The 62,246-nt window shown below is 43.5% G+C and overlaps 2 protein-coding genes and 1 long non-coding RNA gene across 3 annotated transcripts; 2 read left to right on the forward strand and 1 right to left on the reverse strand.

The window, feature by feature from the left end:
- The first annotated feature begins 10,003 nt into the window (after positions 1-10,003).
- TAGAP (T cell activation RhoGTPase activating protein) lies at positions 10,004-21,085 on the forward strand. The gene is made up of 10 exons (XM_082217055.1): positions 10,004-10,572; positions 11,250-11,334; positions 11,445-11,498; positions 13,433-13,499; positions 14,247-14,416; positions 14,544-14,705; positions 14,839-14,948; positions 17,114-17,309; positions 17,801-17,906; positions 19,342-21,085. The coding sequence occupies exons 1-10, from the start codon at positions 10,553-10,555 to the stop codon at positions 20,625-20,627; spliced, it is 2,256 nt and encodes a 751-aa protein (XP_082073181.1). The 5' UTR covers positions 10,004-10,552; the 3' UTR covers positions 20,628-21,085.
- Positions 21,086-29,461: 8,376 nt separating this feature from the next.
- Positions 29,462-45,888, forward strand: RSPH3 (radial spoke head 3). Its single transcript, XM_082218492.1, has 9 exons — positions 29,462-29,651; positions 32,533-32,620; positions 33,644-33,788; positions 34,577-34,722; positions 36,438-36,641; positions 38,050-38,212; positions 39,063-39,149; positions 41,298-41,443; positions 45,704-45,888. The coding sequence occupies exons 1-8, from the start codon at positions 29,527-29,529 to the stop codon at positions 41,417-41,419; spliced, it is 1,080 nt and encodes a 359-aa protein (XP_082074618.1). The 5' UTR covers positions 29,462-29,526; the 3' UTR covers positions 41,420-41,443; positions 45,704-45,888.
- Positions 45,889-51,876: 5,988 nt separating this feature from the next.
- LOC309528905 lies at positions 51,877-53,842 on the reverse strand. The gene is made up of 3 exons (XR_014217976.1): positions 53,733-53,842; positions 52,129-52,178; positions 51,877-52,044 (listed from the first exon to the last, which is right to left on the reverse strand). It is a non-coding gene; the product is annotated as an uncharacterized lncRNA (long non-coding RNA).
- Between the last annotated feature and the right edge of the window lie 8,404 nt (positions 53,843-62,246).

Genomic DNA, 62,246 nt, shown 5'->3' on the forward strand with positions numbered 1-62,246 from the left:
ATCCTAGCTTCACCCATGCACACAAAACCTAGCTGAAGTGCAGTCAGCATCAGTCTAAAGGGAGCCCCTTGCAGGTAAAGCTATAGGCTTTCTTCAGACTGATACCAAGTGATCATTGCCCAGCAGTATGGCCGATGCACATATAGGCTCCTACTAATGGTATGTGTGTTTTGTGTGCTTGGCTTATAGATTGCTTCAGGAAGTGTGAACAATCCCCCCACCCATCCCTAAAAGCTATCTATAGATGCATAACTTCTGCCCACAATGCTTGATGACTTGCAGCTCTTGATTATGTGAACTCTTCCAGCTGACAAACTACAATCATCGTGATAAGCACGCATGCATGTGAACCACAGGTTCCTCCATCACCTGCATACCTGCTTTAGCCTGTTTTAAGTTTCTTCTGTATTCCAGCTCATCCTAATATTTTTCAAGGATTATATTGGTTAAACAACAGTATGAACTGGATTCTCAATCTACATGTACCCTTCTCAGGTGTTTTGCATCTTGAACAATATATTTGTTGTTGTTTAGTTGTTTAGTCATATCTGACTCTTCGTGACCCCATGGACCAGAGCACGCCAGGCACTCCTGTCTTCCACTGCCTCCCGCAGTTTGGTCAGACTCATGTTAGGAGCTTCGAGAACACTGTCCAACCATCTCGTCCTCTGTCGTCCCCTTCTCCTTGTGCCCTCCATCTTTCCCAACATCAGGGTCTTTTCCAGGGAGTCTTCTCTTCTCATGAGGTGGCCAAAGTATATTTTGCCTAATTCTGTCTATTAGAAGATTGGTTATTACTAACCTGCTGCCCTCTAGATGTTTTGGATTACAATTCCCATCAGCACCAGCCAGCTGGCTAGGATTGATGGGAGTTGTATTTCAAAACATATGGAAGTCACTGGATTTGCAAAGGCTGTTCTAGATTGTAGGTATGTGAATAGAAGGACTTTGATAAACTAGCATGGGGAAGCATTATTGACTTTAACAATTATTAGAGAGTGAAGGAAATCTGGAACAATGAAAGGCAATTAAGAGGTATAAACATTTTATTGTGGAATATTCCATATCCCCAAACTGCGGATTCTCACTTGCCGCATAGTATGATATATATCATGGGAAGAAAACTAAACTTTCAAGTTAATACAAAAGTCATTCAATTTTAAAATACTGGTAGCAGTACAAACTAGCCTGTTTAAAACAGTAAAAGAGCAGTAGCAGGTTGCTAATGGCAACAACACAATACAAAGATCACAATCTACTTGGAAGATTAGTTTTCTCATTTGAAAGCATGATTTTGATGAATGGTTATCACGTTGTACTTTAGAACATTTTGTTCTACATTTTCTCTGTTAAAAATATGCATGACTTATACAGGGAGGAGCATGGGATATAAACTGCTAACACAACACATCGCTATCCAATATTGATTCGGATACTTAGCTCTGTGTTGAAATGTCGCCACCCTACCATCTTAAGTAGATGAGAGAAATGTCTTGGCCACAGTTTTTGTATGTGGCCCATACAAAGATTCCTTCAGCCAAAATTCTCAGTTTGTGTATTTAAAAATGATTTCAAAACCGAGGCTGGCTCCACATAGTTTTCTACAAGGTGAAGTCCTATAGACCATTTCTACTAAAGGCTTGGCAACCAGAATAGTTGAAAAAACCAGAGGAGAAGATGATGCCCCTCAAAATCCCTATACAGATATTGCCTGGAGTGGCATTTGAATCTAATTTCAGCATTGGTGATGATGCAGTGATCCTCATCATACATACAGATAGGTAGCCGTGTTGGTCTGCCATAGTCAAAATAAAAAAATTCCTTCCAGTAGCACCTTAAAGACCAACAAAGTTAGTTCTTGGTATGAGCTTTCGTGTGCATGCACACTTCTTCAGATACCATACATCATACATGAAGACTGCAGACTAGCTTAGGACAGCTCTGTCCTCCTTCCGAGGGGACTGGCTGACTGGACTTAGAAGGAATGACTGGTGTGGCTACTGTCCACGCCTCACTCCACTCCACCCCACCCCCGCAATATTATCGGTTGTTTGAAGTAACTACCACATTCTGCCCAATAGCAGAACCAGCCCTTCATGAAACACTGTTTCTGCAAGTTGAATGCATTCGGCAAATTTTATCAATTTACTGTCATTTGTACAGACTGGGTATAATTTCACAATTGGCAGTATGTTTTCCAAAGCAGTTTTCTTTTGGTAATAAATTGCAGAGGACTCCTGTAACTCATAGAATACTGAGAACAAGGAATAGAAGGTGAGAAGGGGCTCAATGAAGTGAATACGCCCCACTTTCTCACTGCTCTGGGGATTCTAAAGTGTCCCTTTGAAACTGCTTTGGTTGCAAAGCCTTTAGGAGAAGCTGTCTACATTGCTTCAGTGTCTTCTCACCATTAATACAGCCCTGAGAGCTAGAACGTTCATTAAAATTGATTGGAGTTCTAAGAAAAGTTGTAAGAAAAAGTGTCAGGTACTCCAGCTGATTTTAAAAATAATCATAATAACATGAAGAAGTTTCTAGCCCTTCTAAAACCCAAGAGAACCTAGTGTTGCTATACCCATTTTGCAGGTGGGTGGGCAGTGGAGGGACATTGTTAAATAGTGTAAGCATGTTGGCTGACTTAAGGTAAATGCAGTGTGAAGTTAATTGTAGCAGCAAACCCTGCTGGAACTCGTTTCACTCAGAAGCTCCCATTCAGAGCTCCCAACTGGAGCCAATCCTTGCCAAAAGCAGCAGGACTTGCCTTTGGTGCTGAAGTTGAACAGCACCAAATGCTAAGCCCCACTGCCTAGGAACAATTGCAAATGCACAGCTCAGATTCACGTTCCCAGTTGTTCCTTTGCAATGGGGCTTGCACCAGACACTGTTTAAATTCAGCACCAAAGGCAAGCTCAGCTGCTGTCTAGCCACCTTAGATCCAACTCACATTGTAGGATGCCAGGTGATGGATAGATGGGGAGACCCCTCCACCTGCCAAAAGTAGCCTGCAGAGGAATGGCCACTGTTCGATCCAGTCCACCAGACAAAAATGGTTCCCCACCCCTGCCATAGATGGGCCGCAATTCTTTTTTTTGTTAAAGGTTTTATTGTTTTTCCATTTTCAAAACAAATATCCAATATCAATACTAAACATTAGTTTTTCACGCACGCACCCTTTGACTTCCCTCAGCTTCCATTTCTCGTTTATTACATCAAATGATATGTTCTGCTGTTTATATATAATGCTATGTTATCACAATGTTATATTCCTTGTTTTATGTAAATAAAATTGTAAATGTTTATTTAAATCCTGCCAACGAGTCCTTTTGTGTGTGTGTGTGTTTCTGCAAATATATTGTAAAAGGTTCCCATTCTTTTTCAAAGTCCCTTTTGTGCTTTTCTCTCAGTTTGTCCGTTAACTTTGCTAACTCTGCATAGTTCATCCATTTTTCTTGCCATTGTTCTTTAGATGGTACTTCTCCAGTCTTCCAATTTTGTGCTATTAGAATTCTTGCTGCTGTTGTAGCATACATAAATAATGTCCGTTTTTCTTTCGGCAGCTCTTGTCCTAAAATACCTAACAAAAAAGTTTCTGTTTTTTCAACAAATGTTATTTTAAACATTCTTTTCAGTTCATTGTATATCATTTCCCATTTTTTTTAATAATCTTGCAATCCCACCATGTATGATAAAATGTACCTTCCCCTTCTTTACACCTTCAACAGTTCTTTTGTTCCGTTTTATACATTTTTGCCAATTTTACTAGCGTGATATACCATCTGTACATCATTTTCATGCAATTCTCTTTCAGATGGGCAGCAGTTCTAACCAATGAGAAACTATGGAGTGGTAGGCCTGGTTTATCAGAAGCCAGGTCTGTCTAGGCTTCACCACCACTCAGTCACCAGATGTACGTGACATGTTAGACTCACTCTAGTTTTGTTTGTTTGTTTGGTGTATTTATTGTATGGAGAAAGCCTGACACATGTGTATTATGTAGTTTTGCTGCTGAAAACATTGTATACAATCATCCTACACCATGTGAGTTAGTCCATGTATACTATTCATTTCAGAGTAGGTTGTGGAGGAGAAATTCACCTCTTATATAAAGGCGAACCTACCAAATTAACATTTTTTCAAAACAATACATCAGCCAGCACAAGGCCATCCTTCAAAACTGCTCTGAATCATGCAATGCAGGTCTCCAACCAAGTAATGTGTACTAAAATGCATAAGTAGTGTAAAGTGAAGCACATCTATTAGTGAAAAGAACATACAAAATGCATTAGACTACAGGAAATTGTTTTGCAAAGATGTCTATATTAGACAAAACTGCATACAAAAAAATGTATTTATTAGGAGAAATCGGATTTTCATGAGGACTTTTGGGGGGGAAATGATTCGCAAAGTGGTGTGGAAATGTGGAGAACTGAAGACAGGAAAAATGAAAAAACACAGAGAAACTGAAATTGACAGATTTATCCATCCCTATTTCAGATTTTGCAAAAATGTGCATGTGAGAGTGAGTGAGAGAGAGAGAGAACAAGCTATGCATAATGAAAGCAATAGAGATGGTCCTATAAATCTGCTCTTTGCAATCCAAAATATTACAGGAGGGAGAAGTGGAGAAAGACAAATAGGACAACCAGCCTGTCCATGGGCTTACATAACTGCTCCCTTTTTATTTGGTCAATGTTGCTATTGTTTCCCAGGAGACGGTTATGCTGCCAGCTCTGGCAAAGCTGGAATACATTCTATATATGAACATTCAGAGGCACCAGCGCAGAACCTGGGTTGTTTTACTAGATTATAGGGCGGGGGGGGAGGTTAAAGTGTCAATCGCTGAGTAGCATCCTTTTGTCCGCTCAGCTCTGTGGTAAGCTCTGCTGTTTTCTCATTAGCATGACACTGAAACAAGCACAGATTTGTCAGCCATTTGCTGCCATGCAACTCCCATTTGCAACGGTCATCAGGGGTGCCTCACGTCAGCTGAAAGCTCTATTGAAACAGACAAATGTTTACCATGGTTGGGATTTTCCCATTTGGGGTTTCACAAAAGAAGGAAAACAGATGCTGCTCCTTGAGGGGAGGAAGAAGGGGGGGACGTAGCAATTTGGTTCCTTATTTTCTGATTCCCATGAACCTCTTAGCTGCCCTGGTTTCAAAATAAACTTTCTTTGTTGAGTGTAACCATTTATGTTTGCAAGTTTTCCTTATTCGTAACATTGACAAACAGTGCAAGCCTAGCCACATCTGTGCAGAAGATGTGTTGAATTCAATGGGGCTCACTCTCAGGGTAAGTGGGGTTAGGATTGCAGTTTAAAAGTGTGTCTGGAGTTGCAGATTGCAAGCACACTAAACTGATAGCATTGCTCAGGAAACTGTGGGACAACCAACCTCATATAACCAACATGTTTAAGTCTAATTAAGACATGAAGGGGTTAATACAATAGAGTAACCTGTCCTGCCAGGCTTAGCTTACCTTGGGATGAAAGGAGTAATCAAGCCTATTGTTCCCCTTCAGTCTACCTGAGAAGCTGAGTGTGTGAAGAGGTTTTGAGCTAGCTGCCCCAGCTATAACAGCATGTCTCTCACAAGTCACTTTTGAGTTCCTCTACCAATAATTTAGCAACTTTCACCACTTGGTAACTAAACCAAGTTTTACTGTGCAACATTTGGAGAGTTTGTAAGTAAACCACTTTTTAATTTACCAAGTGTATGGTCTTTTTCTTATGCTGGGGGGAGAGGGAAACATTTGGAACTTCACTGTGTTTGGTGCCTGCTAAAAACTTTTTTGTGTAGGCAAGCTTACCCAGACATGAAATTCAGCAGGTATTTTAAAATGCCATTTTAATTTATTTATTTAGTTTTTAATTGCTGGTTTTTTATTATTCTTTTGCTAAGTTTTCATTAAAATTTGTAAATTTTGTAAATTGTAACAGCTCAGTTCCGGGATTCAAAATGTATTCCTGCGCTCAGAACTGATTAATTCTCAATTAATTCTGAAAGTATATTTTTGACACCTGACTCCAGTGGGCAGACTGTGAAGTTCTAGTAACAAAGAAAGTAAACCTTGCAAGCCCAAAGTCTGCTTTAAAGTATGGTTTAACATTGTGTGTGAACCTGCCCACAGTAACAGGAATAGACTATTTGTTATTGCAGAATATGTTTATGCATAAATAATTCAGCACAATATATGGGGTGGCCATATGTACTGCTTTACAGGGAAAGTTCTCAGTGAAAAGGGCTCCCTAGACCAGATCCAGTTATTAGAGTTATAAAAGTCTAAGAATGGGAAGCAGTAGGCTTGAAGGTGTCCGATCAACAATTATCAGCTGTACATCAGACTTGACCAGTAAGACAGGTCTGCTATTATGGGACTCAGCTATACAGCTCCAATTACAGTGGTGCCCCGCAAGACGAATGCCTCGCAAGACGAAATACTCGCTAGACAAAATAGTTTTTCGGTTTTGCGTTGCTTTGCTAGACGAATTTCCCTATGGGCTTGCTTCGCAAGACGAAAACGTCTTGCGCTTTTTTCTTAAAGCCGCTTGAAGAGGCGCAGTTGCGACGGACCGTGCTTCACAAGACGAAAAACATCACAAGACGAAAAGACTCGCGGAACGAATTATTTTCGTCTTGCGAGGCACCACTGTAAAACGTTTTAAGTGTGTTTTAAATGTAATATACAATGTGACACTAGATGGCGATGGTGAGCCTTATGGAAAATTCAATGTATTTTTTTAAATGCCTCAGCTTTGCTGAAAGCCCAACTCCACCAGGCATCTCCTACCCCTCTCAACTGTGCCAGATGGTGCCTGAGTTTAATTCCCCCCCCTCCCTCCATTTCTGTTCTTGTGTGCATGGGAACTTTTTAGATGGTAAGCCACTCTGGGAGCCTTTTGAGGCTGAAGAGTATGGTACAAATGCTCTCAATAAATAAATATTATTGCTAAATTTGCATCTAGACATAGAAATTATCATACAAAGGTTCTATGCACATCTTTGTCCTCAGTTGGTCCTCTTTAGGGGGGGGGTAATTAAATTTCCACTTTTTCAGTAAGGCATCAGTAACGGCTTTAATAAGATGTCCCTGAATTAAAGACCTGTCAATGTATTTTATGCATTCAAGACTTCTGGAAACCAGTTTGCAAGGAGTTTGTGAACATTCTACAGTACTAAGCAATTTCATGCTTTCTAAGCAGATTTGATAGCTTTTGGAGGGGCATAATTTTCTGGTATTTTTGTTTGTGGAAACCTTGAAGGCAGTGGAAAAATAAGATTAGTGGTATGCCTTCAGTTCACTCTGTTTCATTCTTTATATTTTTGAGCTCCCACCCCAACCTCATAATTCAGCAGTGTGGATTCTCTGGCCCACATGCCAAATTGGGCTAGGACAGGAGTCCTAATTTAGACCACCACGAGACAGTTTTCCCCAAGCCATTTCCATTTTATATCCCACCAGGTAATGTAGGTAAAGACACAGTTGCCAAGGAAGAACTGGTCACCTTAAAATGCACTCTCATTTGTTCCTCGGCAAGCTGGGCTCATATTCAGTACCTATTAAAGTTGGCACCCAATATAAGACCTGCTGGGCTTGATCCCAAGTAGAGCCAATCCCTGCTGAAAGCAGGGCTTATCAGCAGTCGATTGGTGGCGACTTCAAGGCCTGCTGGGATTTGATTGGCCTGGAGATTCTGGATGGGACTTGAGGTCATCCGTGACCGGCTGATCAGTCGTGATACCAAGCACTGCTTGGATCAGCTTGGATCTTCCTTTGCAATGAGCTTGAAGTCAAGCTACACTGCAGAGATAAAACAGGTCACCTGATGCATGTTTTAACTGGTCAAGTTTATTTTTCCCCGTGTTCGAAGCTATAGATTCTAAATCGCTAATAATGTCACAAACTAGCAGCAATGTGTGACTTAGCTGTGAGTTGAGAAGAAACGGCTTCAGTGCTGGCAACTAAGCCTGTCGATTGGCTGCCAACTCCCTCCTAACTCCTTCGGTTGTGAGCTGCCCTGTCAGATGGGGAGAGAAAGGTGCTAAAATGTGTGACTAAGAACTGCTCGTCCCACCTCACCTCAAGCTTCCTGTTCCATTTTCCCTTGTTGTATGCCACATCTAGAGCTGTCACTGTAGAGCTGGGTGAGGAACCTTTTCCCGCCAGAGGGCCGCATTCCATCCCAGGTGAACTCGCAAGGGCCACATGCCAGGGGTAGGCAGGGCCAGAGGCGAAAGTCTGCAGAGCAACAAGCGTAAATTTTACCTTTGTATAGTAGGCTAGTTCCTACACAGACACTCCTCTCTACAGTTCACCCAGACAAGCCAAAGGCATTATCAGAGTTCAAGGAGACATGCCAGCCCAGCAGAAGCACACGCAAAAGTTGTGAAGCGGAGCCAAGGAGAGACCTGGCCTGTGGTGAGTTCCAAGGGCCTGATGGAGAGCACAAAAGGGCTCCATTTGACCCTTGGCCTGAGATTTCCCACCCCTGCTGTAGACACTAGTGACTAGAGCCTTCTTTAAGTTTTATCATGATTGTCAATCATGATAAAACTTAAAGAAGTGAACAGGGAACAGGGAAGGTGGAATAATTTAGAGTGGTTTCCACTGCAGTGAAAACAGTCTGAAAATGAGTCTGAAACAGTCTGAAAATGAGAGACTGTAAACTGTTTCAATATGCAGTGACTGCCGCAAGGATACTTCTGGCCCAAAGATGGAAACAGGAAGAAATTCCAACTGTGGAAGAATGTAGAAGGAAATTGACCGAATATGCAGAATTGGACAAATTGACTGGGAAGATTCGATACCAGAAGGACCAAAAGTGTATCGAGGACTGGGGAAAATTTACAGAATATCTGAAAAATATATGTGATGCACAGACAACGCTTGTTGGTTTTGAAGAGACTCTGTGAAATAGTAAGAAATACTGCAAAAAAGAGAATAAGAGGAAAAGGAGTGAGGAAAGGCAATATCATGTTCAGAAATGCGTCAATAAATAGAAATTTTTCGAAAGATTGACAGAGAAACTGAGGGAAGTCAAAAATTGAAGCATGAGTGTAAAATAATTTGTTGACTGTATAAAACTTGTTTGGAAAATGAATAAAACTTTTTTTTTAAAAAAAAAAGGAAATGAGTTACGCCAGGCGCTCCATTTATAATGTGATCCTGAGGGGGGTTTGTTTGGCAACCCCACAAAATGCAGTGTCAATCCCTCCTTAGTAAATGTGCTTAAGGACTGCAGCCTTGGTTCCTCTTGGCCTGCCAGAATCTGCTCCCATGAGGCATGAAACCCGTTTTGGCAGCACCTGCTGTTTCACAGAGAGCGTGAGCTCACTCCGCCAGCTGTAATAAACCCCATTGTTCCTTCCAAAGGCAGCTTCCCTACTAGTGACTATTTTTCCGCCTCCACCTGGCGCTGCCTGCCTGCCACCATTTCTTGTTGAGGGGGTATCGCAGCTGGTCTCCTGGCTTTGTGGAGTTGTGTGGCGTTTTGTGAGGCTGCGTAAGGGCCAAGGCTTAATTTAACTCTCCCTTTTTAATCTGCAAAGTCACCTGGGATGTTGGCTGCTCCAGAGAAGGGTTAGTCATATACATCCATAGGTATCCAAATCTGTAATGCTTCCCTCCGAAGACGGTGCTGGCCTTGTGGAGGGAAAGCAGCATTCTGGGAAATGCATGTACTTAACCATTTCGTCCATTGCTTTTTTAATGGATATTTCATTTGATTTTTTTCGTCAAGTACAATACGTATGGGAGTGTCAGCAAACTTAATAGAAGTATCTGAGGCACAAATGTGTATAACTAATAGATAACTTTATGCTTTTTGACCCTCCTCCCTCAATTTTTCTCCCCACATGCTCTATCCAACTCCATTGTAAAGGCTCAGACCCTGACCTACTTGCCTCGATTTGGAACTTTTTAAAAAGACGTGGTTTATTAATTTGAGGTTAGATTTGACGTCTTAGGAGTCAGGCGCGCAGTGAAAGAAAGGTCTCTGAGAAGGATTCTCGTGCCTAAAACTGCAGAATGCCCTTTAAAGGGCCTCGAACCAGCCTACACAACACCACTTCTTTTTCTTCACACATCCCACCTGATTCCTGTCGTAAGGTGGAACATTCACCTGTGAGGCACTTCATCTGTTCCATTGCCTTTCCGTCTGTGACAATACTGGGGGTTTTTTTTTTATTCAAGAAGGAAAAAACAAAACACCCAAACACACAGCCAGACGGCAGCTGCCCTAAAAGGGAAGAGGAAGCCAAGGGGACTGGCGAGCATCTGCCGGGGAGCTCTGACTTCTGCCTTTGAGCCGTGATGCTCCTTCCTGTGCCTCTTACGTTTGTGACTTTCCACCTGCCCCCCTTTCCACCACAACTCATTCTGCATGCAGCACACGTGGTACGGAAGGGCTCTGTGTGTGTCTCCGCATCTCTCTCTCTGGCAAATTAGTCTGAGGAGGAGGAGAGCGTCATGCTGGTTCCCTTTCTGTCTGCAGTTCACTCGAGTTGAAAGAACTCTGTCCTGATACCATTCTCTGGAGAGCCTAGAAGATGAATGTCTGTTAAAAGTTCACTGTAAGTAACTCGCTGGGATTTTTGTTAAGAGAAATGTTTAGGAAAAGGCACCCACTGCCCAACTTAACTGTACCTCAGTACAGCTTATGGGGGCTTTTTGATGTTTAGCATTGTACATGGAACTTAACACCAATATCAAGCAGGTTAGGGGTATTCTTACATTGACAGATGTAATCCATCTGGTTAAAACTGTCTGCATTCACATAACGTACTGCTATAGATTATCTTTTCACATTGCTACATATTTTACAGCATGCTGTACATAGTGCTTGAAAGGAGTGGATTCAAGAGTTGTTGTTTTCACTAGTGTAATGATGCTTTTATGTCAGGTTGTCGAGAGAATATTTGTTTATGGGAGCATCTTTTAGTTCACACCTGATGCTTGAGACTAATCAAAGCCTTTTCAGAGGATTGAAGGCAGTTTGAGAGAGAGCTTACCACTTGTGGTGTGCACACTCAGTCCACTTTTCGCTTGGGTAAAATAGACTTTGCGGATTTTGCACTGTGTCAAACACTCTCAAAACCCAGAGGTGACAGGGAGAGAAAACTAATGTGTGTGCATGTCACAGCCTCTCTCTCAAATCACTTTCAGCTCACAGTTATTGTTTGTATTGAGTTTGAGTTTGCAGAAGGGGGGAATAAAATATTGTTAATATTTGCCTCCTCGTTCTAAACAGGCAAACAAAAGGACTCAAAGGAGCAAACATCGTTAAAGCTTCCTTAACCAAAATCCTGATGAAGGTGCTAAGCAGCTGCAATACAGTGAGTTTTTATTGCCCCTTCAACTAATCTACTCTCTGAAGACTATAGTATGTTATTACGCATAACTGAATGAGATTTTCACGATATCCTGCCTTTGTTTTGATTTGCAGCCCAAAACCATAAATGCGAGTGATATGGAGACTTTGATTGCATGCCAGTCAGAGGTAAACACCAGCTTCAAATTCTCTGCTGAGTCTTTACGTTACAGGCTACAATCCTAAGCATGCTTCCTAGGAAGTATGCCCCATTGAACTTAGTGGGACTTACTTCTGAGCAAAGCTGCTCAGGATTGTACTACACAGCTCTGCCACTATGAAATCGCAGTCAGTCAAGGTTTTGCTATGCTTAATTGAAGTCAGAACAGAAGCACTGCTATTATTGCTATTGCCATTATTGTTGTCTTTTTAAATACCCAGAGTTGCCATGTACCCCTTAGCTTGTGCCTTCATGCTTATTGCATTAAAATTGTGTTTGCCAAAATTCAGTCATGAGCCTTGAGTTACAGTCCGCAGTCTGATAACTTGCAAGCAGCTCTACGTGGTCTGTTCTAGAGTGAATTAGGGTGACATGCTTAACTGATATGTATGTACATCCCACTGAAATGAAAAAATAGCTCTTTTCAGACGCTCTTGCCTGCTCGCCCAATTACAGTTGTGTGAAGGGAGGAGCGGGGCCCCATTCACACACTGGGCGCCCGCTGTATGAGGTAGCAAGGTGCTCGCTGTACAATTGTGGGCTCACAATATGAATTAGAACTCTGATCAAACCAAGCCAAGTTCACGGTGCTTGTTTTTATATATACAGCCTGATATGGCTAGGGACCAAGATATTTGATGAAATGCCTTATCTCATATCTACATTGCCTAGGCATGAAGGTCAGGTGGGAATGCCTTCCTGTTCCTGATGGTGCCACGTCTGCCACAAATCTGGTATGTGGTTACTTGACAAAAGGCATTCTCCACACACTCTGGAAACCCATTTCACTCTCAGATAAGATCAGTGGCGGCACTTCACAGCTTTTAATAAAAATTTCACCCAGGCTTGATTTTTTGCTTTTGCTTGATTTTTGTTTCCATGGTTTTTTGCATTTTGTCATTACAATTTGTTCTTGTTCTATGGGCTGATGATGCTTTCATAGATGGATTATTTAATGGCTTGGGTTGGTGTGTTTTTTAATACAAGTATATTGTAAACAAGTTTGAATCTATTGCTTGATTCTGTTGCACATCTTTTGAGGGGGTACACCAGCTGCTAAGTTTTGAAAATAAAATAAATACATTTGTACAGCAGGTTCCCTGCTTCAGACCTTGTCCCTGCAATGTCTGAATGGAAGGGGACAGGGCCAGCAAAGACCAGGCAGCAGCCACTAGGGCCCTGTTCTCCCATTCCCACCCCCATGTAGTTGTAGTTATAGGAGGAAAAAGACCTGAAAAGGACATGAGGCTTTGCTAAAGCAAAGATGTTTTGAATTGAGCCGTAAAGCTGAAGCGTGTATGACCATAATACCGAAGCCTAAACATATTTCACTTTAAAGCCCCATCAATTTCAATGAGACACTGTTCTATGATGTGCAGTTAGTGCCTTACTTGGGTCTATGGCTAGGATCCAAAGACCTGCTTAGGTTCACAGAAGAAGCTTGCACTACTCCCTCTGGGATTGTTGACTTTTTCTGTGAGCCAATAACCCCCATGCCAAATTGCAAGCTGTTTTCGAAACTCAGTTGCTCAGTTACAAAAGCTGAGGGGGGTGATAGGGAAGAAAGGTATCTGAGAAAGCAACTTGTGCCCAACTCATCCCATTGTTCACTCTATTATTGTTTTCTATAAAAACTGATAAGAGCTACGCCAGGGAACCTAGCATGCTGGGATTGCACATGCCAGTCCATGTAACTTCCAGCCCTACTGTTGCCAATATGGACTGTTTGCTTATCCCCTGCCAAGTGCCAGGCAGAAGTTGTGAGACAACTTGAAGGAAGTTTGCTTTCCATTTGGGGGAAGAAACATTGCACAGATATATTATGGCAGTGAGCTACGTGGATATGCTAACTAAATAAACCATTTAAGTGACTTTCTTTCTTAATGATCATTGTTTATTTCAGGCTGACATCAAGAAATGCCACTTGTTCATGCCATGTGACACTGAAGATGGACTGTGTCATCTGACTGGTGCGTTTTAACAAGGAAATGATACCCTTTGATAAACATGAAAATGAGTCATTCCGCCATGCAATAACGATGCTCCTTAATTTTACTATACAAGTGCAGTCAAGTGCTGAAACATTTACTTTGCTCCACTGTGCAGTAGCACAGTAGGATCTGTCTTTACAGAGGTTATACTTTGTTTCTTCCTGCTGGGGCCATTCTGTGCAATGGAACAGCAGCAGCCTGGCATGCCCCCATGTTTAAGACTGGGATTACAATCAGCATCAGCTTTCTAAATTGCCCCCTGGTGGCAGCCCTGCATAGAACTGAGGTTTCTAATAGTAGGCAACGAGTTTGGCCGGAAGGCCATTGTAAAGCCAAAGCAAAGTGGCTACAGACTAAGTCTTCCACCTTAGTTATGCTGCATCTGCACTGTACATTTAAAGCACTGTTATACCACTTTCAGGGTACTGAGAGTTGCTAGGAGGCCTCTGTTCCCCTCATGAAGCTCTGTGAGCTTGTGCCCTCTTTCTCCTTGTCTGTTCGTTTTACGTTTTAGGCTGCCCATCATATACTCACTTAGCTGGGAGCCAGGCTCATTGAATCTAATGGGGCTCACAAAGGATTGCACCATTAATTGCCTATACTTCATGGCTTCTCTTTATTCCATGGGCATTTTACATCTCTTTAGACAATTTAGCAGTAATATGTCATTCACCCGTGTATCTAATGTTACTCATTTTTCTTGTTCCTTTTTCTTCTCTTCAACAGATAGTAATAAGAAGAGAAAGAAAGTAATATCTTGGCCATTTATGCTGAGAAGAACCACCACTGGATCAGAGACTCTGGGGAATCTGGAATCTGACCTGAAGCCTCCACTGTTTGATCAGCCATTGTCGATTGTCTGCAGTGAAGATGATATGCTGCCCAAGCCAATACAGGTAAGCAAAGAGTATACATATTCCAGGTAAACAGTTGTGTTACAATGACTGTGTTGGGTTCTCTGCGGCTGTTCCTAATGAGATGACAAGCAGCCTTTCTTTTGTTCTTGTTCTTTTGCGTATATAGGATATCCTTACAATGCTCTTCTTGGAAGGGCCTTTAACGGAAGGAATATTCCGGAAAGCTGCCAACGAAAAGGCCCGCAAGGAGCTGAAAGAAGAGTTAAACTTTGGAGGGAAAGTTGATTTTGAAGATAAACCTGTTCATTTGTTAGCAGTGGTTTTAAAGGTATATTTGCTTGGTTTCTTGCTGTAACAATTTGTTTCATTACCCCAACTCTTGGAAAAGGCACCAATACTTACTGTTACACTATAGCAAAACATGTTTCCCCCATGCTAAAATGAGGCTCATTATCTTGCAGGATTTCCTTCGAAACATTCCCCATAAACTGCTGCTCTCTGAGCTTTATGATGAGTGGATGATGGCACTGGAGAAGATGACCCACCACAAAAGGACTGAAGCAATGAAAGAGTAAGCTGATCCTCCTTCAGAAAGTCTCTTATTGCTGTGCCTGCAATGCAGTGGGATCCTGATCCTAAACAGCTTTTATCTCAGCTCCTACAGCTTTTATCTCAGCTCATATTTATTCTGGTAATGGCTTAAGGAATCTGGTAATGGTTTAAGGAATCATTTAGGTGGCTTTTAAGATCACCTCCATGATTCCTCATGATTCTTATTGAAAGTACACCTGAACATGCTTATTTGTGAAACTGGTCGATATCAATGGTAATCATGCTTAGGAATGCAGTCTAAGAGTGATTCTAAGTATGTTTGCTCAGAAATAAGTCTCTCTGAAGTTGGGCTTATTCTCCAATAAGTATGGGTCAGATTGCATCCTAAGGCTTGCAATCATATAAACGTAGTGGGAACTTACTTAAGAATAAGCCTATATATGGTGAAACTACAATTTGTGCAGTCAACAACAAGGGAAGGTTTGAGGGTTTTCTCTTCCAAACTGTGACCTTGCTTTCAATAATTTTTCTTCTCTAGTTCAAAAGGGTGTGAAAGTGGTCCTAAGGGGGGCAAATGTGGTAGAAAGTTATGTATTCCCAACTGCCAAGGCAATTGGTATGTCAAGAAAGAAAATGTTGTCTCAGTTGCCTAGGCCAGTGGTTTTTCAACCAGTGTGCCATGGCACCCTGAGGTGCCTTGAATGATGGCCAGGGGTGCTGCAGGCAACACTGGCCTCTGTCCCTCTTTCCTTCCCTCCCTCCCCTGATGCCCTCTCACATCTCTGCCTCCCAAGGGCTTGCACAGCTGTTTGTTGCAACAGTTCTGGCTACAAGCTCCGCAGGCAATTGGTGCTTCTGGGGTTGGCCAGGGGGTGTTTCCCAGGCCCCTGTGGGGCAGTGTGAGGAGGTGCCTCTCTTTGGGGCAGGGGTGGCAGCTGTGGTTGCCCAGACGACTCCCAAGGAGAGGGGAGAGGAAGCTGAGGTAACACTCCACAAGGGAGGGTATTTGAAATAGGGTGTGAGGCTGCCAGCTCTGCAGGCAAGAGGTGACATAACTGGGCCCTTGAGCCCCACAGGAGCGCTGCAGAAAAAATGTAGTTGGGCAAGGGAGCCAACTCAAAAAGTTTGAAAACCTCTGGCCTAGGCAATGGGGTTGTATTTACTCTTTCCTACAATTCAGAATGAGGACTTTGTTTGCCTCATGAAGTTATCTGCCAAATCTGAATGGCTACATGGCATCATGAAGGTATCATCCTGTCACGGTGATCACATCAGCAGATCTGAATGATAATGTGAAACATGTCATCTCTATGTGATCCCTATGATCTCAATGTGATCCCTGAATGGCAAGGATGAAGCAGTGAAGCAGCCCTTCACTGACTGCAGCTTGGTGCAGGACGGAGGCAAAAGAGTGAAATGTACAGTATTTTTCATAAACGTTTTTGCCCACTTTGAAATAGCAACTATCGCAGCAAAAACAAAGCTCACACAAATATGGAACATCGTAAATTGTAGTCCTAAGTGTATTTACTTTCAAGCAAGCTCCACTGAATTCAGTAGTAGGATTTACTGCTGAGTAAGCATGATTAGGATCCGGTTATAACAAGTACTGAAAGCTTACAATCCAGTTACTATTTTACTAAAATAAACAGTGAGGTAGTAATGGTATGCCACAAACAAATACACTCAAATACTGAGAACTTTTAAGCCACATTGAAGTCAGTAGGAGTAAAATGTGCTCAACCCTGGATGAACCGTGACCATATTTTCAGTCACCTTTTCAATCCTGTAGGGAAAATAGCCAACCCTCTGTGATAGCTAAGAACTGACTTACATGGAATAAGTGTGTGTGTGTGTGTGTGTGTGTGTGTGTGTGTGTGTGTGTGTGTAATGTGCATACCATGCTTATTATTGTTACAAATATCAAATCAGGTGCTTTTTTAACTCCATAGTTTTACATCGGAATTACACTGTTTGGGGCCTGGTCAGGAGTTTGTGGTTAGCCAGTTTCGACCATGCAAAGCTGCAGTCTGGGGACTTTTGAATGGGAATTTTGAGAGACCACTTTAAGCGAGCATTTCCACATTTGAGCGGAAGTATCACTCATACTGGTGAATCTGATGGTTTTAAAAAAGCAGAAGTTTCTGAGGATGACTTTTTCCTCTCATATGTTCATTTCTTTAGGGTTGCAAGCAAACTCCCGAGACCCAACCTTCTTTTGCTCAAGCATTTGCTCTGCGTGCTTCACCACATCAGCAAAAGCTCAGAGGTCAACAAAATGGATTCCAGCAACCTTGCCATCTGTGTTGGGCCAAACATGCTGACTCCAGTTCGTGACCAAAGCCTTCCACTTGAAGCCCAGAAAAAGCTAACAGATAAGGTTGGCTTACTTTTGCTTCCTGTTCCCGTCATGTTCACTTTTCATCTGTTGCTATTTATTTTCCAAAGTAAGGGCCATTGCTATGACACACACTGAAACACAGGAAGCTGACTTATGGCAAATCGGACCAATAGTCCAGCTATTTCCCCATTGTCTACCCTGGCTTCATGCAGCGCATAGTTAAACTATGGAGCTCACTCCTGCAGAGTGATAATAATGATTTTATTATTTATACCCTGCCACCTGACTCCAGGCTTCTCCCAGGCATCTCCAGCAGGCTTCAATGGTGATGGGCAAAGGCCCTGAGCCAAAACAGGTGGGGAGAGCAAGGCAGGTTTGCCATGCATTTCCTTTCCATCCCATCTGCAGGACTACACCATATATGACCTGCGAATTTCCCTTCCAGAATTCTTAAATGTGAAGAACTATACAAATAACTGTTGGTTGAGACGAATGCCTGATTAACAAATATCCTTCTTTGATTTGCACAGGTGAAGACACTGGTGGAATTTCTCATTGATAACTGCTTTGATATATTTGGGGAAGAAATCTCTTCACTGTTCAGCATCTCTCCTGATGATTCCCTGGACAGGCCAGGTACTAATAATATTCTATATTTGCATCCGGCTTCTTTAGCGATTTGGCTAATCGCGATTCAGAGAAATGTTTTCTCTTGAATGTGCCAGGATTTCGTTGAAAGTGCCACACCGACAGCTTGATATAATTGTTCATTGTTGGTTTATTTAGACATGTTCTAAACTGCTGAGGAAGTGGTTAGTGATAGCCAACAAACCACAATGCTGGATCCTGTCCAACTGTTAAGCAGATGTATCTCAAAAGGCACATAGGAAGCTGCCTTTTGCTTAGTCAGACCAGTGGTCCATTGAGTTCGGTGACAGTGGTTCTTCAGGGTTCTGTCAGGGGTCTCTTCCAGCCCTACCTGGGGGTTGATTCTGGGGCCCCTTCTGCATGCAAACCAAATGCTCTCCTACTAAGCTCAGGTCCTTCCTCTGACAGTCTCATATGTGAGTCTAATCCTATTAACCTACCACTAAAGTGGCTCTCCTACAGGAGTAGGCAAAAAGACCTCATTAAGCCCCATGAAGCTTCAACTGGAGGTACAGCCTTGAGTGGTGGGCATCTGAAAGAACCCTGGGTAAATGTGGAATGTCAATGTCTTTGGTTCTCATTTCCTTTTTATGCAGTTTGAGAAGGGTCAAAATGAGGTATGTGCTTCACACGCAGAAGATACCAGGCTGAGTTCCCAGTATCTCCAGGTGGAACTGGGGATATTCCCTGCCTAGAACCCTAGAAAGTTGCTGCCTCTCAGTGTTGATGACATTGAGATAGCTGGGCCAGCATTCTGACGCTGTATGGGCCAGTTTCCTGTGTCCCTATGGCATCTCAGGATGGCTGTATGTTGACCTAATAGCAGGCAGTTGTGTTTTACCTCAGAAACGTCAATAGAATTTCTCTGGCATTTAGAATGTGAGAAACCAGGATGAAGCACCTCTCATTTCTGAAGATTAAAAAAAAATACTGTATATGTTTATATAGTATTTTTAATCATCAGAGATATTAGACAGAGCATGGAGGGGAGAGAAACCATGTGCATTTTGGTAAAAACGTGAAAAATAAAAGTCACCAGTTCCCTAGGTTGGTAGGATTGCACACTACAATTTTTGGTAAATTCAAAAATATTGTTTTAAATACTGTGGAATGTGGGCATTTGTCCATGACACTTTTAGAAGTAGAAAAATTTCAGGGGTACCCTGCCCTCCAGATGTTGTTGTTTGTCTCTCACTACCACCAGACCCAACCAACATAGCCAATAGTCGGGGATGGTGAGAATTGTAGTCCATCAACATCTGGAAGGTACCGCATTGGCTACCCTTAAAAGTCTGGAAGGTTTTAGCCCCCCCCCATTGTTTTATATGCAATATATACATTTTTGTTGCTGCTAATGGTAATTGGCTAATTTATAAAGACTGGACCTGCCCCAGTTTGCTCACATTTGCTTCCTCTCCCCCAGATACATTGTCTGCTAGACGCCAACATGATTCTGCCTATGACAGCACAGATTTTGAGGAAGAATGCAATTCCAGTGAACTCCAGGCCAACGATCTACCACAAGCCAGTGGGACAGAACACAGGTGCAGCAGTACAGAGCTGTACTCTCGAGAGCCAGTAGCCCAGGATCCACCTGTCTCTTCTCCTGTGACTCGGTTTAAAAAATCCATAGGCAACCTGGATAGGAGGTTCTCTGAGCCAGACATGCTCTCTTCTAAGGGCTGCCAGGGAAGCTGTATGAGAAGCCAGAAGTTAGCCAGAAGTGAGGAGAGTGTCATTCGGCAGGAGGAACTGCGGTTGAAGTGTCAAGGCCTGAGAGAGGAAATGGCAGGAGAACGTCGTCTTGCAGGCCTCTATAGGAACAAGAAGCCATCCAACCTGACAATAAAAACTAGTCTGCTGTCGGAATTGTCAAACAATTCATTGCCCAGAACATCCTCTGGCAGTTCGCTAGACAGTGCTTCTCCAGTCTCTGACTGTTCTGTCTTCACCAGCTCACCACTGACGTCACCTTCCATCGCCAAGAAAAACGCCTTAACTCGGCCGCAGTCTTTTTCTACCAAGGCTTCCAGCGGAAGTGACACCACCTCCATCAGAGAGCTCAAGAGGCATTCCATGTCGTTTTCTGTGGCAACCCGCAAGAAGGTGCTAGCGAAAACCCAAAGCTGTAGTATAGGTGGCTTTCAGAGGGACAGTTTCAAGAAGGACTCCAAGAAAGAGAGACATCTTTCCTGCCGCATAGTCCACGCAACTTGTGCTGATGACCACAGCCCAGCACCTTCGCGGGGTCAACCGAGGTCTCGTTTCATGTCAGCAGATGAAGTGTTTCGGCTTGTGGACCAGAGGAATCCTGGAAATCCTCCATCTTATGAAGAGGCTACCAGAAACTGCTCAGCTGCTAGGCTTCCCTCCTACAGTAGCTTAACGGTTCGAAATATGAGATCCACTGTGCTGTCTCCAGACTTCGAGCCTCAGCGTCCGAGACTCAATAAAGAGGTTACAAACAAAGTATACAAGGACTTTTTTAACGACAGGCTCTCTGTGACCAGTGATCCAAAGGACAAGGCACCAGCCGTTGACTTTGTTATTGGAATACATTCCCGAGCTAATTTGCCCCTAACCCCTCAAGTCTATCGCCTCAGGACCATGTCTGGGTCTTATCAAAAGAACAAACAAGAATACCTGACACAGCCATGCAGCCAGCCAGCCTTTGGCCACATACAGTGCGCTAAGGAATCCTATGTTTAACTTATCTCTCCCCTTTCAACACAATGTCTGCTGTACACATGGCACGAAAGCAAGTATTTCAACTGTATCTAATATAAGCTCACCTATGTCTACCTTTCCTTGAAAAGGTAGTTTTCTCAGTGTCATATGGAATACGCACTGTTCTTCCTGAAATGTGTAGCTCTTGTACATAATGGATATATCTCTTGTTATTTGTGTCTGTGGGTTTTAAAGCGATACAAGAGGACTGGCGGTTTTATTCATCTTGTTCCTTATACATTGTGTGATCATTCCTTTCCCCCTTAAATATAGCCAGGAGTCCAGACTGCTGTAGGAAATGCTCTAGAACATCTTTGTCTGGGTTTGCATTACTCAAGTATCCTAGTGTGTACCACTTCCCCTTTATATGCTATTTCCAACTGAAATAAACCTCCGTCTTACGAAATGGTCCCCAGCCAAAAATAAAAAATTAAAATACAGGATCTGCTTTCTGTTTCTTTAGGTTATCACTAAAAATCCAAGCAAATACCCTCATCTGCAATGTCTTTTCTGCTAGTTCAATGGATCTGAAGATTTGCCTTTCTGAATAAATGTTCATCCAGGTCACTATTCTGTCTCTTGATGCAGCCTGTCAGATGCTTGAGCACAACGGAGATTAGATCAACAGAGATATGCTACCTTTGAACTTCATTATTGCTGTTAGCTAAGAACCCATTACAACCGGGTGCTGTGAAGAAAATTATTTAAAAACAAAAAGGCACCAACCCCAAAGTTTCCAATTTTTAATGCTGTCTCCTCCCAATTTCATTACCCCACCTCAAATTCTAACAAGATCCCACTTTTCAAAACCTAGCAGAGAATAATTCAGGGTAGTGTTCAACTAGGTTTTACTCATAGTAGGCCAATTGTAGTTAATGAACCTAACTTAGTCATGTTCATCCATTTTAATGGGTGTACTCTGAATCAAACTTAGTTGAATATTACATTCAGTCTCCTTTTTCAAGAATCCTGAACTCCCATAGGCAACTTGCATACACATTCAACTGGTGATTAGAACTCCAGCTATTGCCACTACTATCGGATACAGCTTTTGGCAATAGCCCCAATCCAATCCATGCATGTATAGTACAACTGGATGGTGACATGCATTGTCCCAATCAAAGGATGCAAGATTAAGCCAACTTACTGAGATCTGATCCTTCTGATGTTGATATACACCTGCATCTTCTTTGATTCTCAGTCTAAGCCAGTTTTGAAGGTACAGTGGATTGCAGGAATTCTAGCAGTGGCTGCCAGCTATACTGGTTATCCTCTGTCTCCATGGTCAGAGGCAGTAGGCTTCTGAATACCAGTTGCTAGAAATTGCAGGAGGAGAGAATGCTCTTGCGCCCTGCTTGTGGGTTTCCCATAGGCATCTAGTTAGCCACTGTGATAACAGGATGCTAGACTACATGGGCTATTGGCCTGAAACAACAGGCTCTTACTACGTACTTGTGACACCGTGGAATTGTACAAAATGGGGATTTGAGACATGTTGAGAGTGCTCTTCTGAACTTGCAATATTACTTTTAAGAACACATTGTTCTTGCTATATCAATAGCAGCAGTCTTTTTTATTCATGGCTCACAGTACCCTATTAGAGTGAACATAGCAATGTGCAAGCAATTGTTTTTAATTCTGAAGTAGAATAAAGAATAAAGCACTTTTCCTGCCTAGAACACCTGTACTGAAGTTGCTGTTCGTTTTCTAATATGCAACCCATGTCTGCAAAAAAGGGGGGGCAGAGCTGGATGATAACACAGGAATGACTATGTGGTAATGTGTGACCTGGCTCTTAGAGGTAGTCAAAAGTTTGCATGTAGATGAGTAAACGTCTTCTGAAACTCCTTAATGACAAGAGGCACCTTGTCAGTTGCAGGTTATGATCGAATGTACAGCTTACATAAAAACAGTGTGTAACTGTCCATATTCTCACTAGCACTTCCACAAGATCAGTGGCAACCCCAAAATTTCACACATGCCCTGAACACTGATGGATAGTGTTAAAAGTATAGGTTGGTTGCTCGAGAGCAATCAAGCAATATGCTGCAGTAGTCTGTTTTAAAGCTTTCTTATCGGTGATAAAAACCTTTGGAAAGCACAGCGCCTCTATTCCATGTCTTGCTCATTCACTGGCAGAATCTGAGCGTGGGTGGTTCTTAAACTTTCCCCAGCAGAGTAGTTTCTTGATGCCCAATCTGCTCCTCCCCTCTCTGCGTGGAAACCTACTGCGCAGGGAGGGCGTGGATAACGGGGGACCTCTCTATTCCCCGCTTTGCTCAGGCAAGGTGTCCTGGCACCACCTCACCTCCTCTGAGCCCTTCATTTCCTTTCCACTAGAGGCGGAGCTACCCTCCTCCGCTGAGGAAGTGCTGCTTCCCACAATCTTTGGGGGCTCTCTGTAATCCATTTGGCTTTTCCCCTCTCGCCCCTGAGCCGATGGCAGTTCCCTGACAGATAGTTTTTGATTAAATGTAGCTGAATTGTTTTACCACTAGCACCCTCATACTCAGTGTGGCTCAGGAATTCTAAGGACTCAAAAAAATCTTGATTCAAAATGAGGTCTAACTGTATCCAAACAGATACGGAAACTGCTCCTTGACCTCAAGGACCATCGTGCAAAACCTGCTCAAAACTGATCCAGTTCGGAAAAGTTAAGTCTACCAACTTGATTCAAAATGGCATGCAAGTGTATCCACATATAGACAAAAACTATCGTGCAAAATTTGGCTACGTTATTTTAAGAGGTGTCCAAATGCACAATGAACCAACAACTCTCCAAGATATATAGCAGATTAAACTCCCCTTCCACTGCCCCCACAGTATAAACCGATGTGCATGATAAAGTCATAAGGTGTTCTTGGACAAATAGCTGTCAGTATTAAAATGCTGCAAGGGTTATTAATAACTTGCAAAATGCACATGGTGATGACAGGTGGAATATATGTGGAAGCAAGGTCTGTATTGCACAGTCTCTTGGGTTGGTGTAAAATTGCCTGACACCGCTCCCTATGGTTTTTGTGTCAATAGAGCCTGCACTACTCATTGTCAGGTGTTAAATATGTCTCTGGAAGGTTAGTTACACCATGTGTCTGACTGTGGGCATCCTCCAGACAAACTATTGAGCATTCATCCTGCTCTGCTTGCACAGAGGTTATACTAAGCATTCTTTGTTTGCAGGGCAGTTATATGACATCCTGATTGGCTTGTGGGGTGTTTATGTGTCTTCCCAGAATTCATTCATCCCACACTTTTCAGTGCATTTTCCCATCACTTTCCTAACAGCAAAAAGCAAATTTCTTCATCAAAGTGGATTTGTTGCACTAGGGTGACAGAGCACATTAATCCACTCTAATTAAATTAATGGCATGCGCTTGAATTCCTCCCACAAAACGGTAACATTCTGAAGGCACTCCAGCTTTGCACAAATGCAACGAAACCCTGAGCTATACGGATATGAGGCAATCTGCTGGCTCAGTGGGGTAACCCACAAGATTGCCTTCATTCACGATAAGAAGGGTGCCGGAGAAGGTGAGGAAATCGCTTCCGTTTCAAACTGCTTCATGTGAAGCAAAGCATTATGGCAGGAAACTAAAAACCAAGCTCGGCTTAGGCTTTTTGTTTTCTATGAAATCTGATGTCAAAATCAGCATTTATCTTTCACAGTATATCAATAAGGAGCCAAAGTTCTTTATCTGTGTTTGTTAACACTTCACCGGACAAGGTCATTTCTTAAATTATTTCGATTACAAAGTGCCATCTTTCATACAAGCTTACAGTTACATGATCCCAAGGATTTCTTTGTCGCATGAATGACTGCCCTCTAGGACGGTGACTCACAAGTTGGATTGCAACACTTTCCTCTATATTTCCTTCGGGTTTCAAGACACAGCTATGGTTGCTATGGTGGTGTGTTTCCTGATTCATATCTCCCGTTCAGCTTGGGTACGATCAGTTCTTGTTTTCTTGTAAACACACACACACACACACACACACACACACACACAAAAGCACGCTACTGAGATACAGTTGTTACATCCACTTTCTGACTGGCAAGGTACTAGCTGAAAGGACCGGTTGTATGGATGAAGCCTTGGAGAGAGCAAGTCAACAGGCAGAAACAGCAAAGAGGAAGAACAGCAGGCTCCAAGAGGCTCCAAGGAGTGGCAGTGGGTCTGCTGCTGAAGCATGGGCCTCAAAGGATGCCCAACAGTGCCAACACCTTCTGCACACAGCCACCATTGGCTTCACATTGAAACTGCATGGACTCACCAAGTTATGAACCAAAGCCTCCACATGGCATATGCCAGTTCTGCAATTGCAACTTGTGATCATGGGAATTACAGGGTACAGGTGCACAGTGTTTTATAAAGGCTTGAACACTTTCATGAGGTTCTCACCAAGGTGTGAGCCCACCAGCAGCCCTTATGGCAACCAACAAGTGTGCAGTGCCCATTCTACACTTCATGTTCCTGCCAGCGGAGCTTTTCCCCTGCTGGAGTCTTCCTGCCAGTGTTCCAGAAGGTTCAGCCAGGGGAGGTGTCATCCTGCCAGTGCAGCTTCATATCTGTCAGTAGGGACATGCACAAACCAGAAAATTCAGTTCAGTTTGGTGCTTCAGAAAACTACTTGCCTCGGTCAAAAGCACTGTAGAGACTGCCTGATTTGCAAAACAGCCCACATTCATTCGAAACACTTTAGAGACTACCTGGTTTGGCTCAGGGTCCAAGTCTGCTTCAGGAACAAAAAGGCTTCATTTCCTATCTTTCACAACTGGAAAATTTAAAAATGGCTATTACATTTTCTCCTTGTTGACAGAAGTGGATGAAATTGCGCTAGAGCGGATTCAGCCTGCCAAATTAAAGACAAATAGATTGGTGGGGTTTCTGCTGAGCACCTTTAAAAAAAAATCTTTTGGGCAGAATTGGAAGAAATCTGCAAACATGTTTGCTCCTTTTGAGGGGATGACTCCTACCAAATGTCAGAAAGAAGGTGCAGCTGTTTTCCTGCAAGGGCCTTTACAGTTTTGGAGCAGCTAAAAAAGGATTCAGTTAATCTTGCCTAATATTTAACAGACAATTGGTCTTGCAATAACGGATGTAAGAGAGGAGTTCCTACAAATCAATCTTGCCAAATTCCAAACAAATAGGCAGTGGCAGAACTTCATGCCCCAGCACCAGGGGGGCAGAGAGCAGGCGGAGGCATGGCTGGAACATGTCCTAGGGGTGTGGCACGCCGCCCACAGGGGTGTGGCATGCGTCCCAGGGGTGTGGCACACTACCTGCAGGGGGGCGTGGCACCCAGCGCGGGTGGGGGACAGCCACAATGGCACCCCACTGGGATCGCACTGCCGGGGGCGGTGCGCTCCCCCAGCACCCCTCTTCCTCTGCCAGTGCAAATAAGTCCAGGGCTTTTTACGATAGACAGCTTTTAAATTTGAAATTTTGAGAAGGGAGAATTAAAACAGCTTTGTTTCCCTCCCCAAGCCAGCTGGATTAGAGAGTCTGGTTAAATAATTCCCTCTGATTACAAGCGAGACCTATCAGTCACAATGGAGTACTGCCTTGTCCTTTTTCTTTGCACCCTGGTGTTTGCTCTACTTTCCCCTTCCCCACATCCATCCAAACATTTTCTTTATATGGTAAGCTTAGAAACACTGATTTCCATTTCAGCAGACTTTTGCCTGTTGCTTTTTTTGGACATCCAAGTTACCACAAGGAGTGGAGAGGGCCCTAATTTGGGGTACCTTGTACAGATCCCACTTCAGCTCAGACAAGACCAGAATTATTATTATTTATTAAATTTGTATACTGCCCTTCATCTGAAATCTCAGGCTGGTTCGCAGCATAAAAATACAAAATAAAAACACAAAATATGTAAGAAAAACAAGAACAAATATAAAGCAAACCAGTAACCTCCCACTTCCTCCAAACTACAGTGGTACCTCGGGTTAAGAACTTAATTCGTTCCAGAGGTCTGTTCTTAACCTAAAACTGTACTTAACCTGAAGTAGCACTTTAGCTAATGGGGCCTCCCGCTGCCGCGCAATTTCTGTTCTCATCCTGAAGCAAAGTTCTTAACCCAAGGTACTATTTCTGGGTTAGCGGAGTCTGTAACCTGAAGCGTCTGTAACCTGAAGTATCTGTAACCTGAGGTACCACTGTACCTCAGTTTAGCTCAAGAGTTGAGATTTGTCCAAACCCACTCACTGAACACCCTTATCTAACAGCGGACTGAAGCCACTCAACCAGAGCATCTCCGGGGTGGATATGCGCCCTCACTAGTCTGCAGTTTTATTTAATTCTTTACTAGCCCTGCTCCTGTGCCTTTAACAGCCACATTTAGCAAGTAAATCTGTCCTGGCATAAAGATAAGAACTTAAGAAGAGTCTGCTGGGTCAGATCAAAGGCCTATCTCCTCCTCCTCCTCCTCCTCCTCCTCCTCCTTTGGCTATCCCTCGTAGTTGAGTAAGATTGTCTTCCATAAACACGGTTTTAACAGTGAGTCCGTAAGTGACTGTGGAGGCCAATTCTGGATCTACACGTCCTTCCACAGTGGGGATATAGGTTTCTGGGTGGAAGTTGATCATGGTGAGGGTTTGCCAAACGTGCCTTCCTCTTAGCTCATTTCTCCTTTTCGTCCTGAGTTCGAGCATCTTCAAAACCCATGACACCTTTGGTAAAGGCTGTTCTCCAACTGGAGCGCTCACAGGTCAGTGTTTCCCAGTTGTCAGCATTTATACTACTTGTTTTAGATTTGCCTTGAGAGAGTCTTTGAACCTCTTTTGTTGACCACTGACATTATGCTTTCCATTTTAAAGTTCAGAATAGAGTAGTTGCATTGGAAGACGATAAACAGGCATCCGCACAACATGACCAGTCCAACAAAGCTGATGTTGAAGAATCGTTGCTTCGACACTGGTGATCTTTGCTTCTTCCAGTACACTGGCATCAGTTCACCTGTCTTCCCAAGTGATGTGTAAATTTTTCCGCAGAAACCGTTGTTGGAATCTTTCGAGGAGTTGGAGATGGTGTTTATAAGTGGTCCATGTTTCACAAGCATATCTAGTCCAGTGTCCTGTTCTCACTGTGGCCAACCAGATGCCTATGGAAACCCCACAAGCAGGCTCTAAGTGCAACAGCACTCTCCCCACTTGTCATCCCCAGAAAATAACATTCAGGGGCATGTTGCCTCTGACAGTGGAGGCAGAACATGGTTGCCATGGGGCAGGTTTGTCTGCCAGTGATTAGTGCTGGAAACTGGAAGCTAGCTACCAATGAGACCAAGTAATCCAAGGAAAGTAACAGGAAAGGTTTCACCTGCTTAACTTCTACATGTCAAGTGACTACTCAGCAACAAAGAAAGGAATCAACTGGTTTACACTGCGTTGGCAGTTGTTGGACAGTTGGGGGTTTTTCCATGCACACAGCAGAGCTTTTCCAGTAAGCATGTGGTTCTTTTCCATCAAAGCAATTATCAGCCTGTGTGTGTCTTACCATGACTCTAATTCAGAGTGATGTATATGTTTTATAGTTTAGACATTATTTTACTGTGTATCAAATACTATGTTGATTACAGCAGTGTGCATTTGTATTCATCTGCACAAGAGCTGTATGCCTGAGAACATCTTGCTGTCTGAGGCTGCAGCCAGAGGAAAATATGTCCAGTGACACACAAAAGGATCGCAGTGACATCTTGTGGTAAAACTCCCAGGAATGACCATTGCAAATGCTATGATACCAGTGACATGCATCATTTGCCTCTTTCCTCATGTGCAACTGGCAACAGAAGAACAGCACTGGCATGTTCTCATTTTTCTTGCATTGTTGTGCCTGATGTAAGCATAAAAGTAGCTTTTAAAAATAGCTTTGAAGAGGAAATGTTAAAGACAACAGAAGGATAGGTAAATGCTTAGAATATGCTTCCCCTGTATAGTATCAGAATCCAAATTAACAGGCAATCCTACTCACAAGTAGGACCCACTTAGTTCAGTAGGCATCAGGAGTGAGTAGGTAGTAACACCATGCAAGTTGGAGTTCACTCTTTATTAGCAAGAGCACAATCTACACAGACCTGGCGGAGTGTCAGGCCTAATGAGCATAGCAGCTCATACCCAGTAAGTCTTGCCCCATGAATCAGTTGCCAAGACTGAAAGTCCCTGCCTCCCCAGGATTTCCTCCAAGCAATTAGAGACAGCACCTGCATGCAACCAACCTCTCCTCCTCCCTCTTCATGCCCCTTCTGGTTCCAGAATACAGGGGGGAACAGGAGCTGGTCACAGTAGAAGTGGGAGACACCCATGACTCTTCACCAGCCTGACTCATTTCGGCCTCTTGGCCTCTCTCCTCCCATCCTCCTGTTGCAGCTTCTGATGCTGATTCTGGACTGCTCTCTGTCACAGACTCTCCCAGCTCACTAAGCCCTGTTACCTCTTCAGCTTCTGACACCTCCTTTTCCCAATCTTCTCCTTCTTCCCCCTATGACCAGTCATTGTTGTCCCACCACCAATCCCTGTACTCTGAGCCTTCTTCCCTTGCTGGTTCCTCCCACCATTCCTCTGCATCCAACCAGTCTATGACAATAGGGCTTATTCTGAGATCAATGGGTACAGAAGTGCAGCCTAAGATACTTTTAAGAAAAAGGAGTGACCATTGGCTCTGATAAAATTTATCAGGAAAAGTCTAGGAGAAGTTCAGAATGTTGGAGTTCCAGCTAATCAGCAGAGTTGCCTAACCCGGATCAGTTTACCTTGGCAACCGTTGTTTAGGATGGAACTCCACATCGCCTAGCAACAGTGGGCAAGGAGGATTCTTCTATTATGCCACCAAGACTTTGAAAAGTCTATTAGAACTAAAGTGGATAAAAGTGGACAAATCTCAGAATGACCACAGGCTCAGTGATTTTCACCCCAAATGGTGCTCCAGCATCTAGTACTTACTCCTATAGCACCCGCCCCCGAGTTGTGCCCTCTAGAAAACGATTTCCAGATCCAACAGCCAGTGATCAGTGAGTAGCATTGCCTGACCATAATAGTCCTAACCTCAATCCTCAGTCCCAGAGTAGAGACTGTCTTGGCATGAGCAGGCCCTCACATCTCCAACTTTGACTTTTCTACCCTATCATCTACTCTGCTTCTTCTCTCACATATGCCCACATGAGCAGTAAGTGTGACCCCCTATTGGGGTACCTACTGTAGGGTTGCTGTATTTCCTCATACAGTTACCTTAGAGCAGTTTTCCCTAACCTTGTGCCCTCCAGCCAGATGTTTTTGGACTCCAGTTCCCATCTGCCCCAGCCTTGATGGTCAATGGTCAAGGATGAAGGGACTTGTAGGTCGCTTCCTGTTGGGTGTTTACCATGGAAATGGTGCTGTTCACACATGCTAGTTTTCCACGGTGTCCACACAACATCATCGGCATTGCAATGCCAGCTCATATCCCCTGCCCTATTTAATCTGGATTTTCCCTTTCCATGAAAAATCTGATAAAATGTCACCAATGACACCAAATCTAAAGAGCAGCAGGCTGGGGAACACAGCTTGAGAGTTTAAAGCGGGGAGAAAACAAATGAACAAATGGTACGTCATCATTGTACTGTACTCAAGTTCTTAAAAGTAGAATTATCTATCGGTTGCCATGTGAATAATGTGATTTTTAAATTGGTGGTAAAATAGTAGAAAGTGATCTCTTGCACACTATATATAACAAATGTTCCCTCTCCATGAGAAGGCAAAACCTTGTATCTCTGCATTTTTCTGTAAGTAACAAGACTACTTAAGAATCTATACATGCAGTTATAAACTTTGCTGTCCTGTTTTTCAAAGCTTCCGTTTGTTACTCACTTAAGATCTTTCACTGAATTTTGTAATTATTTTACTCTTAACCAGAACAACGCAGTACACCAGCTTCACAAAGGGGAAATGGATCCAATATGGCTCTTGTTGTGCAAATGTCCCACTTGCTAATTAATTTGTCACCTTACATAGCATTCGGCTTCATGGGGAGAATTTTCAGGCAATAACCTTTCACTTTCATGGCTTATTCTAGAGAAATCCACCCACCAGAAGTAACATGTTGCACATTATACCATTAAAGCACCTTCAAAGGACATTGTCTCCACTAAAGAATTCTGGGCACTGGGCAGTTGTACCTTGGAAGTCCAAAAGCTTAGTTCCCGAACGTTTCGGCTCCGAACATCGCCAACCTGGAAGTGACTGTTCCAGTTTGCGAATTATTTTTGGAAGCCGAACATCCAACGGGGCTCCTGCAGCCAATCAGAAGCTGCGCTTTGGTTTTCAAATGTTTCGGAAGTCGAACGGACTTCTGGAACAGATTCCGTTCGACTTCCAAGGTGTGACTGTAGTTTGTTCAGGGTGGCTGGGAATTGTAACTCCGTAAGGGGTAAACTACAGCACCCAAAATTATTTGAGGGAAAGAAAGTGCTTGAAATGTACTTTAAAGATATTGTGTGTACACAGCCCTAGTTTAAGAGTGGAGTGGAGGTAGCCAGACAGCTATCCTTTGGGGAGGGATAATAGTTCAGTGGCAGAGCACACACCTTACATCCTAGGTTCAGTCTTTGGCATCTCCAAATGACCAGGTACCAAGGTGTTTGAAAGACTTCCACCCAAGATCTTAGAGAATACATTCACAGTGCATAATACTAGCCTGGGTGGGCAGATAGTTCATCTAAGTAGCTTTGCATGTTTTTATGCATTTCTAGGTTAGTAAGTACAGCTTTCTCTATCTTTTGTTCTTCCTTTTTCTTTTGCCCTTCATTTTTGGGTCCTTCTCAGACAGGGACAGGAAACCATTTTCAGTCCAACAGCCACATTCCCTTCTGGGCCACATAACAGTGGAGGGCAGAGGAATGAATATGAATTTTACCCTTGTACAGTAGGCTGGTTTCTACACACACCCCTCTCTATCCTCCATCCCAGCAACCAAGAACATACCCTCCAACATTTCTCCAATGAAAATGGGGGTGTCCCATTCCATAACGATAATTTTACTATTTATACCCCACATCTTTTACTGGGTTGCCCCAGCCACTCTGAGCGACTTCCAACATTTATGAAAAACATAATGAAACATTAAACATTACACACACACACACACACACACACACCTTCCCTATACAGGATTGCCTTCAGACAGCTTGGGGATTGGGTAACTCCATACCCTCCAACATTCCTCCAATGAAAATAGGGCCATCCTAAGGACACGGGTGGCGCTGTGGGTTAAACCACAGAGCCTAGGACTTGCCGATCAGAAGATCGGCAGTTTGAATCCCCGCAACGGGGTGAACTCCCGTTGTTCGGTCCCTGCTCCTGCCAACCTAGCAGTTCAAAAGCACATCAAAGTGCAAGTAGACAAATAGGTACCGCTCTGGCGGGAAGGTAAACGGCGTTTCCGTGCGCTGCTCTGGTTCACCAGAAGCAGCTTAGTCATGCTGGCCACATGACCCGGAAGCTGTATTCCGGCTCCCTCGGCCAATAAAGCAAGATGAGCACCGCAACCCCAGAGTCAGCCACGACTGGACCTAATGATCAGGGGTCCCTTTACCCTTTACCTTTAAGGAAAAATGGGACATTCCGGGATCAAATCAGAAACCGGGACGGCTTCTCTAAATCAGGGACGTCCCTGGAGAATAGGGACACTTGGAGGGTCTGCAAGACACATTACCAGAGTTCCGGAACAAATTCCAGCCAGGCAAAAAACACTTGAGGAGGGTACAAAGCAGTGTCAATAAGGAATGTGGCCTGGGGAGAATCCCATCAGCTCGCTAAAGAGGCCTGGGGGTCACCATCTCTGTTCTAAGAAATATTGGATTAACAACATTTCAAACTCCACCGAACTTTTTCTTGTCTTAATTTAATGTATTTCAGTGAAGAATACCCAGTCTGCTATGGGAATCTCATGTATGACAGAAGAGTGGTTCGAGGCAACACATATGCTCTTCAGTCATTACCTTGGGTAGGTCCTTTTTACACAAATCTTTATATTTTTCTTGAACATGAGAAAACAAGCAAATGGTGGTTGGAAATGCACACATATATCCAAGAGAACACTGTTGAGGCCAGTTCACACGTTAATGTTAATCAAATGATGACTTCAGCATCAAGCAACGACTTGCATGTGTGAATGGGCCATCACAGGTTTAACAGAGGAATGCTGCAGATTAAGAGGACATGGTTGACAAATATTCTGGGGTAAGGCACATTTAAACATATGGAAAACTACTTTGGAACCTATAGTGGATTCTGACAGTATCCAGGGATTCCACAATTATCTCTCCAGGGGAGGGAGAACTTAGTTGGGACTGGAAAGTAAATCAGAGAGAATAGTTTTACCAGGACTCTCCAATCTCAGTGCTTTGGGGAAGAGAAGTTTAAGTAAATTGCAGTGCCACCTAGAGCACTTACACTGCCACAGATTGAAGGTTATATTTAAGTCCCATTGACCTTAATTCTATGCCTATTTTCTTGAGCCCCCCATTTTTGCAATGCTATTTTCAGGCACAGATGCAACATAGTTTGGACTGAAGTATGGTGGGGGACTTCCCACACTAGGGTCTCCCACACCTGTGGGAGGGAAATGCATTCCACCACATTACCCTTATTTAATTCTTAGTAGGCGGACATCTGATCAGAATGTATGTTCCATTGACTTCAGTGGGATTTAAGCAGGCTAAGTTTTCTTTGGATTATTTCTTTGGATTATTCCTGGCCTAGGACTCCAAAGGAAAGAGTTTTGTTTACTAGCCAAAAGAGGAAAAAGAAACCTTAGGTTTTCTCATCTCTACCACCATTGCTATTTTTCTAGAAAAAAGGGTGCTGGAACTCACCATGAATGTCTCCCTTGTTCTCTTATTATGGCAATGGCTCTCACCTGAGAGGTGCTGGAACTAAGTTCCATTGAGTTCTGGCTGAAATAAAGCCCTGTCTTCTGCCCAGATTAGCTGCTATTTTAAGAGGAACTTTCCATCCCATTTCCCAGTGCCCTACTGAAACTGATCCTGTTGAGATTCAGAAGCAACGAGAAGCCCACCAGAAAATGCTTGCCAGAAAGAGAGCAAAGGAAGAGAGCGAAGTCCATGCCCCTCAGGTTGAGATTCCCCAGCTCCGGGCCGATGTGCAGACAGGTAAAGCGCCAGAAATCCTTGTGCACGGCTTTTGCTGACACAACTCACTGGTTGACTCTGACCCACACTATTTCAGTAAAGATTATTGATTGGTTGGTTTTATTTATATCCTGCCCTTCCTCCAAAAGTAGCCAATGAGAGCCATGCTCAGGGCCACTAAGAAGGGGTTTGAACCCTGGTGGAAAAAATTCAGACCTCTCCACCCTAACAAGGTCAGACCAGCTAAAAATATTTATGGTACATGGGATATAAAATAAATGTGTGGTCTCAATTTTACATTAATGATAAATATGATCATATCTGTACCTGTTGAGGATATTAAGAGCCTAATGACTTATATCAATAATATAAGCACCCACACAATCATTGCTGAGCTTACCATACACTTTAAAAGTTAAATTTATACGTGTAACGCAACACAGTGAGTATCACATAACAACTTTGTTATATTTGTACAGCGTTCACATACAAACGTGGCTGAGCATAATAAGTTGAGACTGCATTGTCCTAATAATGTCAAAGCGCAGAAGCCAATGTTCATATTAATACTGGGAATTGCTTGGTCCACAGCACAGGTTCGCAAGCCATTATTCTGTGCATGCATTGACTATGAAACATATATTTTGGTAAGAATTACATAAAACATATGCAAAATAGTTGGGCCCCAGGCCCCGTTCTGAACCTTAGTAATTTGTACCAGCTTCCCCCACCCTGACCCCTCTTGTCAGCCCTGCCAATTTTAAATTGCAGAAGCTAGAACCATAGTCTTCATTGTGTCACTGTTTCAGAATTGTATCTGGAAGAGATTGCAGACCGCATTATCGAAGTTGATATGGAATGTCAAACAGATGCTTTCCTGCTGAGACCAGACAGCCCCTTGTTCGTACCATCAAAAACTGGGGCAGATGTCGCTACACAAATAGAAGAAGGAGAGGTATTCAGAGCTTAATTTACCTGATAAAACTACCTGAACAGTAAAACCCCTTCTCCTCTTAAATTAAAGCATTCAGAAATGCTCTGCATTCACCACATTGTAAAATTCAATACTGGAAGAACAGAATAGCATGTGGATCAGTCGGCATGCAAGTTTTATCCTTTTCTGTTGACAAAATGCTTCCTAAGTAAATATGATTTAATGGCCCTTTGGATCCAGTAGAGTTATCAAAAAGATACTATCTCTAGGTAATGGATCCCTGAACAGTTAAGTCCAGTCAAAGGAGACTATGGGGTATGACGCTCATGTCGCTTCAGGCTGAGGGAGCCGGCGTTTGTCCACAGACAGTTTTCTGGGTCATGTGCCCAGCATGAGCAAACCGCTTCTAGCACAACGGAACACTATGACGGAAGTCAGAGTGCACGGAAACGCCATTTACCTTCCCACCACAACGGTCCTATTTATCTACTTGCACTGGTGTACTTTCAAACTGCCAAGTTGGCAGGAGCTGGGACACAGCAATGGAAGCTCACTCCATCACACAGATTCAAACTGCTGACCTTCTGATCAGCAAGCCCAAGAGGCTCAGTGGTTTAGACCACAGGACCACCCGCTCCTGCTATCTCTGTTGTCCAGCAGGCAGTACAGCAATTATCAGAGGCCGAGTGATGATTTTGTTATGCAATGGCAAACAGAGCAAGCGTAGTGCTAGGATTTACCTTTGTCTTGATTCTATGGCACAAAATCACCTAATGTGGAGGCCTGAAAGAAAATCACCGTTCTGCCTACCTCCTTGCCATCATTTTCTACAGGTAGATTTTCTGCATGCTTAAGTGCCCTTTCTCATATGCTAGCTGAGCGCAAAATTATGTCTAAAGGGGAGAAATAGAAGCAGGTCTATTTTGTCCCTGGCTTTGGTAAACGAATTGGCTACTCCTGAACAAGGTAACCTATTTTGGCAAGAGTGTGCTGCTCCAGAATTACAAGCAGGTTCAGATGAAAAACAACTAATTCTAATAGGATATCCGACCCTGCCAGATTTTGCCACAAAATGAAGCTAGAAAACAGGCAACAGCTGGCACACTGGGATGGATCCAGCCATGATCATGCTTAGAGCTGACCCATGAAAATCAATAGAACTTAAATTATGATTAACTTAAGCCCCACTATTTCAATGGCTCTACGCTAAGATTGAATGTCCAGTTCCAGCCCACTATCTCCTCCTGCTAGATTTGTTAGCAGCCTTGGATTTTCTTCTGGACAGAGTTTGTTTCAAGTTCCAAACAATGTAAAAATAGTTATGACTTCAGCATTTGCTATTATTAGTGTTACTGTTTGTCCGTCATTTGCAAAAGGTTAACATGCTCCTTGCAAGTGCCTTATCTAGGTTTGTCATATTTCAAAAAGTTTTTAGGAAGACCCCAAAATTGTTGAGGGGTTTTTTTGTTTGTTTGTTTTAGGAAAACCCAAAAGTTGTTGAACTTTTTTACAAAATTGTGATTTTTCAATTGACTTGAAATTCCATCCGGACGTCAATTCCGCCTTTGAAATCCCATGGAAATGTCCGAGGAAATCCGGATGTATGGCAACAATCTTGTCACCAATGAAAGTCTCATTTGTAATTTCAGCAATTGTTTAAGAAGTCAGTTATTTCTGTTCCCCCTTCGTAAAACATAACATTATGTGTTGACTCAGCGCTGGCTTTTTATCCTCAGCTCTTTGACTTCGATATTGAAGTCAGACCAATTGTTGAAGTTTTAGTTGGAAAAACCGTAGAGCAAGCTTTGCTGGAAGTCACGGAGGAAGAAGAGCTGGCCAATCTTCAGGCCCACCAGTTTGGATATCATGAACTGCGCAACGCAGAGCTGGCTGAAGTGCAGCGCCTTGAACAACAAGAGATACGGCGGAATGAGGAAAAGGTATAGCTGATGTGAACCCAAGTTTGCTTGTTCATTTGAAAAATTCTTACCCGCTCTTCATTCTGTATAATCACAGAGAGAGAGACATCATAATAAATGTAATACAGTCGTACATTGGAAGTCGAATGGAATCCGTTCCGGAAGTTTGTTCGACTTCCAAAATGTTCGGAAACCAAAGCGTGGCTTCCAGTTGGCTGCAGGAAGCTCCTGCAGCCAATCGGAAGCCGCAGAAGCTGCTCCAGATGTTCAGCTTCTGAAAATTGTTCAAGAACCAAAGCACTCACTTCCGGGTTTCGATCGTTTGAGATCCAAGGTGTTTGAGATCCAAGGTATAACTGCACAGAATAAGAGTACCCTTACACTAAAGCGGGCTGCGCATATGCGCAGAAGTGGTACCTCCGGTTGAGAATTCCTCAGGATGCGGCCGGACCTCCAGAACGGATCCTGTTCACAACCGGAGGTACCACTATATGATGTATGAGGCATCACATACAAGTGGATTTGGGACTATATAGCTACATGCCACACTCATAGCATCTGAAGACTGGTTGGGTTTCACTAGTGGAATATGGCCAGAGCTGTGTTTTGGCAGAACTAAGGGAGCAAAAGAGAAAAGCACAATAAGGGAAAGAGGCAGTGCTGCTGGTCACCTGGTCACCTAAGAGCAATTGTCACCCACCATAGGTAACCAGGCAACCACCTAGTTAGAAAGCTGCCTTCATCAAAGGCCAGACCATAAACTTTGCCATCAGCAGACAGAAATAGGTGTTATCACACAAAGGCATGGTAAGATGTGGTGAACTAAAATACAAAACAGGTAACCAGAAATAGTTCCTTTGCTGGACTCCCATCATCCCTGAGCATTGACCATGCTGGCTACAGCTGATGGGAGCTGGGGTCCAATAATATCTTCAGGACACAGGTTCTCCACCCCTGCTTCATAGATTTGCTCATTGGAAGAAAATAAGCTTTTGAAGGCCTGGGATGAAGTACATGCTTTATTGTTTTCTTCAGTTTCCGTTTCTTGTATCGTTTTTTTCCTTTTTATGAAAATGGTTTCTTCACACAAGCATGAATAAAGATTAATAAAGATTTTAATATCTCATTAAAAGTAATTAATAGGATTCTTACAGTTTCTTTTGTCAGGATTCAGCAAGCTTCAAGCTTTTCAGCACTTAATTAAAGGGTTTTTTTAAGCCCTGGCTTTTTGTTTGTTTTAGAGCACTGGAATATTTTATGCAGAGATTGGGTGGCCATCTGTCATGTATGATTTAGTTAAGATTCCTACATTTCAAGGGATTGGATTAGATGACCTTTAGGTTCCCTTCCAGATCTACAATTCTATGGTTCCGTAGAAAAATGTCTACATTGCTTGAAGTTATATGCACCCTTTCCTTATTATTTAAAGGCTCGCCGTAAAGCGCAGCAGGTCACCGCAAATACAAAGTCGTCAGAAGTCAAGCAGAAAATTTCATCTCGAGCCTTTTCTCTGCAATACTTGTCGAACCTCATTCCTTCAGTCTTTAATGATCTTCACAATAAGGGTTTCTTCTTCGATATCATAGAAAGAGGTATGTATCATTCTTTATTGCACATAAGCTTTTAAAACGGGAATTCTGCATCACAAAGTTCAGGGCTGATTAACCCCCAGCTGAGGATTAACCAGGCCTCCCCAAGCAAATTTTTTCTGGTCCCCCAATTCTGGTGGCACTGGCGAAAAAGACACATATTTAAACCACTCCACCCAGTCCACCACCTTAACAGGGATGCGTCTCACGCCTCCCTAGTCATCAGATCAACAACCCTTTTGCTAACACCCCATCCCATGATCCATGGATCTACATGGACTGTGTGCTTATGTGTGTCCTGTGTGTATACAGCCTTGTGGAGGTAGCCACACCCACAACTGGCACGTGGTTGGCGAAGGGTGAACGTGCCCCTCAGACCTAAAAAACCCCCCGGTGGAAAGAATCAGCTAAAATGGACTGAACAAGGACACACACACACACATATCTGCAGACAGCTGAGATATTTTGCAGTATTAAAAAGAAGAGATGTATATTTCAGACCACTCAGCTTAGAACAGAAGAATCCCGGTCATCTTTGCTTGTTCCAAAATGAAGTCCTTCTGTGAAGCAATGCATAATTGAACTACCATAAAATGTAGTGATGCCCACCAATTCAGATGACTTTCAAACAGGGCACAAGTCAGGGTGGCTTTGTATTGCCTCCCCTCTCGGAGGCAGTATGCCTCTTGAATATCAGTTGCTAGGCAGCACAAGAGGGGAGATGTCACAGCACTCCTGCCCTGCCTTTCAGCTTCCCAGAGGCATCCGGGTGGCTATTGTGTGGGCTGAAGGATGGCCTGGTGGGTCTTTGGACTGATCCGGGTGGACTCTTTTGCTCTCTTACATCATATAGATGTTGAGAAAGAATTCCTTCCATATTTGATGAGCGGCGTGGTAAAAAGAATGGCGTCGAACCAGCTAGGAAGAGTAATGACTGACTGTAAGTTAGTAGAAATAAGGTAATACAGACTAGCTAACATTCTGCCATACTGATTACAGAATAGCACTGTGATCAGGGACTCAGCTACATTAGTAAAGAAACAGCAAGGGACGCGGGTGGCGCTGTGGGTAAAAGCCTCAGCGCCTAGGGCTTGCCGATCGAAAGGTCGGCGGTTCGAATCCCCGCGGCAGGGTGCGCTCCCGTTGCTCAGTCCCAGCGCCTGCCAACCTAGCAGTTCGAAAGCACCCCTGGGTGCAAGTAGATAAATAGGGACCGCTTACTGGCGGGAAGGTAAACGGCGTTTCCGTGTGCTGCGCTGGCTCGCCAGATGCAGCTTTGTCACGCTGGCCACATGACCCGGAAGTGTCTCCAGACAGCGCTGGCCCCCGGCCTCTTGAGTGAGATGGGCGCACAAACCCCAGAGTCTGTCAAGACTGGCCCGTACGGGCAGGGGTACCTTTACCTTTACCTATAAACATGCAACACCAGATGGCGCCAGAGACCAGGAAATTTAAAAACTCAATTTTCCATAGAGATTATTTTCTTTTGTTAACAAGATCTAATTTCTGACTTATTTTTCCTGTGTTTAGATCCACTCCAAGTGTGATCTCAGGAACCGTACTTATTAACAAACAAACAAACAAACAAACAAACAAACAGAATTGACCATTACAAGTATATTTCACCATGGCTGTTATAAACACACTTATTGTTAGAACTCAGCTTGCAAATTATCCATGAAGAGTTGATGTAGGTAAACTTAAGAGAAGTCCAAATGTGAGCCCAATTTTGTTTCTGGTACATAATAAGAAGGCTGATTCAAAAACTATTGAGAAAACCTAGAATGACAAGCCCAATAACAGGAATGTTTATTGAACTATTGTGAATAAGTAGTTCTGGGTTGCACCCCATTGAATTCCACTCAGTGACATTAATGGACCTTCATTAACTGTCGTCTGTTAGCTACAGTGGGTCTACTTGTAGCTAATGTTCACGGCTGCCATATGTGGGGGGGGGACACAATAATTTTGGGGTCTTCCTTCAAAAAGCTCAACAACTTTTAGGGTGTCCTGGTCTTCTTACTTTTTTAAATATGGGAACCCTCCAATGCTAGATGCAAACTTCTGTTTCTAACTGTAGATTTCATAGAATCATGTGGAGTTAGTGGGGATCTTATAGAGTATATTGTCCAACTACTGCTCAGCTCAAGAAACCCAGAGCTAGAACATCCCTAATAGTTGGCTGCTACTGAAAGAGCACCACCAGGGAGAGGCCACCACCTTTATAAGTAATGGATTTTGTGGCTGAATTGCTCTTTCTGATATAAGTCAGCCAAAGTTAAATTTGGCTCAAATGATTTGAGCAGTCTCTCATGCTGAAACTTCAAGTCATATCCTACTTCAAGTCATATCCTGCCCTTCCTTCCTCTCCTATGTATTTAAAATTTCATAAACGTGCCTAATGGGACTTTTGACTGTCTTAGGGCAGCAGACCCAGGCACCCCAAATGTCAGACATGATTTGCTGTGCTGGGGAATCATGCATGTGCCACTGGTTTTTTTAGGACATGCAAATCTAAAGAATACAGCGCTTTTTTCTGGGGGGACGTAGGGGTATGCACATAGCTGTCAACGTTTCCCTTTTTTAAAGGGAAATTCCCTTATTCCGAATAGGATTCCTCACAAAAAAGGGTAAAGTTGACAGCTATGGGTATGCATACCCCTAAAATCTTTGTGAATCTAAGTTTTGCCTCATTGAGGGGCAGTATTTAAATAGGAGTAGGAAAATTAGAGTACCCCTAAACATTTTTTTAAGGAAAAAACGTGCTGGGCATATGTATCTCTTGACTATCATTGATCTTGCTAAGGAACTCCGAAAACAAGACAACACCCAAAGATGAAAAGCACTTTCCTGCACATGTGAACCTCTGTTTCTTTCATTTTCTAGCCTTTTTGCATTTAGTTTCTGACCTATGTATGTTTTATGAACTATGTATTCTTTTCCTAATGATATCTAATATCCCCTGAGCCCTTGTGGACAACTATGCATCAAAATAAATCAGTACAATTGCCGTGCCGACTATAGCTTCAAAGAAATTGTCTAAATGGCTCATTGGATAAACTTTCATTCAAAGCAATTAAATTTCCAGGCTTAATTAAGGACGTGGTTGAAAAGAGGTTGAAGGACTTTGCCGAAAATCAGTCAATTGGTCGCCTATCACGACGTCAAAAATCGTGGAAAAATACTCGTTTCCCTACTACTGGAAAGTAAAGTGGCTAAACTCCAAAGAAGCAGGTAATGGGAAAGAAATTAGGTATTGACTGCTGATGGCCCTGCAGGGACCAGGGCCGCACTGCCTAGGCAGCGAGGTCAGAAAATTGCCTCAGGTGGCAGATCCCTCCTCTTGTGCCTCCTCTGCACATGGCTGCCTGCTTTGCCAAAATCTGCCGCTGCCTCCTCCATGCCCGCCTGCCACAGCTGTCTCCAAGTCTGCAGGCAGACACGGAGGAGGAGGAGGCAGGCGGCAGCAGAGGAGGAAGACAGGTGGGCACGGAGGCAGCAGCGGGGGGGGGGGCAGCATTTTCTGTTTGGCCTGGAGTGGCGGGACATCCATGGCTGGCCCTGGCAGCGACAGTTTTTAATGGGATTGCAGCTGGGGAAGGAAAGCTAAACCTCCCCTACACATCCACTGTAGTGCCCATGAAAATGACTCCACCTTCCCCAAACACATGCCAGGTATTTACAAATCCAGAGGTCTTGGCTAGCTATGCAATTAATGTTTACTTAGGTCCTGGGATAATGAAGACACGGAGGGATCTGACCAAAATTCTCTGCATTCCACTCACAATTATTTAAATGACAGAAGGTGCATTCAGGCATTATTAGAACTGAGGTGAAAGAAGTTGTGCGAATGTTGTGGGCAGCAGCCCTGTGCTCACATACCTGTTCATGGCTTTGCTAGATCCAGTTTCAACCTTCACTTGTTCAGCAGAAAAATATTCTGCACATGCTCAGTTAAAGGTGCTTAGGGGCCTCCTTGGGACTGCAAAACCTCATTGCGCAGGTCTCCTCACCTTAGGCAAGCTTCTGAGGGCATTCAGCTACATATTCTTAGAAGCTCCCTTCAGTCCTTTGCATTGAAGATGCAAAGGTTGAAAACAGCATCCATGTGGATGTTTGCGGGTTGGGGGTGAGGTCTGTGTGCATGGCCCCCAAAATTATTGCAAGTTATTGCAATTAATGATGATGATGTTCTTATATTACCCCAGCTATTCTGGGCAGCTCCACTGGGCGTCTTAACAACGCCAGTTCTAATAACACCAGAATAAGGTTTCTGTTAAGAACGTGTGTATGTTTTATTCCCATTCAAATGGATGAGATTTTAAAATGTTTCAACACTGGCTAGATCAAACCTTTAACACAGAACTTGAAAATAGATTTTAATCCCTGCACTGAAGTTCAGTATGTTTTACCACTAGATGTCAGTAATGCCATTAGAAACCGAAAATTACACATCTCTTGATGAATGCCTTTGCTTTTACCCACAAACCCTCTGGTTTGCTGAAGGTGTATGCATTCCTTAATAGAGCAATCTGATGCATGTCTACTCAGACTTGTTGAATCCAGTGGAACTTGCTGCCAGGTAAGTGTGCATAGGATTGCCCACACTGGAGTAATAATCAGGAGTTTAAAGACAATTTGCAGCTGCTGTTGCATCTTTCACAATCACTCTGGCCAACTTTTATCAGTGAAAAACAAGGCCAGAGTTTGTGTTGGGGTGTAGCTCAGATTGTTGTTATCAACACACAATGCCCCCCCCCAAAAAATCCTATATCTGAGGTAGGTTTCCTTGGGAATTCAAACAGCCAGGTCAGGAGCATATCTACATGTGTAATTCCAATTATCCTTTTGTAATAATCTCAAGAGTAGTATGTCTGTCTCTGTTAGGGGTGGAGAACCTGTAGACCTCCAGCTGGTGCTGGATTGAAACTTCCAAAATGGCCGTGTTCACTGCAGCTGATGGAAACTAGACTCCAACATCTGGAGGGCTATGCGTGAGCCACTCCTCTTTGAGCATGTACCAGTCATAGTGGTGAATCACATCATTTACATGTTGAAAGACTCTTGGGAACAAGAGAAATCTGCATTGTCTCCCAGTACGTTTCTGAGCACAATTCAAAGTGTTGGTGCTTGGCCACTTACAATGTTAGCTTGCCCCAAATTAGGCAGTTTTAGGGTGGCGCAACTGGTGTGGTTGCACTGGGCGCCACACTGCAGGGAGCACCGAAACAATGCTGTAGAACAGAACGCAAGAGGCATGGAGGAGCTGAATTTTGGCATTGCACAAGGCACCACTGAAATTTGAGAGCCCAAGGTCCGCCACTGCCAAAATGCAATGGCTCATCCTCTGCCCATCACCAAAGAATGTCTGAAGACATGGCAGAGAGTGAGGAGAGTGACTGAGGGAACAGCGGCAGAGGAAATGTGTGGAACTACAGTGGCAAGCAGCAGCACTGGACAGGGGAATCTGGTGGGCATTAGATGGGTGACACCTACTGAAGTCCAAGTCAGACTGAACATTCCCTTTCACACAGCTCTTCATAATAGTCTTCTTGCTTATGATGTGTTTGATCAGAATTTGCCAGAACCAATATCTGCTGATGAGTAAGCCTTCTTAAGGAATGTACATTTGCAGGGGGATGCTGAGTCAAGTTAATGGATTGTGTTAGGTGTGGTAATGTACCAGCTCTTAGACCTGGAAATCTTGGCCAGTTGTAATAGGGAAGAGCTGAGACCCTTCTTCTTTTCTAGAATCTCTAGATATTTCTGATATACAGGAGCCAGAGCAAGCTAGTTTTATTTTATTTTAATTGTTCATTTAAACAATTTATATTAACTACAATAGTCCCTAAGCAGTTTACAAAGCTACAGCATAATGAATACAGCTACAGCTACAATGAATACATTCCTTTAAAACAGATCTGGACCCAGGGATGGGGAATGTGTGGTCTGTAGATGGCAGCTGGACTATAACTTCCATCATCCTTGAACAAACATGCTGGGGCTGATGGGAGTTGGAGTCCAACCATGTTCCCACTGAAATCAGACATGCACTTACCATTTTGGTATTTCATCACTGACTGAAAATATTTCTGTTTTGCCAAGCATTTTCAGAGAATTAATTTTATTCAGTGTCAGTCATTTATTCTCTGTTTCCTTATTTCATATTTTTATGATTTTTTTTAACACCACGGTTTTTTAAAATGTGTTGGCAGTTTGGAAATACTTTTATAAACTGGCTAAAAAAATAAATCTGAAAGAACACTATCCCATACGTAACCTGATGTAGTTGGAGGACTGTTTTCTGTATTCCAGAGGTGGCGCTGTGTCTTTGTTTTGCCACAGTTACACTTCATCTATGGGCAGAGGTGTAAACCAGGGGGAGTTGGGAGGGGGGTTCTCGTTTCCAGGGTTTTTTTCTGGCTGAGTCAGACACTGTGAGCTGAATGCATCAAACCAGGTGGAACGGCAGGATGTATTTACTCTGCCACCTCAGGTATACCTCAAAAGCATGTGTATTGCTATGCCAACAGTTCAAGTGGAACCTTGCCACTTAAAAGAGCACCGCTGCATTCCACTGTCGAAAAGCAGTGTAATCTTTAACCACACCTGAAAGCAGCCCCACCTTTTCAAAACTGAACGTCTCTTGTGCCAGCTCTGTAGAACAATCTGAAGTTGTTAATTAAGCCCATGTTATAAAGCCAAGTTTGAAAGTGAAGTACCGAGAGAATTAATTATTACATTTTCCGAAGGGTCTAAGTGATGCTCCTTCAAGCCTCACTGTCTGGGCAGCAAGTCTACATGTGTAGATTTCTTTGGCTCTCTAATTCTTTGGAGTAAATGAAGCAGTGACTTGCATGGAGCAGTCAGCCCCACTTTGCCAGGTGACGCTGTAACTCAGTGGTGGAGCTTAGGCTTTGCCATGTCAAAAGATCCCAGGTTCAATCCCTATCTGAAACCCTGGAAAGTTGCTGCCACCCTGTGTAGACAATATTAGGCTAGATGGGGACCTTCTGGATGCAAAGCAGATGCTCTGAATGATCAGCAAGTAGGTACAATGGTACTGCCTAATAACAAAGGTTTGGATTTGTATCGAGCAATTCTTTTTCATATATTTATATCACAGCAAAGTTAAGAAATTAGTGCGTCTGATTTCAGTGGGAAAGTTAAGCAGGTGTTTAACTTTCTCCTGCCGAAGTCAATGTTGAACTTTTAAATGTTTGGCTGGATTGTGTCGTAAGTCTTGATGCAATGTACTTTTAAGATAATGGTGTGAACTGGAGATGATAAAACAAAAGAATGAATAAAATCAAGCACTTCCTAAAAAGTGATGTAGAGCCAGGTTCTCCAAACCCTTTCCAGGTTGTCAATGTCCTTGCTTACATATTCAAAATGGGCTCTCTCCAGTGTGAAGGTTGTAAAGCATTTTTAAATACTTAGATGATAAAAGAGACAATGCACAGTTTTAACATAAACTTTTCTGTGTTTTAACAGGGATCTTTAATATATTCAAGAAGATTGCACATCGTTATCTGGGAACATCAACCAAATATTGAATTTGTCCTGCTGAAAATTATCCCCACGGCAAATAATACAATGAAAATTACTGTTTTGGTTTTTTCCTAATGTTGGCAAACTTGATAATTTTATTACAACAAAATTGTTTGTTCTAATCTTAACTGTATGTTTTGCCCTTATTTCTCTTATTAGTTATTGTTATTGTTGTAATCAACAGGATAGTAAGCTTTTAAGATGAGAAGAAAATTACATAAATGTTGCATGTGTGTATTTTTCAGTACTTAGGGGGTGAGATCCAAGGTAGATCCAAGCAGGGATGTACTCACACAGTGGGACTTCTGCTTCTGCTTCCTCTTGCAGTCTTCCTTAAGCTCACCAAATCTGTGCTGGACTGTTGGCACAGATTTGGGGGAGATGTGGGGGGACGAGAAACCAGAAGTCCCGCTGTCCAAGCAAATTTTCATTGCCCTAGCAGGCAGACATCACCGGATGTTGCCCAGAGCTTTGAGTATGCTGTTTTTATTCATTTTAATATTGTTGCATTTTTAATTGTTTAAATGTTGTTTAATGCTCTAGAAGTGCTGTGGAGAAAACGTTTCTGAAGAGTGTAATATAAATCCTGTCACTGATAAGTAGAAGCAGATTGTACTCATTCTTTATATGTGTGCGTTTCACTCACTGTTTCACCACTTGAGCCAAAACAGAAAGCGCTGCCTGGCCCTGCCACTGCAGCCCCCACCGTCATACCTGCTGCCGCTGGAGCTGCTTCTCCACCTGCCCTGCCACCTCTGCCGCTGGTGAAGCGGTGCCATCATTGGCGTCAATTTTGGGTTGGATCTCACCTGATTGGGCCGAAACGAGTGCTGTTACTGCACTGGCGGCAGGGCAGATGGGGCCCCTGCAGGACTAATGCCTTGGTGGCTGCTTCTGCCTAAGACAGCTTCCTCAGCTGTCTAATGACTGAGCCGGCTCTGGTTTCATTGTGTAAAGAGAATTTAATTGCATTTTAAAAATAAATGAACGTTCTACAGTTAGAAACCGCTTCCTTATTTTGTAATATACTGCAACCCCACCTCCCCCATTATATTTCGTTAAACTATGGATTGTGAAGTTTAGGCCTGCAGAACATGCAAGGGCAATTCTGCTTTTTCCCTCTGTTTCATTTCTGTCTTCAGAAAGCGAGAATCATAGAATGGTAGAATTGGAAGGGATCCCAAGGGTCATCTAGTCCAGCCTCCTGCAATGCAGGAATCGCAGCTAAAGAATCCCTGACAGATGGCCATCCAACCTCTGCTTTAAAACCGCCAAGGAAGGAGAATCCACCACCTTCAGATGGAGTCTGTTCCACTCACTGTTTTTTTGAAAGAAAAATCGGTGTCTGTATGCTTTCCTTTGCCTGCAGCCACAGGAAGCAGCAGCAACAGAGGAGGAGATGGCAAAGGGGCGGGGAGGGGCGGAGCAAGCAAATGCGGGCGAAGGCATGTGGCAGCAAAATTAATTGGGGGGGTTGAGAGAGAGAGGCGGCGGTATGCCATACAGACCGACAAAAGCACTGGTTCCATTGTCAAACAGCTCTTACCATTAGAAAATTCTTCCTAATGTTTATTTGCAGTCTGCTTTCCTGGTGGCGCTGTGGGTTAAACCACAGAGCCTAGGACTTGCCAATCAGAAGGTCAGCTGTTCGAATCCCCGCAACGGGGTGAGCTCCCGTTACTCGGTCCCTGCTCCTGCCAAACTAGCAGTTCAAAAGCACACCAGTGCAAGTAGATAAATAGGTACCGCTCCCGCGGGGAGGTAAACGGTGTTTCCGTGCACTGCCCTGGTTTGCCAGAAACGGCTTAGTCGTGCTGGCCACATGACCTGGAAGCTGTACGCTGGCTCCCTTGGCCAATAAAGTGAGATGAGCGCTGCAAACCCAGAGTCGGCCACGACTGAACCTAATGGTCAGGGGTCCCTTTACCTTTACTTCCCGTAATTTGAATCTGTTGGTCTGGTTCCTTCTGGAGCAGCGGAAAGAGGGGCTTTTTTTTCTTTTCTTTTCTTTTCTTTTTTTGCATTTAGAGTGTAATTTATTTTCCAGGGGGCAAAGAATCAAACTATATGTGAAGCATCAACATCCTTTGTAGTGGTGCAAAAGTGTGTTTTTTTTTAATGTGGATCAGGACCACAGCACTCGGGAGAGGTTAACCATTTCCTCCCTGCCAGATATCTGTGACACAGACACTCATTCCCTCCTATTAGCCCTGGCAAAGAAGCTGCCATTGCCATCACTGTGAACAATATTTCCTCCTTTTGTCTTTTCCCCCCCATTATTAGTTCACAATTCCAGGGCAGTTTATAGCATAAGACATACAGAGCACTTTACAGCCGCAGTGGCATTACAATATAAAAGTTTAATCATCAAATAAAAATTTAAAACACTCTCAATAATTCAGCCATCGTGGCTAATTCCCATCAATAGACAATGCATCTAGAGACCTCTGTAGTCATGGCTTCTTAAATGATTCTCTTTTCAGACCTATGAACCACAGCACCCCTTAGAGAACAAAAAATTACAAACTGGCTTCATACTGATTTCAGTGTGTGGTCATTTTGTAATGGAGGTATTCAGTTTATTTATTGTTTATTAAATTTGTATACCGCCCTCTACCTGCATCTCTCTGGGTGGTTCACAGGATAAATTTGCAATATGAAAACACAAAATACATAAGCAAAATAAAAACACCCCCCCCCAAAAAAAAAAAAAAACCCTTTAGGCCAGGAATGGGGGATCTGAGGCCCTCTTGATGCTGCTCTCTTCATCCTGACCATTGACTACACTGGCTGGGATGGATGTGAATTTGACTCCAACAACATCCAAGATGTGTTGAGCACAAGGAATGTGTGATGTGACAGAATCATGTCCAGCATTTCCACACTCCCTGCAAGCAGTAGTCAATGATGAGGCTATGCTGCTATGTACAATGACATAATGTCACATGTTTCTTTTATGAGATATTGCTAGAAACACATGAGGTGAGAGGCTGGTTGGCGGCACTCGTGTCCTTGTCTATCTAGTTAGGCCAAAATTTTATTCCTTTCCCCCTAGCTTTATAATGTTTCTCAACGAGGCTTTAAACCAGCACAGAACCCATATTGTGTAACGGCACAGAAATCATGAAGATAGGCCAAAAATTACCATTTTACGGATATACAACCAGCTACTCACCAGACCCTGAGAGGTAAAACTAATGCAAATGGTTTAATATTGTGTGTTTTTCTTCGGAAACTGTAGTCCATTTTTGTTTCTCAGAAGGTCACTTGTTTGATATTGGGACATTTCCACTGAGTTGATGTTTGCAAATCCAGTGTATTTCTATAATCATATCTATACTTTCCAGATTACTTAGGTAAAAACAAACACAATGTGACGATAGTTCTATGGTATAAACTTTCTTTGACGATAAAAGCCCCACAATGTTTTCCCAATCTGGCTTATTACATAGCATATGTTCTATGATCAGCTAATGGTTCTAGCTGGCAAGAAAACCAGTATTAAACAAGCTTCCCCATGCCCCCCCACTTCCATTCTCCTGAATACAGTTTAGATGATAGCAATGGGGTGTATGGGGTATGAGGGGAGAAGTAGTGCCTCTGGTGGGGGACACATTGTGCTCCTCCTTCTGGCATAGTTTGTCCACCTTTGGTCCCCACCCTGCACTCAGCCACACCCTGGGAAACGGATTTGACTGGCCGGCTAAACCAGGTGAGGGTAACTGATGGGTCTCAAACCCTTGGGGGGTTAGGGACTTCTCCTACATGTGAAGACAGCGGACTGAGCAGATGAGACTAATAGTGGGCCTTGCGGTCAAGAAAGCAGCTTCTGCATGTGCTGTAAAGTGAGGGGCAGGTGAGTCCTTGGGAATAATTCAGACGGAAATTCCCAAGTGTCAAAAAAAGGTTATTTATTTATTTATGTATGCCATGACTGCTGCCCATGTTTTGTTAGCCCCAAAATGGAAAACGAGCAAGGTCCCAACTAAAGAAGAATGGCAACTTAAACTGATGGAATATGCACAGCTTACGGACCTAACATACAGAATAAGAGAACAAGAAGAACATACATTTAAATAAGATTGGAAAATGTTTATTGAATATATGGGGGGGGGATTGTGTGCACTTGGAAACATTGGCAGCAGTAAGATAAATTCAACAGTGTAAATAAGTTTTGATGGATGCAGTAATGGAATACTGTACTGAATGGTTTAGTTCATGTAAAATAGGCAGGGATTTATGTTATGTGAAATGAACCACAGAAAGAGAAGAAGGGAAGTCATTGATATTTTAAGGTTGTTTAAATGAATATTCTAAATTGTAAATCAGAAAATTTAATAAAAATGATATTTAAAAAACAGAAGAATAAAGTGGGGGCAGATGAGACATGTCAACCTGGGAAGGTAGCCCATCTAGGAGAAGGAAAACTCTGGTCCTAAACCTTCACTGCCTTGTGGGGTATCTTCAGGAGAAAAAAACCGCCAAGGAGAAACTCTACACAAATCCAGAGTGGAGTCCCTAAGGCAGTCGAATAGTGCCTTGCACACCTCCTTCCGGCAACTCCTGCAGCTAAGCTGGTGTATTGCTCTGCCAAATGTATTGCTCTTCTTTCCTTTGGACCACGTCAGCGAGGCCGAGAGAGGGATCTTCTCATCTGGGCAGCCCAGGACCTCCCAACACTCTGCCCAGGCTTGTGCCCCAGGGAGGTCACTTCAGTGCTGCCAGCACAGCAGTCTGACTTCACCCCAGAGGTGCACTCCATTGTCTCTTGAAACAAAAAGATGCCAACAACAAGGTAGCAAGGAGAAGGGAGAGGGGTTCTCATGGGATCCCCTCCATTTGCCAGGTAGCGCAATAAATATTACACATTACTTCATATTTGCTTTCTTATCTTTGTACCTCAAAATGGCTTGCAACAATTTAACTCCAACACAAATCGCTTTTTAAAAAAACCCGGATGGACCCGGATGTATGGCAACACGATAGAAAAAGCAGCGGAAGCAGCTCCAAAAGCTTAAGATCACTATTTTGGGGAGAGCTCAAGAATTTGGGTTTGTTCCCAAAGAAATCTCAACAATTTTGATGGGTATCTTAAGGAAAGCTCGACAATTTTGGGGTCTTCCCTTAAAAAGCTCGACAACTTTTTGAAATGTGGCAACCCTAGGGAATGTCTCCCATATATATTATATCTTTAGTGGAAAATCTTTAGGTGGGGATTTAGGAGACCCCTAAATAGCCCAATAAGGCCTGAGCATGATCAGTGGATATGGAATGGCTGGCTGGCCAGTCAATTTTTGCTGGGAGGGAGGAAACTGTGCTGAAAAACAAATTGGATAGAGTAGCCAGAATCATGAAAAGGCAACAGTCTAACACTGTTATCCCCAACTCTCCCCCTCTCTCAAATGCTTATTTGCAAAAATATTAGAGACGGGAGATTGTCTGCAGTGTCTCACCTTGTTTGCCCCTCTCAACAGTGAAGGAAGGACTTCCACCAGAAACTTGGCCTTCAGTTAGAGTACCAAAGCATTAATCTTTTGAGCAGGATAAACATTTCAAGTAAGCAGTGGGGAGAGGGGAGAACGCTGTACACACAAGAGGGTGTGTTTCATAAGCATGAGAACAGTGAATCCTTGTGAAAATAAAACTGGCAGAATACTGCCAATATAATTGTTTGCCTGAAAGAATCAAGAGCAATGGCAGTTGTATAAGGCAAATTCATTTTTGTGGACTGACCAACTGACGCGCACAACTTAGGTCCATAAATGATTTTTTTTTAAAGTATTGCTGTTGTTTTGAGCTCGCCTTATCTTCAGTCTGCCCTGTGTTGTTATGTCTATTAACAGGCCTGGTACGTAAATACATTAGAATTCAATCTCTTCTTTCTAATTCTGCAAACAAATTTTTACCACACAAGTGAAACAGCAGCTTTTGATCCCCATAAGGGGTAGCTGCATATTCCTGCATTGCAGGGGGTTGGACTAAATGACCCTCAGGGTTCCCTTCCATCTCTATGATTCACTGTTGTCTCAGTAACACCCAGTGTAATGTTATGAACACAACTGCCACCAGCAGTCTTTCTTTTTTCAATAGAAGAATTTATCCCTTTCACATGGAAATCCAGCACACAATCCCATTTAATTATCCTTAAAAGTCACTCAGAGTCACTGGGTAAAACAGATGAGTTAGCCAGAAATATAGGAATAAACAGGTGCTGCTTCAAATCCAAAGGGGAGCCTTCCTCCCCTGCTCTCCCCTAATGTAACTCCTGCTCTGCATCACCAAGACTGGGTATAAAAAAACAAAATGGGAGTTACCACTTCACAGGGTGGAGATGATAAAAACAAAATTCAGGCTCATATGTCCCATACCTATCTGGAGTCAATTTCTTCCTAATCCCAATAATTTCAGCTGGTGAAATCTTACAGTGCAAAGAGTTAAAGGACAATGCTGTTGTTGCATGCCGCCAGAATCTTAAAAGCAATGAAAAACTCCAGGCGCTCACCCAGGGTTTGGTTTGCTTGGCTCTTTCAACAATTTGAATCCTTGTTTAGATTTTAATAATTGCTGGATTCAGGAATTGGAAGGTGGCTCAGGTATACATCTACCCGCCCGCACTCCCCCCCCCAAAAAAGAAACCTTGTAACAATGCTTTTTTGCTCTTGTGGAGATGTTATCTAGTGGCATAATTACTAGTTTTTGCACTTGCTGCTTAGCTGTGACATGTAAACCTAAGAGATATTCAAATGTTCAGGAAACTAGCTGCACCACCTCATTATGCACCGTGAAGATTACATATTTGAAGGTAGTCTGGTGTCAAAATCACCCTGCATGTGCAGGGTTGAGGAGGCAGATTATACTTATGATTCACATAAACACTGTATATTCAAAGCACCCTTATACCACTTTAACAGTCATGGCTTCCCCCAAAGGATACTTGGAACTGTAATTTGTTAAAGGTGCTGGGACCCATCTTTTGAGGGGTCTCCTATCAACTCTTGGCACCCTTAACAAATTAGAATTCCCAGGATTCACTGGGGAAACTATTACCATTCAGAGTGGTATGGTGAGTGTGGCCATGGTTATATAGGGCATTCTGCACCAGAAAAGTGATCACACACCACCTCTAGCAGCAATTCCAGATCTGTGCAAACCGTACATTATCGTTTTGGCCTTCTCAATGCATGAGCATCTACAATTAGGAGAAAATACAACTCTGTATCTCATTTCAGTGTGAAAGTGTCAGAGTTCATTTTATTTCAAAACATTTATACCCTGCTTGATTAAAAAACAACAAGCCTCAAAGCAGTTTCCGCATGTTGAGAATCTGATTTAAGATAGGTTTAAGCTTGCTGGTGCTTCTCGTGAATTCTCTCACACACATCATGGATGTTGGCTTACATTTTGTATGTTCCATATTATTTTATAGATACTATTTCTGCAAGTTTGCCATGGCCTTTGGACAGAACAATAAACTTATGAACAGAACTGAATTAAAGGGTGTTGACAATATTGCAGCAACGGTGTGACTAAGGCAGCTTTCGGTGTCCCTAAATAAAGAACACACAGGCGGGAAATGCACCGGGAAGGCAGGAATACAGAAACCCTACTGGTCCATTAGCTCAGCCTGGAAGGGGCTTTCCAGGGCTTCATAATCTCCAGGGTTTCTTCCCAGCTCAACCTGCAGATGTCAGGCACTCAACCTGGGACGTCCCGGATGCCAAGCACCTTCGCTATAGCCGTCACCTCGAACCCACGGAGGCGTAAAAAGCAGTGCAACAGTGAACTGCCGTGATACCCGCCGATTAATCCATTTTTAACCAAGCTGTGGCGAAAGGTCCTCGCGCTTGTGACACCTACTAACAGCGAAAGGGGGGGGGGATCCTAACTTGTCAAAATCCAGAAAGCGGTAACGATAATGGCCGAGGGCAGAAAACTTCGCGTTCTCGACGCCTCACTTTTAATATACGGATACAATGCAAAGAACGTGCAGGCGGCTTTCCAGGCCGAAGGACGAGAAGCCACAGGTAGGGAGAGGCACCTGCGTAGCCTCTTGGCACGTCTTCTCGGCCCGTTGCAACGCCCTGCTACTTATAGGGCGCTATTTTCACCTCCCGCGCTCATTGGCCGCCGGGCCTTTGTGACGCCACAATCGCACCCAGGGCAAAGTTCCACCGCCCTCCCTTTCCCCGGGAGAGCGAAACTAGGCTGGGCGGCTGGGCGGCGATCCAGCAGGAGGCGGAAGTTGCTGCCTCCGCTTCGCCGGCGCGCAGCTTCTCGGGCTGAGCCTCCCAGCGAGACCGCCCGGCGCTTCCTGGCGGAGGAGCAGTTGCTGCTCTGCGGCCTCCGCCACGTGGCGTGGAAGTTATGCCATTAGGACTCGCGGGGCCCGCGGGCAAGAGCAGGCACTTGCGATGGGGGCGGCTGACTAGTTTTTCGATAATAATAATAATAATAATTGTTCTTGTTTAATGTTTCAACAGCCACCTGTAGGGCAAATTCAGCTAGCCTCATAGTTCTGGTGGTGGCAACAAATGCTGCCTCTTATCCATGGGTGTAGCGACGGGGGGCAGCTGCCTCCCTTCTTAAATCAATCAAAATCGATACAAATCTGAGGTTCTGCCCCCCCCCCATAACAAAAATCCTGGCTACACCCCTGCCTCCATGAAGCGTATAACCTCACAGTGAGGGGGGGGATCTCAAAAGTGAGACTGCGAAATAGATATTTCATCCATCTTCGTGCTGAGAGAAAAAATATTTGTACTCTGGGCCCTGCTTTATAGATGGGTACTCGGAACAGCAATAATTACAGACAAAGGTAGCTATGTCTCTATTGCCAGCTCCATTTGAATTCTATCGGAGAGCTCCACTTTTTCTGTAACCTCTTCTGATTCTTCCCCTGGCCCATCTTCTGTTTTTTCCTCCTTCGCCTTTCTCTCATGCATGATAATTATATGATGGACTCTATAGGAAGAAATCAGGTTTTTATGCTCTGTGCCACAATAAACACTGTATTGCTGATTAAATACAAAGCGAGCAGTCACTGCCATAAATGCACATGGAGGTGAATTCCTCTACATCATCCTACAATCAACTGGCACACAGTGTTCTAGCTCAGATTTATGGCACTTGCTTTGCATACAAAAGGTCCCAAATACAGTCCTTGGCATCTCCCAAGTAGGACTGGGAAAGGCCCCTCTGAAACTTTAGAGAACCACTGCCTGTGTTGACAGTACTGGAGTAGATGGTCAGAGTCAAACGTAGGCAGCTCCCCATGTTCCACACAGTCCTGTCTATATAGTTAAACCCTCCTTATGGCATAGATTTGGGCTGATGGAAGTTTGTTTCTTTAAATATCACTCATCGCATGCTCCTTGTTCATAATCCCTTTCTTGGGCTACACAGTCAAGCTGGAGGGAGCTGGTGGATTGGGTTACATGAGACATGTAGGGAAATGGTTCAATGGGTCTTGTTTATGGCACGGATGTGGTGATGAATTCTCAAGTGCAAGCATTCTTCATGACAACCTCCAGAGCCACACCTCTGCAGCCATGCTTCTAAGGCAAAAAAAAATTGTAAGGAAATTTTTGACTAATGCAGACATGGCTTCAGTTCAAAGCCAGGTGTTGTTGTTTTTCACCCCACTTTAGATCACATCCAGATGATAATGGTGATTTGTTGCATTTTTTAAAAAAGCTTTTATTTATGTATAGCAAAATAATAATAATTACAGAAATTTAAAACAAGCACGCCACACTCTATACCCCTTACTACCCCCTTATAACATGTCAGTAGTACAGGTTAATGAATATTAATATATTTCCACTTCCCTTCACATTTATTGCATTTATTAATCTCTTCCTACGTAATCTGTCAAAACATGTACAAATTGAATTGACAGGCTGGCCAGAAAACTGCCAGCTTGGCCTATGTGCCTAAGAGAGCTTTGATACGCAGAAGTCATTGGATGCAACCTTTATGGAACAGCGTGAAACAAGTTAATCGCTGTAGATAAAACTGCTGTTAATAGAACACCTAGAATGGGGGGTAAAGGTAAAGGGACCCCTGACCATTAGGTCCAGTCGTGACCAACTCTGGGGTTGCGGCACTCATCTCACTTTGTTGGCTGAGGGAGCCAGCGTACAGCTTCCAGGTCATATGGCCAGCATGACTAAGCCGCTTCTGGCAAACCAGAGCAGCACACGTAAACACCGTTTACCTTCCCGCCGCAGCAGTACCTATTTATCTACTTGCACTTTGACGTGCTTTCGAACTGCTAGGTTGGCAGGAGCAGGGACCGAGCAACGGACACTCACCCTGTCGTGGGGATTCGAACCATCAACCTTCTGATCGGCAAGTCTTAGGCTCTATGGTTTAACCCACAGCGCCACCCACGTCCCAGAATGGGTAGTAGCCACTGTCATTTGACTTCAGTGCCCATCAGCCCTGACCATTTGGCCATTCTGGTTGAGGCTCATGGGAACTGTAGTCCAACATCTTGGCTACTGCTGAGCTAAAGGATATGCAATACATGTACAGTAGTTGAGTTTCAAATCCCATCAACCTCAGCCAACATGAGCCAAAGATCAAGGATGTGGAGTGTTGTAGTCCAACAACATCTGGAGGGCCACAAGTTAATACACACCCCCTTAAAAAGTTGGCAACTCTGTTCAAGGCAGCTTCTGACAAAGCACACATTTCATGAACTAAAAGTGCCTTTTAAAAATATATCATTAATGTGCAGGAATAATTGCCAGAGTAGGCTTCCAGAATATGATCTAACAAAGTTTAGACAGGAGTTGCTAGCCAACACTCCACTGAGCCTTTCTGTTTACCTTTCCTGCTATGAATCATAGCTAGTTCCTCCAATTGCCACAGCTGTGTACCTCAGATTGGGTGCGTCTTAAGGAGGCAGTGAGTAAACCGTCTGTTTTAGATTACCTCATAGCTTTCTGTTTCCTGGTGAGAAGGTACCTGCACACTGCCTTTTCCCCTGCCCTCCCCCTCACCATGTAATTGGGGTTTTGAATGCTTCTGAAACACTGCTGTGAAAGTCCAAGTGACTGCTTATGTAAGGAGCTGCAGAGCATATAGAATATATAGCATATAGAATGCCCAACTTCCTTAAGTACAAGACATGCTGTAGCCACAGTGATAATTTTGCAGTTGCCAACTTCTTAACTGGCTCTGCTCCTGTGCCTTTATCAGCAGCCTGTTATGGAAATTCAGCATGAAGTGTTTCACTTCACTGTAGGGGAAAGCTTCAGCTGCTTAATCTCTGCATGCTGTGGCACAGGAGAAGGACCAGTAAAAAAAAAACACCACACACCTTGAGAGAGAGAATAGGTTCAGGGACAATTTGAACCTGGAAAAAGCTGCAGTGGGCAGGATTAAATATTCCCGTCCTCAAGCAATGTCCCTAATGGTCCTGTCCTCAAGCAATGTCCCACAGGTCATATTTGTATTTGTGGGAGAGATACAATTGCAGATATTTATTTGAAAGATCTCCAGCATGGATGATATGTCAAAGGACAGTCTCTTCAACCACCACCTTCTGAACAGGGTGTCAAAAGTACTGAGTTTGCTATTGTTTCCACCATGATTGACTTGTCATGATCTCAGATGAGCTTCTAGCATGCTAAATACTGTGTACCTGCTGCTGCCAATTTGTGACTGAGGTCATTGAGCATGGGTAAGATCGCACTTTTCCACCATTATTGCTCTGTTTGTGGGTTAAGAATATCAGTTCCATATAGCTCTAGCAGTTTTCTGTCACCACCTCCTCAGTTATGCAACTGTTGCTCTGTGACCTGAACTTCCTTCATCTCCTATGGTTTGGTTAGTAGAGGCAATCACCATGGCACTAGTTCTGTGTGGCATAACTTGCTTGACCTCAGAGTATCCTGGCAAACATCCTGTGCCTTCCAGCAAGTCAAGAAATTCTACTGCCATTAAGATCTTTATCAGGTTTTGTGTCTGTAGGGTTTTCAGTCCCCAATACTGGCATAGCTGATGTTCCTGCCACATAGAGACTGGAGGCTAGCATCTTTTTTTGTACCTACATTGGAATGCACACTTTCCTGTCATCCAATATGGGTGGCTCCCATATCCTATTCTGTTGATCCAGGTGATACTAGTCTTGTGTCCCAGGCTGTTCTCTTGTATTGTCTCTCAATGATGTTTACCTTTGCTGCAATACCAATATTTATTCGTTTTTCTTGGGGACTTTTCATTCATTCAAAGTATTTATACCCTACTCTTTAGCCAGAAAAGCTCCCAGGGCAACTTGCAAATCAATAAAAAATAGCACAAGTCTCTTCTCTCAGTCTTGCAATCTAATAACACGTCACAAAAGGAAAAAGAGAATAGGGAGGGGAATACTTCCTCTGTTCCAAAATCCTTCTTCAATATTTTGGCTAGGAGTAGCATTGCATCTGAGGGTGTTTCCACACTGTCGCTGTTTTGGGGTGTGGCTCAATCACATGTTGGCATATTCAAATTTCAATGGCTTGGGAGGTATTGCACAACAAATCCGCTTTCCCAAAATATCAGTCTCTTTGTGATAAGAAAAGTAAAGGAGAAAGATACTGTGTAGTGTGGGAGAACACTTGCTTTGGTGTAACATCATCTAACTTGCACACAAATCAGAATGAATGCTCATGGAATAGCCAGTGTCATCTAATCTCGCTGCAAACAAGTGAGAATGAATGCTCAATAAACAGGTCATCTGGAAGCATCCTGTGTCTTGGAACTGCCCTACCACTGTATGCATATTTGGATGGTGGATGTTTAGGTTTTGCTTTGTTTTGCTTTCCTGCCAATTTGCATAGTGTCTTTTTGCAAAGTGGTTTTGTGTTCAGGCACTCGCTGAAGCTCTTGCCTAGGACTGGGCAGTCCTCTTGCTGTGCATGCAATGCTGCACATCTGCTACCAACATGCATAATTTGTTACTGTTCACCTTTCATTCCGTGCTGCTTGTGGCTCATCTGCTTACAGTGGTCTCCCAGATTTTTCCCATTCTTTAGTAAAGCTTTGGTCTTCTTGGTTCCTGAGATTTCTGGTCAGTTTATTTTTATTTTATTTGCTCATTGCCTTTATCTTGATTGTGATATTTTTGTAAGAGGTTATGATACTATTTAGTGACGGGCAGGCTAGAAGTACAAATAAGAAATAAGAAACACATAAAATAGAAAGAATCCATTCTCCCCTAGTGGTTCCTCATGTATTATTTTTTAGTTGGATCAAAACACATCTTTCAGGGATGAATTATGTGACCCTTACATTCCTGGTTAATTTGTTCTCAAGATGTTATCACTTTTGGGAAGTCTCATTTGACGTCCTGTGAGAACATCTTCAGGGAAATTGGATCACACAGGCCTCTCTACTAGGTTAAGGGAGGAGGCCCACAAAACTGCATGTTGTAACTCCTGTTTCGGTAGCGCTACCCTTGCTTGCACCAAGCCTAATTTTAGCCTGCATATAGTACTACACAACAAAGAGGATCTCTTTAGAGTAGGTGTATTCCTGGACTCTTACTCACAGTATCAAAAGTTAATTATCTGCAACTGGGATCTCTTGTTGAGGAACAAATGTTGGACTCCCATGGTGACAATGTGCCCGTTTCTACGCAACATTTTTCACTGCAGCAATCTGTTACATTCCTCCATTCTGCTGAGGGGAAGGCAACCGAGAAAGGATCAGGCTGACTGTTGACATCATTTTGCTCACTGTCACGTTTCTCTTCTGCCTGGCTGGAGGGGGCTTAGAGGAGACAAAAGTACCCCTTCTGGCCAGCCCTGCTTGGCTCTACTGCAGGGATCTGCTGGATCCTAAACCAGCTATGCTGACATTACTTGACAACAGTGGGCTCAGTCTGGGTCTCTTTGCTGCACCAGCATAGGAGATACAGTGGTACCTCGGGTTAAGAACTTAATTTGTTCTGGAGGTCTGTTCTTAACCTGAAACTGTTCTTAACCTGAGGTACCACTCTAGCTAATGGGGCCTCCCGCTGCCACTGCGCCACCTCCACACGATTTCTTTTCTCATCCTGAGGTAAAGTTCTTAACCCGAGGTAATATTTCTGGGTTAGCGGAGTCTGTAACCTGAAGCGTCTGTAACCTGAGGTACCACTGTAGTGTAGAAAAAATGCATTTTCCCCTGCCTTTGCCCTTCCCCTGGCTGGCATGAGTGGCACATTTATGGATGCAGCAGAAGCTTTTTGTTTGTTTGTTTGTTTAGTCGTTTAGTCGTGTCCAACTCTTCGTGACCCCATGGACCAGAGCATGCCAGGCACTCCTGTCTTCCACTGCCTCCCGCAGTTTGGTCAAACTCATGCTGATAGCTACTCTATTCCATTAAGTGCTACTGCTGATAGCCAGAGGGTTGGATTTGCTCTCTTTGTCTACACCTAGTTTCTTCTGAAACACTATGTTTTGATGTGCTTTCTTTTCCCTCAAGCCAGCTTTGATCAGACTTCAGAACTGTAGGTGGCAATGGAGCATATGCCTGTGCTGCCCAGGGCGGGTGCGCTCCCAAGGGGGGCATGGCGGAGAGGGTGCCCTCCAAGGCGCCGGAGAGCCGTTTGGGTGTCCGGAGTTGCCCATGGGGGCGGAGTGAGCCGCCCATGGCAGACATTCAGCGCGCCACCCACCTGCAACTCCCAAGCCTCCCCCAAGTTGTCAAAACGAAGGGGAGACTGCCACCAGCAAAGCAGGGCAGCTCCCCCCTTACCCCGACAGCTCAGGGTATGCTTGGGAGTCTCGTCAAATGGCACCCACCCTCAGTGAGGGCACCTGGGGCGGACCACCCCCACTGCCTCCCCTTCCCACGCCCCTGACCATGGGCATATTCAGTGTGCAGTGGATCCTGGGTGTGCACATTTGAAATGCCAAATAAACACCTGTACGCATGCACCTGTACTGCAGCACAAAGAGGATTTCCAGGGGCAGAGACAGGGTGGGCAACTTCGGTGCACATCAAACAAAGATGATGTGTACAGCAGAGTGCAAATTCCATTTGAAATAGACCAAGGGAAAAACAGCTTTGCTGTGTTTTAAGGTGGTGATGTGTACACAGTCTTAGTTCACGGAACTCAACAGTTTCAAGATGCAGTCTATTCTTTTATTAAAAGATCCTCATCTTGCAGACCTCTACATTACGTAACATCTCACCTGAATAAGAGTTCTGGAGAACTCAGAAGCTTGTGCTCTATTTGCAACACTTAGGTTGGTCCGAATTAGGGTATTGCCCAACGGTGGATTTTTTAGTTTCTATCCAATACCACAGACGTTTTTCTTAGCGTTGCGGTAGTGCTTTCAATTGCATAACTTGATACAGCTCCTCTCAACAATTACACAGTACAAAGCACTCTCTGTATTATTACCATGGGGTGAAATGGTTTTCTAATTACTCATGCTGCCGAGTGTGAACGCTTGCTGTAGCTCTTAACCCTGGACTCAGGATGTTGTGGTTCTTTCTTCTGCAGCAAGAATGAATGCCCTAGTCCAGACATGAGCTACATTTAAAACATCCACCATTTGCTTTGTTTTAATTAGAGGGCTCCTGTGCTTAAAGAGTTGTTTTTATAAGCAAATTAATTATATTTCAGTACAGAAGATATGAAAGCAATTTTATCCTTGCTAATGGCTGCCTCCTTTATACAACATACACATGTTCCATACTTGTTTAACCCAAATTATCCCCCCATCTGAGCATATACTAATTAATTCCAAAGACATATAGATTGTCATTATAAAGACTGGCCATGATTTTCAGATAGGATAAGCCTTTCGGTGGTTGCTAGTTGTGGTCAACATATTGTTACAGATCTAGGGTAAGAGAGTTTGGAGGTGCAAGGGCACCCATAATTGCTTAGAGTCAGTGAATGTTAGAAATTAATAAATGGTAGAATTTAGATAATATTTGGAGTTCTGAAGAGAAGATGCCAGGCCACGACCTCACCTGGAATAGAAGTTGTTAGGAATGACAAAAAGTGCTAGAAGCAAGTCATGAATGAAAACCATAGCCAGGGCAGGAGATTCTCTGCTGGTGGACATAGTGGGGAGTTCACATGGTTACCATGGACAGAGAAAGATTTTGGAGTTCAGTTTCCATGACGCAGGAAAACTGGGGGAGCTGCCTGTGCCTACATGGGGAAAGTCCCATTTTACACGAGGCTTTGGCTTTTCTGGCAAGGATCTTTGGGAAGGAGAGGGGTGGAGCCAGAACCCAAGAAGACACCATGTGGGGCAGAACCATCTTGGCAGGCTGAGACAGAGGCACAGAAATGGCGTGCAGGATGCCTTGGACTCTGATGCTGCACTGCTGTGAAGAACAAGCCCCTCTTGAGGTGGTAATAATAATAATAATAATAATAATAATAATAATAATAATAATTTATCATTTGTACCCTGCCCGTCTGGCTGGGTTTCTCCAGCCATTCTTGGCGGCTTCCAACACAGATTAAAACTACATTAAAATGTCACACATT

This window comes from Podarcis vaucheri (assembly GCF_965113315.1).
Source record: "Podarcis vaucheri genome assembly, chromosome: 3".
In the NCBI taxonomy this organism is placed as follows: domain Eukaryota; kingdom Metazoa; phylum Chordata; class Lepidosauria; order Squamata; family Lacertidae; genus Podarcis; species Podarcis vaucheri.

What these genes read in the sequence shown, in the direction of transcription:
- TAGAP (XM_082217055.1), top strand. Translation starts at nt 10,553, where the DNA reads ATGTCTGTTAAAAGTTCACT. An exon ending in TGGACTGTGTCATCTGACTG is followed by an intron (nt 13,500 to 14,246) that starts GTGCGTTTTAAC and finishes TCTCTTCAACAG; the next exon opens with ATAGTAATAAGAAGAGAAAG. An exon ending in AGGACTGAAGCAATGAAAGA is followed by an intron (nt 14,949 to 17,113) that starts GTAAGCTGATCC and finishes TCATTTCTTTAG; the next exon opens with GGTTGCAAGCAAACTCCCGA.
- RSPH3 (XM_082218492.1), top strand. Translation starts at nt 29,527, where the DNA reads ATGACCACAGGCTCAGTGATTTTCACCCCAAATGGTGCTCCAGCATCT. An exon ending in GATCCAACAGCCAGTGATCA is followed by an intron (nt 29,652 to 32,532) that starts GTGAGTAGCATT and finishes AATGTATTTCAG; the next exon opens with TGAAGAATACCCAGTCTGCT. An exon ending in CTTCGATATCATAGAAAGAG is followed by an intron (nt 38,213 to 39,062) that starts GTATGTATCATT and finishes TACATCATATAG; the next exon opens with ATGTTGAGAAAGAATTCCTT.